We start from the raw sequence: 71,130 nt of genomic DNA, 5'->3' as shown, positions 1-71,130 counted from the left end.
AGCATTATAGTGTTGTAGTTGAGTGGATCTACTTTAACAACATTTGAAACAGTTCTGTAGTCGTATCTACAGAAATACATCCTGTTTTAAAAACTAATGATTTTTTAAAGTAAAATTGTAATCTTAAAAGTAATAGTAGCTGTCAGACTAATGTAGTGCTGGGGGAAGTATTCAGATCTCTTACAAACATCACACTGCACAAATATTCCATTACCGGTAAAAGCATTTTAAAATGAAACTTAAAAGTATCGGTATTATTCGGGGGGGGGGCGGCATTTATCACTGCAGGACCCTTTGTACTTCTTGCACTTTTAACTGGACACTCCTGTTGGCACGAGCCATTAAACCATTGAAGGCCACACTGAGATTGCTTTAGATTTAAGTATTGCATTTAACTTGTAAAGGAATTGGTGGCCCTCCACTGACCCAGCAAGCTTTAATTGGGATTGTGCGAGTATTGATCGTAAGTGGCCAGGCGAATCTTGAATTACAGCCTGATTAGCTTTTACTCGGCCCCTTGCACCAGCCAGTCGAAGGAGCTCAATGTCATTCAGGTTGGATCACTTCAGCGGCCACTTGACTAGAGGGAATCTTGTTACTTCCTGTGTAAACAGGAAACAACATGTATCTAAGGAGCGGCATGACAGTTCTTCTGGCAAATTTACTTTAGTCACATGAGGCTGTAATTTTCCCTTGGTGTATGGTCACTTTAAGAAACAATGTTAGCATCTACCTTATGAGTAGATATGGGCACATAGAAGGTGTTTTCTCCTTTTTATCTCTCCTGCTCTAATTTTATCCACATTTTATGACTCCTTCTCTTCCTTTATTGTTTCTCAGCGGAGATGATGACCTCTGTAAGGTTTGGATGGAAACAGTCATGGGAGCGATGTAGCCCTTTTTCTCTATTATGAGCAGCTTCATCCGAGCCCTCCGGGCACCCAGCCTCAATATCCACCCTCCGTTCCTCGAAAAAAACGCTGGTGATCGTCAGCTTTTACCCAGGCTGCCTGTATGTGTCATTACAACTCGGTAATCTGGAGAGGGCAACAGAAAAGTTCTCATCAGTGTCAGCCTGAGATATAGATATGGGCCGGGTAACAAATGGCCAAATGCACAGGCAGCAGAGCAGACCATCAATAAAGCAATTTCTTGTGTCATAACAGCTGCGCTTTTCCTAAAGCTAACCTTTCAAAACTTTTCCCTCTGCAAATCGCTGCAGCCCCACCATTAGAGTCCTGCCTTGTGAATTTAATGGATTCCGTACAAATAATATTCCACCATAATGGAAAAGGTTGAAGTCACTGAAGACAGATGAAGTCATAAACACGTATAATTGAGAATCAAAGACCGATAAATTTTAAACTGCTATCCATTTTCTCTTTTTAGATGATGATCTATGTCAGCACGGCTGCAGGAAAATGGAAGAGATTATGGGGGAAAATTATAACAATAAATTTTCTAAACATACACCTTGATTATGCTTCGATTTTTTGGAGGGGTAGAAGGCGAGGGAGGGGGTTTAGAAAGAAGGCTGGGATTGCTGAAAGCTTGCTGGCTAAATGGCACCATAAAAAAGGTTCCCTGCTCTTTTGCCTGCAGAGCGTAGGCATGCCTGGAGGTGTGATTTTCCCCCTCCTCTAAATGGGGGAAATGAATTGTGTAATTTATTGCAAACGTGCACACAGTGAGATTAGATCAGCATATCCCATCAAAGGAACAACAATCAATCAGCCTCTAGTTAACAGCTTGAAACACATAAACCAGGGCACCTAATGGCTTTCCAATTTAACAGATTGATAGACTTATCCGGTCCTAAGGGATGAATTAAGAAAACCGGGTACTTTCACACAGGCACTGGCACTTTTGACAGGACCTTTTTACCCCCTCTAGCTTTCTTACCATCTTTACTCCTGAATATAGAGATATGGTTAACCTGAAAATAAAGAGAAAGTCAGTTTTCCCTCTTTTCTTTTCTTTTTTTCTTTCTGTTTGAGAAAGCACTCCAGAGCTGATTTGTTATTCAGATGAGGCAGGAGTGGAAGTGTGTCAGATGTGGAGAATGGGCTCATTTTAATGACCTGATTATCGCAGGTCATTTGGAACTGTGAAATCAAGGGAGCTATTCAAAGCCACTTAACAATATCTAAATGTGACCCGGGCGACCCATTCAACCAAGAATGTAGTTTTAAAAAAGGAAGTTGTTTGTTTCATATCTTATTAACCACATAATTGTCTCATGTAAACTCATCAGTGCAAAAAAAAAAGGAATAGTTTAACATTTTGGTAAATACACTTATTTTCATAATTGCCACAAGTTAGATGAAAAAAGGTTATTTTACTGTGGTTTATGTAGTGGACTATATGTTGGCTACTGGTGGAGACTCCAGGAAGATAATGGTTCAGGACAAGAAATATTTCAGCACATTTTTAAAACGGCATATTTCGATTTTTACACTTTGGCTTTGGTACAGGTTAGACAAAGGTGTGTTTATTAGTGAGCTTTAAAGGTGCTGGTAGGCACATTTAATTACTTTTTGTTACCTTTGGGCAGGCCAGCTGTTTACCCGTTTCCTGTATGCTAAGGTAAAAAAGATCACAAGTCAATGCTGTGCTGCTATAGTTACTACTGCACTTTCATGAGGTTTGTGTCTGTATGTGTGAATGCAGCATTCTTGCACAGGCTTAGTTTAGTACTGTTTGAACTGAACGTACCACTAAACTGAAGACTGAAGTGCATCTGAACTGTGATGCTATCATTTAGCTTAGAAAACAAGTGGCAGAACTACACAGTCAGTGGCAAATCTTTGAACTGAACGAAACGATACAAATAAGCAAAGTGATTTTAAATTTCCACCTCAACAGTGAGCAGCGAATACCATCCTCAAAGGAACACATCCAAAGAAGGTTAACCGGCTGTACTGTCCTCTTAAGAGCCAGGGCCTTGACCCAGGGAACTAGCGTAATGCACACTCTGTGTCACCATATTATCTTGTCCACATTCACAGAGACAGCTGATCTCTCTGTGTCACTGCATAATTGAGGAGCTGTTGGTATCAAGGATGTGACCCTGAGAGGGATGAGAAAGTGTTACCCTAGACCCCCGCGAGTAGACCAGAGGAACCGACTCAAGTGGGAACCACAGAAGGGGTGCATCCACAGGCCAGAGGCGGCAGACAGTCTCCCCCACAGCCTCTGAAGCCAGTGGCCCGTAACACATGCATGTGACTGATGTGTGCGCTCCACTGTTATGTGACAGAACTCCACATTAAAGAGGAAACTGATCTTCTGGTCAGTATTAAGGACTGGGGTCAATTTCGTCTCGTCTCTCACACTTCGGGGAAATGGATTGAGATTCAGCTCATGGGTTGAGAATGAGACATAATTGATTACCGATAATCAATACATTGGCTAATAAATAAGAGCCCATTACTAACCAATCATCAAACTAACAGCACTTTAGCTGCCTCTTTGTTTCTGTCTTTCTATCAGCTTAGCAGAAAACCTGCAGCTTTCTGACACACAGGACGGATTGATGCTCCAAAATTGAAGAGGACGAGAGAGAAAATAACCAAACACAAAACAGGAACAAGACTATTAAACTCAACGAGAGTCTCGCTCTCCAGGTCAGAGAACAAAAATTTTGGTTTCCTACTTGACATTAATACTCTTATCCTCCTCGTGGACACAACTCTGCTGATCCTCTTGTTTGGTCTGTGGGTGCAGCGAAGATCACATGATCACAAAGAACACCCAAACATGATTGCTCCCCTCCTCATGACGGACAGTAATTGGTGTTTGTTTGCTCTCTTCTCTCCCTCTCTTGTGTCGCAGGGTGGTAAAGAGCGCTATTACTGTCAGCTGATTAGTATGGCTCCTCCAGCAGCTGTCAGGACTAACTAATAAGAAGAAACTTGAGCAGAGTGACAATAGAGGACTGTGCACACTCACAGACATATTGAATTTAAGCATACACTGAGTGAGTGAGCTAGAGAGATTCATTTGACATGCCTTCAATGTATTTATTTATTTCAGCATGTATGTAAGCAAATAAGTAAAGATGAATGTATGGGGCCGCAACTTTCTATTAATGATCTAATAGCCTAAATGTATTACTCATCATAACCAATATTACTTTCAGTACAGAACATGTGTCAGAAGGTGCACAAGGTGCATGCTCTCACCTATATTTCTTTACTGCAGCCGTGTTAGGATCTACTCTTAATCGACTTAAAAGACCTCTGGAGCTCTCCTAAATTTAAAAGTGTTTTCAAGTCAAAACGACTTCTATTCTTAAGTTTGCAACTAGGATTAAAAGTAAAAGATGTTTACTCTTTTCGCTCAAGTCCAAAACAGATTGATAATTAAGGGCTCTGGTGTCTAAATAGTTTTTGGCAATGTAGATACAGAAATACAAAACTTGAATATACAATGTACGTTATCCATCTGAGTCATATAATGTTCCTTCTGTACTGTAAATAAGAAATATACGACCCACCAGCATCAATTCCTAATGGATCTTTCAGAATTGCTCTCCTAATGCATCAAGCATTCACACCAACCCTTGACAACTCTATCTTCCACACATCTTATCGCACCCCAAAGTCCTCAGGGCACTCAGGAAAATTAACCATTTAATAGCAATAAATAACAGATTCTGACTCAAGGGGACTTCAAATCAGCCTCTCTCACACACACACACACACACACACACACACACAAGACTAGCCTCACAAAGCTGGATTAACATCAAACAGCCAAATCAAATGTTTTATTTCTGAGGTAGCACATATGTAACATCTACTTTTCACCCATTCACGTACACACTAGCCTCATAGAATGTGACGGTTTTATAAAAACTCAGTCTGTCTCAACCTTGTCCATGCAACTTTGTTTTTTGGAAGAATTAATAACCATTAAATCAAACAAGAAAAATATACTGAAAGCAGACATGATGATATACCAGGGTTATCTTCAGTGGTACATTTACTAAAGTTCAGTACTGTGCTTAAGTACACATTTGAGGCACTTTATTTGAGTATACCCATTTCATATTACTTTATACTTCTTCTCCACCACATTTATTTAACATCTTTACTTACTTTATAGATTAAGATTGTACATACAAAAATATAATAAACTATAGATTACCTATAACTACTAACAGTATACAGAACAGTTCAAATTACCTCCACCTCAACCAACATAATAATCCAAGCTATACATTGATGCATCAGTTATAATAATCAAAACCAAAATACTTTCTCTACTGGTTACCATGAGGGATGATACTGTGACTTTGTAAAAACCATACAGCACGTTACATTGTGGCATTTATCTTTTCTTTTTTCATAAAATGTTTGTCTTCTTTCTTTGTTTCTCTCCTTTTTTCTCGCTGACGACGTGCACTGTTACAGGCCCTTGTATTAGTCAAAATGGAGTATTGACTATTTGTAAAAACATAAGTGCAAATCAAATCAACATTGTGCAGGGACAGATGAAAGCTGCCTACCTGTACACACGCAGGAAAAGGGGGCAGTTAGTGACCAATTGATTTGATGTGAAGGAGGGGCATTCTTTTTCCTGCAGTGGAAAGGCCTCCACTGTACGCTGTATGGCTAGCAATCACTCCTCCACCTTACCTCCAACTACCTCTAACACCCAACTGTGTCCTCAATCTCCACTGCACCGGGCCCAGGTATGCAACTTTTCCGTCAGCACTGTTATGTATTTGGCTTTCTATTTCACTTTAATAGGAGAGAAATTGGCAACATATTCTTTTACAGCCCCCTGGCACCATTAGAAAGCCTGCTGTCATTTGGATTATTTATGAAAAACTATTTCATGCTTACTTACATTTGCTGCTTATTTTCCCCCAGTGTGACCTGCAGCAGATTTAGTTCCATTTCGAAAGCCTTAAAGCCAATTCTTTATATCTGCAGGTCAGCCTTCTCGATTGAGTCGAGATTGAAATACCAGTGTGTAGAGGAAAAGGTATGGCAAGAGGAAACCAATGGTGTTTTATTGTGTTGAGGGCTATAGTAAAAAGAACAGGGAGGGGGGTACTTAAAGAGGAAACGATGGGGGTGAAGGCGGAGGAGTGGGGGGGGGGATTTTTAGGTGGATGTAGAACTGGAGACACCTGCAGAAATAAGAGGCAATGCAGAGGCAGCAACAAAAGTTGAGGAATGAAAGGGCCACAACAATCCAGCTGCTCGTGAGCAGCAAAAGCAACAAAGACCGGCCAAGAACTGAGTCAGCAAATTGGCATAGAAAGTAAAAAACAGTAAAGACATAAAAAAAAGAAAGTGGTCTTAAATCCGTAAGATTTTATATTTCATCTAAAAACATGTCAAATACCATTGTTTGTGAGGTGTTTTACAAGGTCCACAAAGATAAACTTTGGTGGGGATTTTTTGCTTGTGATATTTTTCCCCTGTGTTTTTAGAATCTATACTCATATTCTTGTCTGTACAAGAAAATTGGCAATCTTTGTCTTTCAACATATCAAATAAATCAAAATAAACTTCCCCACTAAGGAGCTCGACAGGCCAGGACAAAGCAGTCACCTGCATGCATCTATACTCATAATACCATACTGTATGGGGTCTTTTACTCACCAATGCACACACACACACACACACACACACACACACACACACGCACACACACACATACATACACACACAAAAACACACTTTTGATCTGGGTTTGTTCTGGGCTTTATACAGTGACCCTAATAAACTGCGGCGTGGCCAGGCAGGTTTGTCACTGTCACAGGTAAATGATGTAATTAATGAGTGTGAAGCGGAGTGGATGGGAGCCGGGGTGTTAGCTTTTAAACACCTCTCCAGCTGACTGGGTTTGGGGAGGCCCAGCTGGACACAGCCAGCGGATCGATAGGGGGTCAGGGGTCAGTCAACCCTCCCATTATAACCCCGGTGGCTCCCATCATTGTCTGGCTAACGATGCCTGCAGGAGGGCCAGAGATGGAGCCACGGCAGGGAGAGGAAGCAGCTTCTGGAGCTTCAAACGGAGGCTGGTGTGCTTTCTGGGCGCTGAAGCCTAAAATTCATATCTATAACATTTATTTGTGACTATTGTTAATGTACTTATCTGTACGAGTCTATGATGGAGTGTCCAACCTGCTTTACGTTGGTCACAGACTCACTCTCTATATTCTGTTATTGAGAAATGTTGGAGACCTTGTCGGGTCACAAATGGTTGTTAATGACGTGACATGTTTGTATTTTCACATCTTGAAATCAGCATAAGCTCAGCCGTGCTGGTAAGATGTAATCATTTATCTTGCTTGTGCAGTTTCCTTTGTGTCAGGAATTTGTGGTATTAAAACAAAACAGAATATGGCGCATATTGACATTGATTTCTGCCCAAGTATCATTTCTCTGCATAGATCAAAGTATGCGGATATCCTTTCTATCAGTTTGAACTTTTTGATACTTCCAGCACATTAGTTGAAGCCAGGTGAAGCCGTGGTTATCATGCATTTGCCTAAGTATCATGAAAATGTGTTTGAATTAATTGATTTGGATTGTAAACAAGTGACATAATCACACCCATGTGGCAGATTGTTTACCTTTATTAAGATTATGTTATTTTAGAACTTTAAAAAATAATTTAAATGAAGGTTTCTTGCAGTAAAGACTGTACAGAGCTGTTGGTTATACATACAGTATGCATACCTTGCTGGCTGGTATCATTTGTAATCTGCATTCTTTTGTTTTATTTGTCATCATCAAACTAAAATAACCCAACTGCATCTGTAGTGAGGGCCTCTGGCTAATGTCAAGGACAAAGAGAACAGCAGGAGAGGATGGGAAATTGTTCCGGGTCAGAGTGGTTTAATCATTAACTGTGACTCTATTGATGAAGTGCCTTTTGTTTGGAAAAACAAAACACAAACATTGAAATATTGTGGGTTTTTTTGCCAAAGCAATAACACTGTAGCACCTCAAACTGCAATTTGATATTGTAGTTGATCTAATTCTCAAGGATCTTGTATAGTTATTTGAGCATAACACTGAATCACACATTTTTTTCTTTTATTTTACTCATCATAAAATTAAATATGCCAAATCCCATAACATCTTTGCAAGGAATGATCTAAAAAAGTCAGTGGAATAAAGTTAAGATGATCAATAGATTAATTATAAGGAAATGTAGAAATCATTTTTTCAAACTAAACCTCAGATTTTATCCAGCAAAACATTAATTGTGGAAAATAAGAAAAAGCACTTGTCAAACAACAAACAAGAACTATTAGCTATTTAAATATATAGTGGATTCATGTTTCTGAGCAGAGAATGAAGTCACTCTCCCTCTGTATGTGTTGTTATCGGAGCCTCTTCTTGCTATGTTGACATAGCCGGGCCGACCGCGCATGCTTTTAGTGCATGTTGGTGCAAGAGAGCGTGTCCCACCTCACAGCTGCCGCTCTGCACTGCTGATAACGCCGTCCCGACCCACCCTCCGGTCTCCCCTCAGGTAAACACTGTTAGCTGTGTCAGCTCTTTCACCATAGTTTGCACTGTTAGTGCTGTTAGCACTGGTAGCAATGAGCCGCCAGCTCGCCAGAATCAGAATGCTCCCAATCGTGGATGTTGCACCTCTAAAGTGTGCCTCACATTTTGTTGGAGCTTTGAGGTGTTTTATCCCGTAGGTGCCCCGAGGAACAGTTTTGTTCATGATGTTGATACGTCATTAATATTATAGGAGGGGAACATGGGAAATCGTTTCCGACCAGATTGATCAATATCATTAAAAGGGCAGAAGCCTAATCTTAAACTTCCCTCACATTAGTATAACTGTCCAATTCAGACCCCTCTTTACTCAGACTCAACAGCCACTCCAGCAGATCCATACAGAGATCAAAACTCAGCAGCTAATTTAGAGTGTGTGCTAGAGTTTTTAATGCTATGAGCTCCCCGAGGAATACTGGGACCAGTTTTGTTCATGATGTTGATACATTATTAATATTGCATCAGGGGAGCAAATCGTTCCCGGCCAGATTGGGTTTGATCAATATCCTCAAAGGGCAGAAGCCTCATTAATCTAAAACTTCCCTCACATTAGCAGGACTGTCCAACTCAGACACCTCTTTACTGCCGCAGATCCATACAGAGATCCAAACTCAAAAGCTAATTTATAGTTTTTAAAGCTGTGAGCTCCCCAGGGAACACTGAGACCAGTTTTGTTCATATTGATGTTGATGCGTTATGATTATTATAGGGATCTTAATCTGTGAAGAAAAAAGATTGATGTTTCATAAAACATCACTATGAACATGTTTTACTTCTGTCAGGTAGAAACAAACTGTATTTTTGAAAGATGTTATGACCATAAATGGGTGGAGAATGTTTTATTACTGACTACTTTTTCAAACTGCTTTACATAAAACATCAAAATACAAGATATAAAAGAAAGGCAAGTGAATAAAAAGGTACATAAATAGTTATTTAATAAACAGGATGAAAACTCTGTAGAGCTGAAACCATTAGTTTAGTAGTTCAAACATGCAGGATTTCCTTCATGTCTTATGTGATGGTACTCTAAAAATCGTTTACAAGCAAGTTGAATATTTAATTTAAGTTTCAAGATTTATTTTCACTATTTTTGGACATTTCATAGACAAAACAAATTGATTGACCCATTAATTAAGAAAATAATCAGCAGATAATTGTTTGTTGCAGCCCTAAAAAAATAGATATTTATTTTGTTTCAGTCTGAAGATCAGTGCTAGATGTGAGCAGACATGCTGAGATTTGACACTCTACCTGTGAGCCAACGGTGTTTAAAGATGTGCCAGTGGACGCACTATATTATCTTCCTATGGACAGGCTAATCCATTATCGGCCCTCTCGCGGTGCGAGTGAAATGCTCGTATTAGGGCAACTGTGCGTTCAGAGGCATCATTCAGGACAATGAGCTATAGCCATAGAGTGACAAGCTAGAAAAATGTCCCCACTTTTCAGGCTGTACAAATGACGTTTGGCCACAATAACTCACAACTGGACACCTCATTTCGAGTCGGGAGCCGGCTGGCCAGTCAAAAGCTATCATACTATCTTCTTTATTTGTGGCCCATGCTTTTGGTAGTAACACTATCAAATAAATACTGCTAAAATGCCACTTCAGTCAAAAATATTGGCCAGTTCTTTCACCGTCGTGACTGGGTCCGGATGGCAACCTGTTTCTGATGGTATAAACCATTAAGAGTCAGGTGGTCGGGCAGCCGGCATCCATCATACCCAACAGCACCATGAGTTACTGTTGGATATATATATGCACGTGATTTCAAGTGATCAATGCTGCTGATCCCTTGGAGCCATTCTCAAAGCATGATAGTCAAATGAATTGATTACCAATTAATCATTGGGGAATTGCTTGCTTTGAGGAGTAATCACTCACCGATAAAAGAAGAAATGGCTATGAATACATTTCAAGGATGACAATCTTTGAGGAGTAATAGTATAATTTGTCACTTGTGACAGTCTATTTGATTGTTCTCGATATTTCAGCCTGGTGGAATATTGGACAGAATCACACTGGGTTGTCAGACCCAAGCTGAGGTGTGTGTGAATGCGTCGAGTGGTGCTTTAATACGGTAATAAGGCAGTCAGAAGAACACTTAGACTTCCTAAGGTGACAGCAGCTTTATCGGGCATCGCCTCATAAAGTCCCATCATATCTGTTCGCCACTATTATCAAATGGGTGTTTAGCGTGCTTCTATGTGTGGGTGTGTGAAAGACAGAGAAAGAGGATGACTGTGTGTGTGTGTGTGTGTGTGTGTGTGTGTGTGTGTGTGTGTGTGTGTGTGTGTGTGTGTGTGTGTGCCGAGGGTAATGACATGAGAGCACAAAAAGATCAGCATGAAAAGTGAGTTGATCCTGGCTGAGGGCAGAAACACTGTACGATTTTGAGCTTTTTATAAGAAAAATAAGCCCATTATCCTCCCACGCTGAAGTGAAACATTTCTCTTTTTCTCTCCATGTTCCCTTCTAAAGCCCAGGCAGCTGTGGTCAAACTTGGGTCAATAAAATGTCTGTCTGTCCATTGAGTTGCCACATCTATCAAAAGATGAAAGTTTGTCTTTAAAGGAGAGATAGAATTCAGCGGGGAGAGAGTGGGCCCTTTCTGTGAGGCATGCAGGAAATTAATCAAGGAAATGGGGTTTTTGGTGTGCCTATATCACATCTAATCTATCCTTTGTCCACATGTAGCCAGCTCCAAGCCTCACCAATCAAGAGCGACACGCTGGCTTTATGAAAAGCCACTTGTTCCCTGCATAATTGGGGGGTCTCGTTGCTGAGTTAAATGGGAGGTGGAGGTGGAGGGAGGGGCTGTCTTGTTTGCCCATGTAAAGTGTGATCCAGATAATAGCATTCTCATCAAAGGCGGCAATTACATTCATTACAACGGCGCAAGGCGCGCCTGCAAGGAAATTAAGTGGTGAGAGGAAAGAAAAGCTTAATATATACCTCCTTTATCCTATCCCCCACCTCTCAGTTCTTTTTCAAATGCTACTCGTGGAGCCGGAGACCTCAAGAAAGAAACAGTCTCAGTAGGAGAAGAATAAATCTTGTCAAAGTCCCCCTTCACCTTTCTGCCTCCAAGAGGCTCCTGTCTGCCGTTACTATGGCTGCACTTGTCTAGAATTGAAAAGCTTTTCCAGAAGGGTAATCTCTAATGCAGCTTTTACACGAGCCCAACAAATGACACCAAGTCTTTAAAAACTGCTTAAGACCTTCTCTAAATTAAATTCCAATTTCTTTCAGGAAAGGAGGAGCAAATCAATTGTCTTGTGTGGCGTTAAACCACAAACAGCCTGTAAATCAAGCGGTTAAGAGGAGAAGGGAACCTTTTCATTCAGGCCTTTTAAATGTGAATCAGAGCAAGTGGATAACACTGCAACCTTCTCAAAGACAGGTGTTGTCCCTGAGCCCATTCTACACGAGCCTGTGTGTATATTTACACTCGCTCATATTATTTAGATTAGTCTTGTGAAGGTTTTGAGTTCAAGTCAGGCCTTTACAAAATGTTAAGTATATGAGCAATTGTGTCAATTGTATCAAAACAGACAGAAATGTTGGATTAGCGTGTTTGATTTATATTACATCCACAGTTTTTCAACAAAGCTGGAGTCACTTGTACTCAAGTTTCCATCAGTGCAGTATTATTGGGTGTAAATTGGGTGCCAGCCCCAGTAAGCTCTAGAGTATTACCTGCTCTTATTCTCATTAATAAATGCTCACTGCCCTTTAAAAGAACAGCTTAACATATTGTGCAGTGGACATGTCATTAATGTAAAATTAAGTTTGGCCAATTAAGTATTTTTAGGCTTTAATAAAAAATCTGTCTTCCAAACCAAAGGCTGCATTGGCTCTAACTGCAGGAAATGCCTAGTTGGAAATACAACATAAGATTAGTGTTTTAATGATTAATATTAAAAGGAATTAAAAACAAAACTATCCAAACAAGTGAGCACACAGAGAAGTGCACACTTTGTCTTCCCGAGTCGACAAATCATTGTGGCTGTGTGTAAATTATTCAACAGGATCTGGCCGTGGTGGAAACCTGAGAATAATTAAATTGCAATAAAATAACATTAGTGTGGACAGGCTGTTAGAAGGTGATGTAATTGGCCGCTCGCTGCCGTCATGGTTCAACTGATGAGGTCGACTGTCATGTCCTCCATCGGTCCTGTACATGCTGTCCCCGGGGACTGACAGCTGACACAGAAAGGACACTGAGCTTTCTAAACAATGATAGCCACGATCTGTGTAATCTTGATAAGTCAGGGTTAAGACTTATAAACAATACTAGCCCACATGTATTGTATCTTGTGTCATGTGGAGTACTTGGCTCTCTCATATGGTAGAATGGGAAATACCTGTTTCACCACTGAGACATGTGCGCCATCTAGTGTCCAGATGTTGAACTGTACTCACAAGTGGCCAGGCAACAGCAGGTGAACATGCAGGACAAAGTGTACCTGTCAAAGAAATATTGGAATATTCTGTTAAAATGCAATTTTTCTATGTGACAGACAAACACATAATACACACGGTCCGTCACTATACAGAATATAGGTAGATACATTTTCAACACAAAAACATGTGACTCATGTTACAAAGTATAGAACTCACAGGTTTACATTACTGCTGTAATACTATTGCTCTGACGGTAGCAGTTGTAACGTGGTAAAAGGATACCGCAGCCTCACACAACTTAGTCGTTTATCATCTTCTCCTCAGTGGTTTTCCTACAACTTTGACACAAATGGGGCAATGCGATCTTCACCAAGCGCTTACTGGTAAATTATTGATTGTGATAAAACATGAATGAGTCAATAGCTTTTGAAAGTAATGCGATTGTTGTGCCTCATTTGCCACTTTGCGTATAATTGCAAGCTGTACGATTGAAAGTGTCATGTCACCGATGTGAATGGATATGCTATCAGTTAACATCATTAGCTTGGAGGCAAGAGATAGGTGTATAAAATGCTATTGTGCTTGGATGACAACGTGCATTTTTGAAGGTGTATTTTTTAATAACAATGCAAGACGCATTTTCATTTAGGAATTATTTTTCAACCATAGTTTACCTACATGTAGCTGCTCACAACAGTCTGTGGCCTATCTTGCGTAACCTGGTCATGATTTCTGGAAAGAGACATTACTGTTAAGTTTTTCAAATGTATTTTTCTTTTGGAGCTTTGAGCACCACAAGCCGTGTGCCATTTAGTCCCATTATATTTGAGAGAAGGCAGATATCTCTACAGCCAATATCTCCAAAACTAGCCAACTCACACCAAAACAATCTAGCGTGATAAATAGCACTTCGGGTAAGAGGGAAAATATGTCTTTTTGAGTTTGGGTTGAACTGTCCCTTTAAAAGCTGATCCTAAACACCAACACACTGAGTTGAGCGGATCCTCGAAGAAGTTGCAAAAAAACATTAGTTTTGGTACCCTCAAGAGAGAAAATGTTTGCACATTTCTACTCCTGTTTTTGGAAGGTACTCACTTATTATCTAAACTTAAGTGATTTAAGTGTTTGAATAAGACGTGTTTGAAAATTCCTTGAATTTGAATTATTGCCACATACGGCATCAATAGAGAAGATGCATATGGTTCATTGCAATCACATAAAGCATGATAAGCATGTATAGTTTACATTGTTGTATGCAGTATATATTATTATACAGTTAAACAGGCAATAAATGTGTATGATTTTCTATATTGATTTTTTTTAAATTGACATCTTTACCTGAAGGACTTTAAGGGGACGCAAGTTTGAGATGACAAAAAATGAGAGAACCACAGTTCATGCCCAGGCATGGTATGAACATGTTGTCTGTACAGGGAGGGTACAATGCAAAATGTCTCTCTTCTGGCAAAAAGAGTCCAGTAGTATCATTTACAATACTTATACAATTTGTAATTAATATGCAAACTGTTTTTCTTTCATTCAGTCGGTCTTCAGAAATCCTCATAAAAACATCTGCACTTTTAACCAGCTGGCTGGGCCAGATATTTTGGCCAATTTCAAATGCCAATGGCACACTGCACCATATGATAGAGATACAGACAAAATGACAACACATGTCAAGAGTAAAGTCCACTATGATTTTGTTCGTTTATATATAGTTGGTTTTTTTGCTTCATTTACAGGGCATAGAATAGGACTGGAGACAAAATGAAAAATAGTTATTGAGAGATAAGATCCATATATATATATATATATATATATATATATATATATATATATATATATATATATATATATTATTTGGAACACAGTTGGTCTTAGAGGCTACATTAGGCCTACCCATTAAGCCCATGCCAGACTTTTGACATGTTTTTACAAATTGAACTATAAAATTAGAATGAATGAATTATTGACACTTCAAATGAGAGATTACACTTTCATTTTAACTAGAATTTCCCCACTTAAATTGGTTTAGTATGTAATAAACATGTCTGAAAAGCGGATTTGGTGGGTTTACAGTAATAGGGACAAGCTCTATCACAGCGTCACTGGGGGGAACCCTCCTTCGTGGGCACAGTGAACTGGTAGCGGGACGGTTTCAGCGGTGCACACTGAGTGAACTTTCACCCCTCCAACTGGTTTATTGTTTTGACTTAACAGGTTCTAAAAGTGAGTCGACACAAAGACAATTTAAAAACAATGAAGTACTCTTAATGATTTACTCAAACGCGTAACATACGATGTAAATAATGAGCGTGTCAACCAGATACCGACGTTGCTGTTGACAAAGATGCTTTCTCCTCCATAAGCTAGCGTTAGCTGTCCGGCTAACGTAGCGTACGTAGCTTTGGAAACAACATGACGATGATGAGGATTGGTGTGTAACAGCGACCGACCAGACATCGGATCGCGCCGATTTCCTGCTATTTCCAGGATTATCCTGTCTGTTGCGTCTGCATAGCTTCAAACACGGCTTCCTCAACCTTCGCGCATCAGTAATTCAAGTCAAAACGTCTTCGTAGTGTGGGACATTTGCATCACTTTGTTTCGATGGGCGAGGAAAAGCCGGACACGCTCGACTTTGTGAAGGATTTCCAGGAGTATCTGAGCCAGCAGACCCAGCATGTCAACATGATATCAGGCTCTGTCAGCGGCGTCAAGGAGGAGGACGAGCTGCCGCCAGGTAACCAGCTGTGTGCTCTTTGCAACAAGTCTATGGATCTTCAGCAGTTTTTAGGCGCCTGGATATTGTGCAATTTGATACAGATACATTTTAGACAAACAGCTTACAGATGCACTCATAGACATTATCCAATATCTATCTTCGGATGTTTAACACAAGTTGCCATTTAGTGAATATTATCATAGAGAGTAACTGCTAGAGTCATTAGGCATGACCAGCCTTATCCCCACAATCCTTCAGTATGTGTCGTCTGTGATACATTGGTTTATTAAATCATAGTTTTGTTTTAATAACCATTTGAGAACCACTGTCCTGTTTGTATTGCAAAGTGCCACATGTATGCAGTTCAACACAAATGTAACTGAAGTGTTGGGCTACATGTTTTTTGTAATCCAATGGAATGCCACCTATTTAAATCCCTCCACAATCCTTTGTTTCTGTCGACAGTAAAGTGTAATCATAGTTTGTGTGGTATGTCTTTTCATATTATAAATGTCTAATGGTTCTGTATGCAGACTGCAGTCAGAATGGACTGGACCACCCCTCAGTGGACATGTCACTGGAGGACAGCTCGGGGATCCTGGTGGATGGTTTTGAGAGGACCTATGACGGCAAGCTCAAGTGTCGCTACTGCAACTATGCTACCAGAGGCACCGCGAGACTCATTGAGCACATCCGAATTCACACAGGTAAGTGTTAATAGTTCATTTTCAGGGGATGAAATTGACATGTTTTTGTTAATCAGCCTGTTTTTTCCTCAATTAAACAGGAGAGAAACCTCATCGCTGCCACCTCTGTCCATTTGCTTCGGCCTACGAGCGCCACCTGGAGGCCCACATGCGATCGCACACAGGCGAGAAGCCTTATAAATGTGAGCTGTGCTCCTTCCGCTGCAGCGATCGTAGCAACTTGTCGCACCATCGCCGTCGACGCCACAAACTCCTGCCAATGAAAGGTGCTCGCTCGCTTTCCCACAAGAAGATGTTGAGCGTTTTACAGAAAAAGGCCAGCTCGCTGGGCTACGGCCGTCGACTCCTCATCAACTTCAGCCCCCCTTCTATGGTGGTGCACAAGGCGGAAAATGTGAACGACTTCTCGCACGAGCTTCCCCACTTACGTCAGGAGACGTATGATAATCAGGGTCGCGCAGAGGAGGACGGGCACTCAACAAATCAAAACCACCATCACCATGATATGGTTATGGATAACCCCCTGAACCAGCTGTCCACCCTGGCAGGCCAGTTGGCCAGCCTCCCTTCTGAGTCCCAGCACCAGACCCAGCCTCCTATGTCTCCGGGAGCAGAGTCCATCGTAGATGAGAAGCCCTTCCTCATCCAGCAGCCCCACCCTGCCACAGCTCCCGTGGCTGTGTCTGCCAGCATGGTCCATGCCTCCTCCTCTTCCCCAATCACCCCAGAGTCCCGGGCTCCTCCCCACAGCAATTGCAGCCCTGGAGGGGGACCCTGCAGCGAGCACAGTGGGCGCACCAGTACCCCGAGTATCTCTAACAGCCAACCCAGTACACCGGCCCCAGGCCTGTCCATCCCACTCCAGGACCCCCACATGCTGCATCAATGCCAGCACTGTGACATCTACTTCCCCGACAACATCCTCTACACCATCCACATGGGCTGCCATGGCTACGAGAACCCATTCCAGTGCAACATCTGCGGCCACAAGTGCAAGAGCAAGTACGACTTTGCCTGCCACTTTGCCCGCGGGCAGCACAAGTGAAGGACGAATGAGGGAAAACTTTGAAAGAACGTTTAACAGGACAGTTTTGTTTTATTAATTCCATAGTAATTTTATTTATTGGTCTTTTACTTGGCCTTGATGTAGCCTAGCCTTTTGAAAGTTGTAAACTGTCAACATTCAGATGGTTTAATGATGTGTAATTAAAGGTGCCCATTCAAGTGTATTATAAAGGGATGATCAGTGTTTTCAACAGGTTGAGAATTTATTTGTGGAGTCATAAATAACAAAAACAACTTCCCTACTTGGCCAAATTCATTAACCTTATTTAATGTAGTGATTTATCAAGTTAGACATAGCTCAGGAATGTACTGCTGTTCATACGTTGAGGCTTCTCTTCAGTACCTGAGCTTAAGCTTTCAAATCTGTCTTTCAAATGCAATAGCATGCAACACGAAGTTAACTGACAAAAAATGTATTTTTATTCAGTTTATATGGCCTAATATCAGGCTGAGGTAAATAACTAGAGGCTATTGAAGTAATTCTTTCAGCAATGAATTACCTCATAAAATGGTTAACAGCGGTGTTGCATGTACATGATTTGCAATCAAATGACTAAAACACAGACAGACAACAGGTGTGATCCTGTTCAGTAAAGTGATAACACTCGACTCTCACCCTCAACAGTGTGTCCGTTTAGAAAAATGCAAAAAGAGAGAAGAAACTAAATAAGTTCTCAACCTCCCTGGAATGTCTAAATATGGCTCTGATGACACTGATGCCGGAGTGATCTTACTTTAGCCTTGTTGAAATTATTTCAGTGCTTGGTGCATTACTACTATTCTTTGCAGTGCCTGACATAGTCACTTTCTTGTGTGTCCAAGATAGAATGGACTGTTACTTTTTGAAGATAAATAGATGTTATTAAAATATCCTCTTCTTGCTGTGATGAATAGGCCCAGAACCTTAGCAAAATAGTTTGGCCATTGTAGTTTTCTATGGTAGCCATTATTTTTTTTGCCAAAATTCTGCTACATGAATGCTGCTAAGACACTTTGGAATCTAAAATATGTGGACGGCATCAAGCTGGCCAAACGTTGTATCGGTGGTTTTAGGTCAGTCGGTTAAGTCGTCAAACTAGATTTAGTAGAAGTTGGGTTGTTTTGAAGTTCCTTCACTCAGTGCCCTTCCTTGACCAGCATCATGGTAACTTCACGTGTTTGGTTAAAAGGGTTTTTTATCCTTTTAATCACGTCATGTCACATTCTGATGTTTTGATATTGTACGAAGTCACTTTGATATTCCGTGTCTGTGTGTTTAGGACAGAATCATCCAGTCTTGTGTCTCGTGTGAACACTTGTTCAGAATTGCCACGTAGCACCAGGGATGCCACGTTGTTTTGCCTTTTGTGATAATAACACACGCTGAGATTCCCCCGTTCATCAAACGGATCCCAGTGCTTTTCTGAATATTTACTGAGTATTGTATTCTGAGTTGATGGATAGATGTTCTGTGTCAAAAAAAAAGAAGCAAACTCATGTCGCAGTAAGAGACTGCTACTTTAGCAAAAGATTGTTCTTTGTCTTGGGTACTGTTGTTTGTTGCTTAGCAACATGCGTGGAGAACATTGTCACTGTTTTTTAGGACCATCTCCTTGTTGCCATGCTAACCAGTAACAAGGGGCATCCCAGTAACGACTGCCTTATGTTCTCTCTGTGTGTCGTAGGTTCATAGGTAATGATGGCGATCACTCTCTCCCTCTGGGATGGCAATGTTATTGTGAGATGGATTAATCTTACTAATTTATAAGTAAAGTGTTTTCTAACTGAGGTGCACTTTGTCTTTTGTCTTCTTTATTCATGTTTATTGTTCATTTAACAGTAATGAAATACACCAACACACATTGTCTTTTGATGATGCTTTTAATCAGGTATTGTGATAATAAATGGTGAGTATAATTCAGTGTCACAACGAACAGAATGAGCTTTAATGAAGATGATTGAAGCCTCTCATTGTAGAATCGAGTTAAGCCTGGTTCTGCTTATGAGTCTCTTCTTCCTTTTTTTCAGGGTCTGGCGAAGAAAAATTATGAAATGTGTTTTATTCTAGAGTTACCTTGAGATCATGAGACTCTACTTTACTGCTAACCTAATTTGCTTCTTCAACTGATCCACTATCGGATTCAAAACAAGGCACAAATGGACACAGACCTTTGAGTTTGATGGGACCCAGGACCAGAGTATGGCTGTCGTGTGCTGACCCCAGGTCTCTGGCCACACGTTTGTTGCAGCCACGGCGGCACCGGGAGTGGTAGTCCGAGGCCTGGCATATCAGGACCTTGCACTGGATGTACACCGACTCTGTGGCTCGCAGGAACTGGAAGGCCTTAAATGTGAAACGGGTATAGGCACGGGAGCCAGTGACGTAGGCCTGGTAGGTGTTGTCCACAGGACAGCTAAAGGTGAAACAGAGACAGTGTTTCTGGACAATACTAGTGCATGTATGCATTTATTTTTTTGTTGTATATTTGGCAATGCAAAAAAGTAGTCGGATACATTCAAAGTCCTACTTAAGTAAAAGTACTAAACCGTAATGTACTAATGTATCAAAGTTAAAAGTAGTCATTATGGAGACAATTCTGTTATTAAATGTTACATTGTTGATTATTTATACTGATGCATCAATGCATAAATATATTTTGGATGCAGCTAGTTTTAACTACTTAGTCCAGTGCAATGTGAGGTGTCTGGCGTCCAAAGAGTAATCAGATTAATCTGAGGGGTCGTGACTAAATGATTGGGCTGGGAAACAAAAGTAGGTCTGCTACACAAATTTATATTTAGCTTTATCAGGGACATTTTTCTCGGTTGAACTGCTGACAACCTATAGACATATGAAAAGTGAAAAGAGGCCACAACTGCTTTTTTGTAAAGAGTCACAGGCCAAAATCTGAAATGTAGTGGAGTATAAATTTAAAGTAGCAGTTGTTACTTAATCTATAATGTGGCAAAGCAGACTCCCATCTCACCCGTTGCGGACCAGGTAGTAAGGTCTGGTCTGGAAGTCGTGGGGCGATGGTGAGGTCACACAGGTGTCAAGATAGAGGACCAGGGAGCCGTCAGCCCTCCTCAGGTCCACTTGAACAAACAAGTGCTGGTTGAGTGTCACCTCGTATGGGACTTGAGTCACCTGTGAGTGTAAAAGCTAAACATCAGCATGGCTTGCAAGTCTTTACATTAGGGATTTTCTTTACAAACACCCCAAAACACCTGATAGTAGAAGCTGCTGGATGTGTAGAAATCCATGCTGGTATTGAATCTGCCTGTGCCTGTAATGCTGCTGTTATCATGGTGACGGACAATGTACTGGATCTGGGCCACTGAGTCCTGCTCCATCCGACAGCCCACGCTCAACTTAAGGTGAGACTGCCGAGTGATGTCCCCGGAGCTGGAGGTGTAGGCACGGAGAGTGTTGGTGTACACAACTCTGCCGTTCTCAAACTGTTCAAGGTAGAATATATTGGAAGATGGTCACACTCTCTCTCTTCTTTTTCTTACATCACACTGATTTGTATCAGGAAGTACTGTATGTTGTTAATGGTTTCCAGAAGTTGATGAGTTTTCTACCTTTCGAACGTTGCCACAAGTGTTAATGGGGAAGTTGAAGACCACCTGATATCTGGAAACCTGGGGTCTGCAGTGCGGGTCGTTCAGGTACAGACTCTGTCCGTCGTAGCCGAGAGAGTTCAGGTAAGTCCTCTGGATTACAATGTTCATGTTGTCTGAGGAACAGTCCACTCGACCTGACAAAGGACCACGTTCACAAGATATTTAGAACAGCTTGAATTACTTTTAGGATAAAGGTGTAAGATTACACGCCGTGCCAGTGGTGTGGTCGAGGGTCGATTGGTCGGTTGGGCTGTCCACACTGAAATATCTCAACAACCATCAGCTTCAACTGTACTTTGTGTTAAATGAAGATAGTAAACATTACATGCTAAAACATTGTGAGCATGTTACAATTCTGACGTTTGCATTTAGTGCACTAAATGATTCAACCAAGTTTTTTGTTAGACCCTACCCATTAAATCTACCTGAGCTTGGTGGCAAAGAGCTTATGAAGTCAGCATTGAACCCTCGGCCAACCACAGAGCTATCAGTCCGGAAGAGCACAGTCAAGTAGTTTGAGGTGGAGTAGAAGGTACTGTTGGTGTTGTTGGTGTTGTTGTTGTTGTTGTTGCACACTTTCCCCAGATATCGTGAGCTAACAGATGGCCCATCATAGATTGCAATATAGTCACAGGAGCAGCAGTTCTCCAATCTGTTTTTTTAAAAGATGATAAAAGGCATAAATGATTGACTTATTGAAGCAAAACTCCAAAAATAGTTCCAATGAGTCTTTGATATCAATTGAGAGCCTAATTCTACATAGTATGTATGTATATACTTCCTGTCATGACATATTTTTGATATTTATAGTTTGTAGAAAAGGCAGTCTATTGTTCACTCACTGCAGGTACGTGAATGCCAGGAAGATTCTTTGGTCATACGCGGCCCTGAGCTGCCAAACACAGTAGGCGTTGTCGTAGTAGTGGTTGGGGTGGTTCGGGCTGGAGAAGGTACCAGAGCCAAACAGAGAGCCTCCACAGGGGCTTGCTAAAGGTGGACAACGTAACATGAGTGTCATTGCAGTGAAATATACTTGCAGCAGGCTCATGGTACACACTGAGGACCCTACCTGTGGTTGGCATGTCAGTTGTGACTTGGCAGTAGGCTGTTTGAAAAAAGAGCAACATGGGTTTCAGTATTGCTTGTTGGTGGAAACTGTGCTGAAAGTGTACTGAGGTTTGAGTGACACAATACTTACAGTAGAAGTCATAACAACAGTTTCCATAGTATTGACAAGAGCTTGAGCAGGAGCAGCTTCCCATGTAGCCCCCGCAGTTGTTATAACACGAGGGCCGAGCTGTGAGACAGAGGGTGACAGGTTGCAGTATATAGGTGTTACAAGTGCTTCAAGGTAAATTATCTGTATAGCTTGAAGGGTTTTTATACCTGTGACGGTAGGTCCCTGAGTAGAGGTTTGGCAGAAATCTACATGACAGAGAGAGAAAAAAATAAAGTTTAATCCCTGTTGTAGTGGCCATTAGTCCAATAAATCAAAATAAAACAAACAATAATCAAAGGCCACTGATGCACCGTGGCTTGTAATTTACGCAGGCAGAAAAGAGTTGAATGTCCATACAGGATTCCGATTTTTCTTATTTATTTTGTATACCAAACAAAAACAAGCAAACAAACAAAAAGAACAAAGAAAACTCCTGTCACTGTCTCTCCTGCGCTGGTAAAACACTATAGGCCCACCCCGGTGCATGCTGGTCCTACCTACCTACTCCTATATATAACCACAGGTGCCCACAGTGTTACCCAAAGAACAAACAAACTAACTAACTAACTAACCCAAAACTAAGTACGCTTAACAAAAAATTATATAACTAAAGAAATGACTATTAACGAGAAAAGGCAGTCTTAATATATCAAACAAACAATCTAACCTAAATAAGCAAACATCTAGAATAATTAAACAATATTACTTATGAGTTAAATAACAAAATACTAACATCAAATAAATAGCTCCTACACCTGTCTTACTGCATAATGAATTATAGCACGTCTAGTGTTTGTTTTGAAGTCTTAAACAAAAAAGGGACAATGTCATGTGCCATATTCGGCACAGCATCACACTGTAATCTGACAGACTGATTGCTTCAGGGCTGCAGAGGCTGTTAACACTGTTGATTTGTTAGACTTGGCACTTACAATTGTAATCATGGCAACAGTTTCCTTGGTATCGGCAAGAGCTTGTGCAGGAGCAGCTTCCCAGGTGCTGGCCACAGTAGTAACGACATGAGCGCTGAGCTGGGAGACAACATTTACTTTATAGCAAAATTAATATGTACGTTTTTCTTTTATGGAGCTTTTATTGAGAGAATAAGTTTACCTGTTGTTAGTGCTGGTGCAGACGTGGCTGAGCAGTAATCTGTACGACAGAGAGATTAGATTATGTTGATAAATGAATCCGACTCACTATTTTGATGCTTTCTTTTATTCTACTCATCAAAGACCATTTTTGCAGTTACAACCTGGTCTAAGTATTCAGATCTTTAACTTAAGTACCAATACAGCAATGTAAAAAATACTCCATTACAAGTAAAAGTTCTGCATTCATAATCCTACTAACAGTAAAATGCACTTCAACAATGAATTATATTTTACAAGTTTACCATAAGTTGTCAACTAAAAAGTAACTAGTAACTCTAGTTGACAAATATGTTTAGTGGAGTAACTAGTGCAATAGTTTCCTCTGAAATGTAATAAAGTAGAAATATAAAGTAGCATAGAATAAAAATACTGAGTATGAGTACTCAGTATTTTTTAATTACAAAAATGGTAATTAAGTACAGTATTTGAGTAAATGTACTTAGTTATTTTCCACAACTGCTTACCTTCATAGTCTGGACAACAGTTCCCTCTGTATCCACAGCTTGAAGAGCAGGAGCAGTTTTCAAACTGGTAGCCACAATTGTGTCGGCAGGAAGCTGCAGAAAGAAGACACAAAGCAATGTATCATCACTGAAAACACACTGTTTAGGTTGCTCTCCATATAATGTAATGTATTTTTGTCTATTTTAACTCTGTAGGCCTTTTGTACATGTCACTGTAGGAAAATCACAGGTGTAAAGAATAAAAGTAGCAATGACTGAGTTCCATTTAGCTGCTTTGATTTCAGGGTCCTGGTATTGTGCATACTGGCACTCTTACTGGGACACTTGAATAGGACAGAGCCATCATAATGTTAGTATTCATACCTGGGCGTTTCCCACAATGAAAAGTGAACATGTTGGCTGTGAAATAGGCCTTTTAGAATCCTAGATGTCATACACTGCATAATTTACAAAATCCCCAAACATCTTGGTCATAATGATTGCGACTTACCCACAACTTGGTATTCAGCACGGAATCCTGAGAGGCTAGTAACACTATCACTCCTGAAGTGCACAGTCAAAGAAGTACCGGTGGAGTTGAAGATGGTACTGTTCGTGCCACACACTTTTCCCAGAAGCCTGCTACTGATACTGGACCCGTCATAGACGTAAATGGCATCATAAGCACAAGTTGGGTGAAACTCAATGCTGTGATAAGGGCAAAAGGGGAACAAAGGTATGAATTTATAGCAACAGACTATACAACAACAGTAGTCAATGATCACAGGACGTCCTGCAAGCTTACTTTAGAATAGGGAAGGCCAGCTGCACGATTCCACTGCCTGGTGTGATGTACCATTTACAGTCTGCAAAAGGCGGGTACTGGTTTGGATAGTTGGGGCTGTTAAAAATACCACTTCTGCCATAAAACTGGCCACCACAATGTGCACCTGAAGAAGCACAGGACCATTAAGGACCAGTAAAAACAAAAAGAATAGAATCACTCAAATTAGAAACATACCAATAAATCATTTTGTGTGATACTTGGAATTTTAATAAATGTTGTATTTTGACTAATGATGAGTATTTTTAATGTCAGATTATTCAATTAGGTGAAATTATCAATCAATATAATAAAAAAATATATTTTGAAAAAAAAAAAAAATCCTCATTGGGCTTTTAAGTTGTTTATGTCGATTCCATTTTATTTGTATCTATATCTCTCCTGAAAAAAAACACACTAAACTAATTCTGTCATATGGACGTCAGCACTTTGCCTCACAGAACCTTGATCTGAAATGATGCTCATTATTTTGGTGGTACTTGTTTTACCTGTTACACCAGAATCCGTTGTACGATCTGCGATTGTTGCACAAAAGTAGAAAGACAGAGAGATAAACACTTAAAGGCAAGCATCAACACACTATGTGATTCAGATCAAAAGATGATGATAATCAGATCTTTGCACTTTTATTACAGTAAACGACTCTGATTTAGCTGAAACTGATTGAACCACTTCAACTAGGCCATTCAGATAGCGACAGGGTAAGGCAAACAACATTTTAGATGTATGCAGAACAATTCAAACTGAATCATAGTTGCATTGTTTGTTTTATTTTAGTGGTAGTTTTTGAACCTGGAAAACCGTGTGTTGTTGGATGCATTTCCACAATTGTTTGGAAGCGGTCGGCACCTGAAGTATTATGAGAGGAACAAACAAACAGGACAAAAGATCAGAGTATTTAAAGACCAGAGACGGTACGGGTAGCAACAGCCAAAAAAAAAAAACACAATTCAAAAACAAAGAGACAAACATAACAATAAGAAAATAGTGGACAATACCTTGCACTCCATCTAAGGCAATCACACTGCAGAGAACCAAGAGAGTCCACATGGCGATTTCGTTCACCTTCCAGTCTGCTTCAGATGCTAAACATTGCAGCTTATATAACCAGACACTTTAATGTAGTACCCATAAAGTTTCTGATGCCACCAATAGTGACAGTCATAAATTACATATTTATTGTTGTGCATGAGAAAAACCACACTTGCTTAACTATCATAAAGCGGACACAAAAATTGTTCACTTCCGGATGTGTTTTAAGATATTTGCTCAACACATACGGTTGAACTTCATGAGGGTTTTTGGTAACTTGCAGATGAGCAGAGAAAAAGATATCCCCTGATGATCTTACATGACTAACGGACATCTGCTACACAGTTGTTAAATAACAGCAGTTAAATTACATTTATGTTTTTACATTATAGCCACATTCAGACTGAAATACTTGAACAATTGTTGGATATTTTACCATGACCTTTGATCCCCTGATTTTTCATCTAGCGCCACTAGCAGATTGACATTGTGGCTTTGCCACAACTTTTGGATGTATTGCCATGAAATTTAGTACATACTGTACATCGATGTCCCCCTCAGTGTTAATTGTAATAACTTTGGTGATCTCTTGACCTTTCATCTAGGGCCATCATCGGGTCAACATTTTTAATTTGTCCAATACGTTGATTTATGACCAAATACCTGAAAAAAACAATGACATTCCCATGAGCCTTAGCTGTACTTTGTGTTGAGTTCTAATTAATACATGTTAGCATTATAACTAGTAGCTACACAATATGGTAAGCATTCACTGTGTTCCGATGGCACATATTCTTTTTACTTCTAGTAAATACTGTTGCTGCCCTTAGTACAAAGTACATAACGTTGCATGCAGTATGCGTTCAATTGGGACATACTGCTTCGTCATAACATATTGCACCTTAAACTTTGATCCTCTTGCTCATACATCCGCTCCCCAAAGGATTGTGGGTCAGAATACTGCAAGAACTATATACTGCAAATTGGGATTTTGGATTAAATTAGTTAATTGTTTAAAATGTACTGTCATCTCATATTATTATTGTCATCTATAATAGTAAATGTATTGTTCAAGTATAATATGTGCTGCAAATTCCATTGTCACAACTGTTTGAAAACCAAATCTGATCATTGTCAATATTTCGTAAAATGTAATTATTCTGGGAATATCGTTAAATTATTCTCGGAATATTGGACGAAATAGGCTATTAATATCAAAACTGTGGTTACTCTTACATATTTCATATTAGTAACAACATAAAAACATACTTTATATGAATACAGTAAAAGTGTAAAATACTATGTCATTGATTAAGAGACCAGAAAAAATGCATGAATGTTGCTTTTTTAGTTTTAACAGATAGATGAGTGACTTTGGATACCAGTCGGTCAGAGTTACATAGAGTCATTCATTTTTGCTTTATAGACTCTTAACTTCCTGTTATCAATTATTATCACTGTAACAATGTTTAAACTAGGCCTTTATAACACCTAACATGACACAATGTTTCTCTTTATGATGAGAAAATGTAGTGTACCCTGTTCTGTTGAATCAGGTGTGTGGGAAGGATTTTCCTCACTACAGTCACGGATGTCACTCCCTAATGGTAAATATGAGCTACATTGCTTAATAAACTTGTTGACATGTGTATAAAGAACATTTGAAATGTGTTTGCTCTTTTCCAAGGACACTTTGGGCTTATTATCTCTCTAAATCTAATTGTAACCTTTTAACAGTTTGACATGTAAGAAAGTTAAAGTGAGGATAAGAGATACAGAATTGGTTTATTTATTGTTTATTTATCAGACATCTTATTAGTTCTTGCTTTATAATGAGCTCATTAAGGTAAAATGTGGGATGTATATAGAATTTCTCTGGATCAGTTAACATTGTTTAATGAGCGTTATTGTAAATTTATAGTATAGAGTGAATTTGCACTCATGACATGAATATAAGAGAACTCAAGAAAAAGTGTATAGAGATGAAGACAGATAACTAGTAACAATGATAGCAGAATAATATTATACATGACATGAAATGTCCTCTTTTTTTCTTTTATAGATTTACGTGATTCAGTTTCGAGACCTGTTTACTCGATACTTGTTTGACCCTCGGCAAAATTTCTTAGAACAGGCGTAATTAATCAAGAGAACCATTCCCGCTTCACAAATAAACATCTCCTCAATATGGTGACATTTCAGTGAATCACTCTCAAACACAAACAAGCCTGGCTGTCCCTCTGCTACCCAGCAGTCCTTTGTGGAAGTTGAGCTCTCCTTTCACCCCCTCCAGGATGTGCTTGCATCACCCTCCTAAAGTCAACATGTAGAGGGACATTGGGTGGTCTTTCTCTCTCTGTCAGACCAGTGCGTCAGTACAAAGTAAGTCATGACAGCAGAGCCCCTGACTCAATTCTGCCTTGGTTAATCAGTAATCAGGGTGGGAGCACCGCAACTGGCTGGCCGGTTTAAAGTAAGGGAGCAGAGTAGCCAGGACCTCACTCAGCACCTCACTCAGCAGCAGCAGACACATACGGTATGAGCAAACTTTTACTTTATCTCAGCAATCGTCTTTTGATTGTGCAGTGCAGTGAATGTACAGACTCTTCAGAGATGAGGGGAAATGTTTGGAGTCCTATAACTGCTTGGACTAATCCATTATGTTCTTCAAAAGCTAAACATCATGTTCTAAATGTCTAAAATGTGTCCTCTGAGAAGCTTTTTGTTTTATTTATGGGTTATTTACTTAATAGAAATAAACGGTACAAGTAAAATTGAACATAAAGACAAGGCTATAATGAATCTGAATGAACAAAAAAATGTAGTCTAGAAAGAAAACATCAGCGATAATGAATTGGGTGGGTACGTTATGTATAAGAACATTTGAGTGCGCCGGTTTTATTGATTAGGTACCAAGGCCATGTCCTATGGTGCATTTCCAAATAGAAGGAAAATCTAGTGTTTGCTCACCTCTTACAAGAGTCCATCAGTCCACATTTCTGCTCGTTCAACTCAAAGGATAAAGTCCTATTTTTGCATAAGAGCACTCACCAAAGTTATTCTCCTGCACAGACAAGACATCTAGGTTAACGCATAAAAAGTGTTCATGAAGGAGTAAAAGTTGTCAGTTCAACTTAGAAGGCCAACTGCAATACATCAGCGTTTACTCTGCATTCAATAGGAGCTCCAGCAACAAAATTGCAATGAGAAATATCTATATACTTACTATATGTGTGTGTGTGTGTGTGTGTGTGTGTGTGTGTGTGTGTGTGTGTGTGTGTGTGTGTGTGTGTGTGTGTAAAAGTTTGTTCTGTGAAACATCTATTAATTTATTCAAGATTATGTGTTTATGTGTTCAGTTATTACAGCATGCAGCCAAATTTTACGCAATAATCATATTTTCCAATCAAAGTGAACAGTTTTGTCTTAATATATGTTGACAATTTGGTCTGATGCCTGCCTGAGCACACGCAGTTTGTGTCCCTAATCTCAAAGCTGCCTTAACAGGATCCAAATATACAACAAACAATATCCAAATGAAACATCCATCTTATTTTAGTCTGTGAACACATACAAATTTGCACACAGATGTGCCTAGATGTGTCTTCATTATCTATGCGACCTCTGTTGCAGAGGGTAATGCCTGCTCTCATTCACTGACCAGCATGAGAGAGGACACACAAAGAGCAATCAATCCATCACTGACATGCCGCTCTATGTCCAATGTTCCTGCCAGCCAATCCTGTCGGAGACGGAAAACCAGATCCAGCCAGATTTCTGACGAGAGTCACATTAGTAGTGATATGGCATTCACAAGCCGCCCAATGCAAAGTGCTCGCTAAGACTCAAGAGGCAGTTAATGGGTTGATATGGTCAAGGTAATTCATTGTGAACTAAAAATAGCTGTCTATCTCCACAGAAGGAATCATTTTAAGGTGACTACCAACAAAATGCGGTCGCCTCTTCTAGCCTTTCTACTCTGCTGCTACCTCTCAGGAAGCCAAGCCAACCGCGTCTACGTCCACCCCTTCTACCTATTTGCCGCAGAGAATTTCAGCTGCGAAACCCTGCACACCCAGACCTCCAAGCCTCTGGAGACGCTTCCTGTGGCCCCCCTTGATATTGAAGTCCTCACACCAGACAGCAGGGACCCATCGAAACTGGACACACAGAGGCAGAACATCACAGTGAGGACGGCGGTCCTGGCAGAGCTGTTAAACTCTGTGGGCCTGAGGATGTACCAGGCTGTCAGCAGTAAGCAGCAGAGCACCAACACCCTGTTCTCTCCAGTCAACACCTTTGGATCCTTCGTCACCTTCTTCCTGGGGGCCTCCAAGAAGACTGCAAGCTTATTCCAGGTCTTTGCTTTTGATTTGTTCTCATTGTGGTGATATTCCAAAAGGGTTTTTGGCTAGCAGAACCTGCTGATCCTTTACTATTTTGAAAGAGGGGATGATTGATACAGCCCTAACCATCTATGTGATAATCAGGTCTTTTTGTTCACTCAAAGATGTTAATCTTTACCAAATCAATCCTTTCCTTGTAGCTTCTACTAGGCCTGAGCAGAGAAACCGACCGAGAGGACTGCGTGTCCTTCGTGGATGGACACAAGGTTCTCAAGACCCTGCAGGGCATTAACTCTCTGGTGGACGACGGACCCAAAGATGAAATCACCACCCAGGTCTGGACCTTCATTCGCCAGGACGCTCAGCTCTCCGAGAACTTTATCCAAGGCATGCAGGAGTTCTCTGACACGTCGTTCATCCGCGGCGTGGACTTCTCCAAACCTCAAGAGGCCGAGCAGCTGGTGAACAGCTTTGTGGAGAAGACATCAGACGGGAGGGTGAAGGGCATCTTCAAAGATCTGAACTCCAGCAGCGACCTTCTATTTGTTTCTTCCTTCAACTTCCAAGGTGTGTTTTTTCTTCCTCTCAATTTATTTTACAGTTTACGCACAGTGAGTTCCATGATATAAAGTCAAATCTGACTTTGTGTTTAGCCCGATACCACTTATTATGACCACAGTCAAATTTGCAATAAATGAAATAGCTGTACATGTAACATACAACATATACGTACATGTGTCAGTCAAACTTAGCTTTGTGCAGTTGACCCAGATGATGTACCAAACTGAAGTCCTGAGTTCTGTCAACTACTGCGCCACCTTGCAGTACCTGATTGTGTTCTTTGGTTGTGTCTATTTAGGCAACTGGAGGACAGCTTTTCAACCAGAGAAGACCTCCTTGCAGGAGTTTCATGTGGATGAAACAACCACAGTGATGGCTGCACTGATGACCCACACGGGTCAGTACCACTACCTGAATGACAAGGTAAATTTTAGTTCAGGATATTGTTTATCATCACATATTTGCAGCTGTTAAATATGAAATTTACTTGGGTGAGTATTCAAATGTAATATTTTTCTTTTGTCCCCATGAAGGTACGGCGGTGCACAGTTATCAAGCTGTCTCTGAGCAAACGGTCCTATATGTTGCTGGTCCTGCCTCATGAAAGTTCCAACCTCCAAGACATTGAGTCTAAGCTGCTCACTGGCGTCATGTCTGAATGGCACCAGAGCCTCCAGGAAGGGTGAGTATTGTGCTTTTATAAAACCCTAAATCCAGACCTAATATGACCTTAAAGTCTTCTTATCTTAAGAATTATCTTATCTTATCTTTATGTCATTCACAATACCACAGGCTGGGGGACTGAAAATTGTAATACCTGTTGTGCATCCATTTTTAATTCCATCTATGTCATGCGACTCATAGTATTTTCAGTAGCCAATAATGTGTATTTCTGTTCAAATTTCACTTTTTGTGTTGAATAGCTCAGTCTATAATCTTAGGGTGATTTCATTGTAATTAAGAGTTATTGCATGATGTAATAGTTACAATTGCAGTTTCAGAAATCAATATCAGAAAGAGTTTTATTGTCAAGTAGATTTGCACATACAAGGAATTTATATACACACAGAGCAATATATTTCAAAGCGAGATCGAGTTGGGTACAGTCCCATTTCATTTCAAATACTTTTACTTTACAATCTGTCTCTCCTTCTGTCCATTCTCCCAGTCTGTTGGAGCTGTCCCTCCCAAAGTTCTCCATGTCGTCTGTGACTTATATGCGCGACTTGCTGACCTACATGAATCCGGAACTTGAGGCCGAGCTGTTGGGCTCTCAGGCTGAATTCAGCCAACTCAGCAACACCAACCCTTTCACTATAAATAAGGTGAACTACATGAGCAGTCATCTTGTCATAAAAAACACTTTGTGTGTGTGTGTGTGTGTGTGTGTGTGTGTGTGTGTGTGTGTGTGTGTGTGTGTGTGTGTGTGTGTGTGTGTGTGTGTGTGTGTGTGTGTGTGTGTGTGTATCATTAACAGATCTCTCTGTGTCCTCTCAGGCCGTCAACAAGGTGTTGTTTGAGATGTCCGAAGAAGGCGCAGAACCTCAGGACAAGGTCCAGGAAGCAGGCGTCCCTCTGAAGCTGACCATCAACCGGCCATTCTTCTTTTCTGTTATAGAGGGCGATTCTAACGCCATCCTCATGCTGGGAAAGATCACTAATCCCACACTGTAAAGTTATATAGAACTTAAAAACTCATCAAGATCATACTCTTGTTTTCTAGCTAAAAAAATGACCACACAGCACATGAGGAATGAAGCACAACCTCGCTCAAGAAGGATGCATCAATATTCAACAGTGTTATCTTTCACCAGCTGATCTCTCCACAAACTCAGGAGTCACTGGGGATCCCTGTCTCAGTATTTATGAAAAGCTTTTACTTTATGCTGAGTTGTTTTCAAGCAGCCTGTTAAAAATCCTAACTTGTTTTTCTTCTGTAAAATTTATTATAGCAGAATTCTGTACAGTATTTTTCAGTAGAGTAGGTACAGTAACCACGATTCTCTATGATGAATGACTAATACGTTGTATATTGTATCTAAGAGTATATTTTTGTTTTGTTAACATTTGTGATTGCTGAAATAAAACTTATTGTTTCCCAATATAGTTCAAATGTCATTGGTTTCCATCAGGATGTCAGAACATCGAAAAATAAAAACCTGCGATTCATTAACAAAAACAAACTGTACCTCCTCACAATACATAACACCATGACATAGATATTTTTGGAATATACAAGTATGTCTGAAAGATTTTGATAATTGAATAGATAATTTTGCCTGTGATGGTTTAAACAATGAAGGGATGTTTAGAAATTGTGAAAGATTATCACAATTTCACTGAGAATCAACTCATCAGTTTTGATAAGTAAGCCTTGTGATAGTGCAAATTATAGACAATTGTACTCACTCCTTTGCACATGTCCCAAAACATGTTCAATTAACTTGAATGAATGACAAACTAAAATCTGTTGTGACCAACAAACTAAGTGTTAAGAGATTTGAACTTAACGTTTTGAAAACAAATTATTCTCATTCAAAAACAAGAGATGAGAAAAACTTGTGTGTGTGATTGTGTGTACGAATCTGTGTATTGGCGGATCAGTATATATGTATTATTCATAATCAGAAATTCAATCGATTGAAACAGTGAAAAGAAATTGTGTGTGATTCTCTCTATTCTTATCATGAATCATGAAATTCATAGTATAGTATGTCATGAAAATGTTATAAAGGAAAGTCATAGTAAACTATGTTATGAAAAATATAATAGAAACTATAGGATAGTATGTCCAAAAAAGTCATATGTCATGAAGATTATAATCAATAAAATAATAATAAATAATATTGATACAATTTTATTGTATAGTTAAAAATTGACATTCAAAACGTGAAAATGTGGCCCGGGAAAGGGAAGTTTGGGGTCCCCTGCTGGAGCTGTTGCCCCTGCGACCCGATCCCAGATACGCAGTTGAAGATGAGATGAGATGAGAGGACATTGAAAATTAAAAAGTATACTATGTCCATAAAATAATTCCTAAAAAGTCATAAAATAAAATGTCAAAAAACGACATAGTATGTCAAAAAACGACATAGTATGGCATAAAGAATATGATTAACAATTATAATATAGTAACATAGTATAGTGAGTAAAAAAAAAACAAGTTATAGTTTATTATAAAATGTAAAAAAAAAAGATATGTCACAGAATAGTATGTACAAAAATGACAATGAAAACTCAAAGTATAGTGTGTCATAACAAATTTAAAAAAGTAATAGTAAAAATTCACAGTATAGTATGTCATAAAAATGTTGAAAAAGGTCATAGTATAGTATGTCAAACTAATTTAAATACAAAATTTAAAAATTTTAAAAGAGTCATAGTACGCCCAAAGAAATGTTATAAAAAGTTCATAAAACAAAATGTTAAAAAAGGTCTTTACATAGTATGTAAAAAGAAAAGTCATAGTATAGTATATTATAAAATGTCAAAAGCCATACCACAAAAAGTCTAAGTATTGTATGCAACAAAAATTGTAAAACAAATTATAGTATACAAGCCAAATGTAATAAAATAAAATAGTATAGAATGTCGAGAAAAAAAAGGCATCTCATAGTAAGTCAAAAAAGGTCATAGTATATCATAAAAAATTTTAAAAACAATATATCTCGTGGTATTGAATGTCCTAAAAATGTCAAAAAGTCAATGTCATAAAAAGTCATCGTATAATATGTAACAAAAATGTGATACAAAGTTGTAAAAGAAAAGTAATAATATAGTATGCCATTTAAAAAAAAAAATTGTTTGTTTGAATAATTGCCAAATCAATTAAGTTATGGCCCAAAACATTGAGGTCATAGTGACCTTCAACACCCAAATTCTAATCAGTTCATCTTTGTGTCCAAGTGGACGTTTGTGCCAAATTTGAAGAATTTCCCTCCAGATGTTCATGAGACATCGCGTTCATGAGAATAGGACGGATGCACAGAAAGACTTACAGACATGAGGACGGATGTACAGCCTCTGGCCATGGCTTCTGCACAAAAACGCAAATTCATGTGTGAAATAATATGGAAACTTTTGGTGCCCAGCAAAAAAACAAAAATCTAAAACCAGTTATTCAAATACAAATTTTGGTTCGACTTTGATTTAAAAATATTACGCCAATCTGTAGCATTTGTTGGTAGTCGATGGAAAAAGATGTATGAAGTGCAAACGTCTAGCTAGCTAACACATTTTATATTAAAACACACATTCAATGCTGTATCCACAATTCATTATTTTATTCCAGGGTTAATTATACTATAAAACTTTGATTTTAACATAAATGTACATGTTACACACCAACAGACTATTTGAGAGAAAACCATCACCTTGTAGCAGAATTTAGACAAATATGGTTTCTGACAATTCTCTCTTTACAACTTAAAGACTTGAGAATCTTGTTATGCAACATTCTGGCCCAACATTTATAATGATTGGTACAATCATATTCTATAGAGCATTGCATACCACCAGCATTGGGTATCAGTCAGCAGAACCAATGATGACCCAGTCGCTCTCACAGACGGTAGTTTCCAACAACAATTCACAGGGGCAACTTTGGCCGGTTCTTGTTGATGACATGTTACTGCACTGTGGATTTTAAGGTGCTATGTGTAAGAGTAGAACTGCACCAAGTACTTTTTTTGAATAATACATCCATGGTCTGTGTACGTTTTGATAGTTTGTTTATTCGATTAAATCCCCAAAATGTCAGAAACAGGAAAAATTACTCGCACCCTCACCACTTCCTCCCCACGGACTTTTTTTAATAACTGATGACTGTAGATTTAGACTGTATAGACCCCTATTTCTTTGGAGCAGGTGGCTACATGTTACACATTGAACCTTTAACGTCTGCAATAAATGGAGATGATTTTGTACAAAAAGAATTTCAGTAGTGTCAGTTTTGTGGCCTGATCATTATAAACTCCCACCAGGCCATGCAGCATGTGATGGCTTTCAGTTACTATGCAGTCAACCTTTTACTGGTTCTGTTCAGCGAGCTCTCGGGCCTCTTTCACCAGGTCCATCAGAGTAGAGAACATGGGGATGTCACTTGGCTGAAGACCCATCTTCTGGATCTGAGACACACAACAGAGCAGTGTAAGAGAGAATAATCCAAAGCATTTCAGATGACACTTAGTAGCAGTATGCAACCTCAGCAATATTTGCCCAAGGAATGTGCATTCATAGTCACATGTTTAAATATATGCCTCCACAGATGTTTGCATGCGTTTGTGTACTCGTCAAACGCCACCCACCTGTTCCCCGAGGTATTCCACATCCAATGCGAGTTGAAGTCGAATCTTGCTGTCATCTGTGAGTCCACCGTTTGCTCCGGCAGTGGTAGTCGCGCTCGCACCTTTTCTGGCTTGTTTCAATCGCTTCAGACTCTCCTCCATCTTTCTCACTGAGCTCAGCACCTCTGAGATGGTCTCATAATACCTGAAAGAGATGGAAAATGAAAGTTAGGTAACGCAAAATGTGTTGGTTGCAGCTGGAAAAACCTTTTAGAAAGAAATGGTCTTTAAACTAAGTTTAAGTTTATATTAAATGGAATAGCTAATTTTGTAAATTTCAAGCACAGGTCATACTTTTTAATTCTGGTAATGTTTCTGGGTCTATTTGTCTTGGCAGGGGTCTTACCTCTGTGTGCAGTCAGACAGTGCAACTCGCAGCCACTCTTGTGCTGTAGAGGGGGTGACAAGCCCTGTTGAGTCGGTCAGCAACTGATGTAACGGGCGTAAGGCGTTGTCCATGTAGGCGGATGCACGCACTGGCAGATCCTAAATATGTAAAAAAATATATATACATTTCAAAAGTCCAGTTTTTGAACTGCCATTTTCAAGGTAAATTATGAACATTTCATTAGTATGCTGTGTTACAGCAAATACGAATGTAAAAATCTGGCCAGTCAATGCATTTCAAAAGGTTAATTCTGACATTTATTTATAGAATTTCCACCAGAAAAAAAACATGTTTAACCACAACACAGTTCCAAGTGCATTCGTCCTGCAGGTTTTGTGTAAATCAGACAAAAGGTTTTCCTCCGAGATATGTGCACGTTTGCACCTCCACTGACCTTATTAGTCCTGCGGTAGAGTCGCGGAACCTCAGAGGCACTCTTCAGGAAGCAGCAACAGCGCTCAGTCAAATGCTGGGTCATCCTGGTGTTCAGAGTGGGAACGCTACTTGACAAGCAAGTCTTGGAGTCCGTTAGAGCATCTGAAATAGAAGAGAGCACGAGTATAACTAGACACACACGGTCTGATCTGCCCTGGTGCTCAAGTCGGGGATATTGAACAAGGAAGCCAAGAGCCAAGGAATCTCGCAAAAACATTTGAAATCCCACAAATGTTACAATTTCTATTCAGATAAATATTGAATGCTTCACAACAGATGCTAAATACTATTGTCACAAAATCTTCCTTCTTCTTCATTAATAATAAGAGGAAATGACTTCAAACTCACCTTCCACGATAGCAATGTTTTTGAATCCGATGGCTTCTAACCGCTGTCTGACCATCTCTGTCAACTCTGGTATCTAAGAGAAAGACGAGCAAACTGTCAGTTTAGAAACAGTTAAGTGATAACCACTAGACTTGGTTAACCCCATAAGTTTAAAATGTATTTTATATTAGAAAGTTAGAACTACATATGTAAATGTATTTAGTGTGTGTGTGTGTGTGTGTGTGTGTGTGTGTGTGTGTGTGTGTGTGTGTGTGTGTGTGTGTGTGTGTGTGTGTGTGTGTGTGTGTACCTGCTCCTGCAGCTTTTGGATGTCAGCTGCGATGTAGACCAGCTGTTTGGTGGACAGAGAAGCAGGACTCCCACTCTCACTGCCGCCCTCATCCATTGACGTTCGGCTGGAGGTGGAGGAGGCTGAGCTCGGCAGAGGCCTGGTTGGCTCTTTGGTCACTTCAGGGGATGGAGTCTTAGTCAACACCTGTGCGGACGCCAATCAAGATGAGGAACACAAGCAAGCCACAGCAACATGGCTAGTCATTGCTTACATACTGCTTTTTTATTGGAATAACAGTTATAAAATATCTTTAAATAATTATAGTCCTTAGGTTTAATTAAGTTTACCTCGTCAAGAAACTTGGCATATCGTGCGTAGAGCTGCAGTGTGAGCTTCCAGAAGCGATGGGCCAGAGGTGACAGATAGATTTTGTCTGACCAACATCTCATAAGGCAAGACCACAACACCTCAGATACCTGCAGGTGGTACACACTGCCAGCTGGACATGAACAGACACAGATACACAGTTAGTTTGACCAAGTGATTAGGTACAAACTGGTGTTTATGATAGAAAATAAATTCCTACCTTGTGCAGCCTCAAGTCCATCACTGATGGCGTTCTCCAGACTCCCTGCTATTTCCTTGTACCTGGAAAAACAATCAATGTGTTATCAGCTTATTCAGCTCTGATATGCACATGCTCATGACGTGAAACACCACTGTGTGCGTTGGACATTCACGACTTTCCAGAACAGTTGAACTGTGCAGGTTTGTGTTGTGAAATGAGGTCACAAGCCCTGCTTATTACAGTGTGTGTGTGTGTGTGTGTGTGTGTGTGTGGGCGGGAGGAGGTTGACAAATAGTGGACAACTTTACTTTTTCACACAGATCAATAGCCATTCAGTCAAGGTCCAGTGTCATGTTTATGGGTTATGCTTAGTATAGTAATAAGCTGACACATCCTCAGTTTATACATTTCTTCTAGTCATAATTTTGCATGACAGAAATTTTCTATATTACAATAAAAATGTTCTTCTAAAAATGCTGGCAGGCTGCAATTTAAATCAAAGCGTGTCTCTTGAGTTCCACAAGCGAGACTAAATACATGCTGTGCAGAAAATTCCTCCTTCACTGACGTCTGACTATATTCATTCAAGCTGAGCGGTAGATGTGTTTACATTAACATTCAAAGTATCTGACAAGCACTTCTGAAAAAGCATACTGCCAGCTTTTCCTGTCCCAGCCAAGAAATATTATACATATTAACCCCTGTAACAACACAAAGCTGTTGTTTTACATTTCAGTTCCCCCCCCCACCCCACCCCCCCGTTTCCAGTGTTCATGATGAGCTAAGCTAACCCTCTGCTGGCTCCAGCTTTATATTAAACAAATAGACATGAGAGTGGTATCAATCTCTTTCATCAGGAAAGCAAATATCAAACTATTCCCTGAAAGAAGTGCGTTTTTGTACTTTGAACAAATGAGTAAAAACATATTTTTCCAAAGAATGTAAGTCATACTTCCAACATGGTTAAGAGTGAAGCCTGCAGCTTACAACAAAATGTCTAATTTGCTCTAGAACATGGGAGACATCAATCTATGGGCTGACGTATGTAGAGTATCGATCATATCAAGGTAATATGCACCGTAGTTGAAAGTAGACAGGCAGGTTCCATTTGTTGTGGAAGCTGGTGTATGAGGGATGTACTCTCAGTCTCTTCACACTGGCCTGCGAGCTGCACTGACGCTCAAACCTCCGCACAAACTCCATACTTGAACTGTAACGCTAAAAAAAAGAAAAAAAAGAAGAAAAAAAAAGAAAAAAGAATATGAAGCATCAACAGACAGCACACGCAGGTGAAACTCCTCAATCTAACACTGAATTATGTGACATAAAAATGTACAAAGAGCGCACACACACACACACACACACACACACACACACACACACACACACACACACACACACCGTTTCACTGTGGCTGTACCTCATAGAATATGTCAGGGTTTCCGGGGTTGAAGATGTGGGCCAACCTCTCCTCTATCCCTTTGATCATCTCTGGCCACACAGAGTTCACCAGGAAATCATACCCAGGCACTACGTCAGCTTTGTCACTGCGGAGAGAGGGAACATCAGCACATTCAAAATATGTTATGATAGCATCTACTTTGGTCACTACTCCAGCCACAGATTCATTTTATGTAGACAAACTAGGAGTAATAGTTCAAATATTAAAATATGTTGAGCAAATGATGCATGGTAATTTTGGTAATATATGAATACTAAATAAACACATTTCAAAAGAGTGGTCAATATACTGAATGCAACAGCTCTACAGATGAAAGAGGGTCATTTGCTTCACAAATAGAGGATTTCAAAACAATCAACACAACAAAGAGTTGCTTGATCTAAGCATGCTTTGAATGAATTTGCCTCCATGATAATATTAATACCTGGATATGGCTCCTCCGGTGACCTCTCTAAGCAGTCTACAGTGATGAGGAACGAACTCCAACAGTCTAGAGTACATCAACTGGAGGCCATTCGGACTCAACTTCACCACCTCTTCTACGATCACCTAAAGAGGAAAATGAGAAACGTGCATATTCTGTAAATGCTATCAAATAATGTCTGAAAGTCCCTTGGAATCTACAGTATATCAAAATATGAGTGGTATGTTTACCTGGTCCATGTACGGCTTGACCAGCACCTGTCCTACCAGGGCCTCAGCATCTCGAGTCTTGTCTATGGTGGCATACGTCCTCAGGCAGTGACGCACCATGACCACGTTGGATGTTTGCAGACCCTCGATCAGCACGCCCTCCAGAGACTGCTGCAGCATGGAGGTGATCCCTGCGATACGCTGGCAGAGGACACAGCCAAGCGAGTGGATTCGTCAATTAATTTTATGACTGAAGGATTGACAGAAAATCAGCAAGACAGACAAACTGACTGAATAACCCGGTGGCTATTCATTTATCAGCGGTCTTGATTGATAAACCCATTGACACTTACAGGTCTGACTTTGTCCAGTAGGGGCATGCCTTTGCTCTGTACAGCGTGGAACTGCAGCTGGTTGAATTCTGTAGCAATCCTCTCCAGGATATGACCTGCTAACAAGGGACTGTACACAGACAGACATGAAGTCAGACATGAAGGCTGAGGGCTACATCCCTGCATTGATCAAGCTCAAACAATATTATATAAATATAAATATAGCTTTTCAAACTGCAGCCTAAAAAGAAATCTTACATACAAATTTAAAAACAGGATCTTTTCTAGCTTATCGAATGTATCTACTGATGGACATCCTATTTGTGATATTTGGTGGGGGCCAACTGCCACTACTTGCCCACATTCAACTAAGTTATCCAACTGATGCCAGTGGGTCTGTTAGCATGTCGGTTTCCCACCTGCTGGTTTCTAGAGAGCTGGATTCCTTGGAGTTCTGTGAGTGGAGGATCTTCTCAATCTTCTCCACTGAGCGCACCACCTGAATCAGCCTCAATACATACACCTGATGGATGCGATAATAAAAGGAAGATGAAAATGAATGGAGTTTGTCCCGTAGAGTAGAGAACTGTCTACTATTGCAGGTTATCTTCTACATGAAAAGTTGGAAAATAATTAGTAACAGGTTAATCATCTGTACGGCACCAAAGATAGCTTGTTGAAACAACATGAAGTTCACAATACGGCCTGGACACGACCAACTAGACGGTCAGAGTATTTTTTAAAGGTGATTCTAAAATATGTTTAATGATGAATACAAAATAGGATCAAATGCTTCACTCAGACAGGAAGAAGAGGAACCACACCTTTTTTTTCTGCAGATCTTCCTGTTTGGCTAACTGGTTGTCTATAGCCTGAATCACCTCACTCACACAGGAACGCAGACTCTGCAATAGATAACAGCCAGAAATATGCATGAACGCTCTGTGGCAGGAATTAGTTGAAGCTTACAGTATACTTTATCAGAAGACATACCATAACCTCCTCTCGTAACTGTCCCAGTGGCACAGAAAGCTGATTGAGGGCTTTGTCCATCCCCACCTGAGACGAAGGAGCAGAGGTCTGAAATTAGAAACCGCCTAACCTAACACAGAATAACTTTAATAATGAAAACTGCTTGGTGTGCCCTCTTTATTTTTATAGTATAAATAAAGACAGAATATCATAAAATGGTTGGACCATGAAACATGGGCAACTGCAACATTGCAGTTTTAGTGCATACGGTATAAATGTGCCGATTCTAACAATGGTGTATTTGAATATTTCTGCATATTGGGGTCACTAAACAGTATTAGAATTGTATAAATTGGAAATGACGCTGAGACTCTTGTGGATCCAATGAGCTCAATTGTATTCATGTATGATGATGCTAGTCCCCATAGAACCCATTTCACATCGTGATACCATTTCTTTCTAAACTTGACGTCACTCTATAAAATATAAAATCAGTTTTGTGAAACTTTACAAGCACAAACTAGAGGCCTCTGGCATTCAGAGGACACTTGGCTTTCTTAGGTAGAGTGACAATAAGAGGGTTTCTGTTCTAGAACGGGGCGCTGGCTATCCAATCGCCAAAAACTGCAATTCTAACATAAATCTCCAAATGTCAAAAGTGTTTGATAATAAATCACAGCATGATTTTTCCTATGGTGTTAATCATAGTATTGGTGTCTTGATGTGGTAATCTCAGGGATTTTTGTAATAATTTGTAGTAATTCTTGAGTGGTAAATATGAGTACAATTTAGCATCAAATCTGTGTAATAACAGGTATCAGTGGAAAATTGCAGCAACAACTTACTAAACATAATAAAGCACGGGAATGGCCATCATATAGTTGTATCATAATGTATGCCCTTTTACACTTTCACAATTTATTTTGATGGATTATTGAATTTTTATTTCACATCTATGATGAGAACAACGTGACACACACTGCTGTGCTGCATCTCATTATTATATTATATTATTATATTATTCTTCAGGTTCCCAGCTTACAGATGATGTGTACCACTTCTATGTGACTACTATATCTATAATAAAAAAAAAAAAAGCGAGTGCATGTGGGTCTCTTAGAATTAAAAAGGGGAAAACAACACTCCCCCTGCCTAAATATCTCTATTTCGACACCACAGAAAATATAATATAATATAATAGATAATGGAACATTTTCTATAATTTAAAATGTAAAAATATTTATTAAAAATATACATGGTATGCAGTAATCTGATGTCCCCTATACTTCCAGAGCATAAAACTAAAATATTTTAGTTGATACAGATGAAGCTTGACTTTTCGAAAATTATAAGAGAACTTTTCTCTACAGACTTGGACACTTTGTGGACTACAAGCTGCTGTTTGTGAAGTCCACAACCCACAACCACATTACTAACAACTGACCAGGTTGGTGGAGAGGTTAACAAAGTCGGCATAGTCCTTGTTGATGAGCTCCACCATGGCCGTTTTAAGCAGCTTGTAGTAGAGCTCCAGGTCCTCCCTCATCTCCTCCAGCTGCACCTGCTTCCGACACTCCGCCACAAACTGGTCGACGTCAAAGTCATCCTGCAGACAGACACACAACCGACAATAAGACACCTCAGACCGGAAGGATAACAGTTCACAGACAGATACATTTGTATATAACTACACAGTATTACGAGCAGAAAATGGAAAGAGAAAACTAACGTTAATCGACTTAGCTACAGACTATAAAACATCATACAAAATGCACATTTTACTTTTTACTAATGTCATATGTCGTGTGATTTAAGTTTAGACTCAGCATTAAGTATCTATATTCAATATCAAACGAGAAAGGTTTAAGAAACGAGCAGACAGCATAAACTTAACAGTTAAAAGCTAATGCTAGCTAACGTTAGTTTAACAGCACAAGCTATCGATAGCGCGTTAACAAACTTAAATGACTCATACCTTCATAAAAACATCCTTGTCGAAGCACAAAGAGTCGGGTCCCTTTGGTAGATTCATGTTGAATTATAAATAACAGATACAACGAACATGCAAAGGAAATATAAGGAGCCTCCAGCTAGCTGCAGCAACTAGGCTTCCGCAAACATGGCAAACGCACCAACGAGGAAGAAGAGACAGGAAGAGCACTGGACAGGTTATAATGATACTACAGCGCCCTCCAGCGGCTAGCAGAGATAGTGCACGGTGACCAGGCGCGGTGAGGGCGTCTCAACCATCAAAACAATCGCCTGTTAAAATGTAAAATAGATAAATCCAGTTAACCAACTGCTTTTTTTAGATAAAAAAATATAATCAACTATAAGTTGCATATGATTCTATTAAACAGATGATGTGTTCATTGCAGGATGACATGTTGCTGTCATAGGCAGCAACATGTCGTCCATGTATGTTCATTTCAGGCCTTCAGTGCAAAAGAGTTCTGGGATTTTAAATGCTCACAGTATTTTGAAGACAGACAGAAAGAAAGAAAGAATAACATGTAAGTGCCCCTTGTGATCAAGATGGCCATCTGTTTTGACACAGACCAGAGATCATTACAAAATAGTACATGATGTTGAATAAATGTGGGCACATTAATGCCTCATGCAGGGCAATACAGGCTCCATAACGACCTTGCTAACCAGCAAACTCTGATAAAATATCCTGTGCATTAATGGCTTTTTAGCTCAACTGAACTGATGCTGCATTAAGATACATTTCAAACATGGCAATTCAGTTACAAGTAACAGTACCCTGAACATCCAAGTGTTTCTTATCATAGTGACTCTGGGGGATATTTTTTGTTGTTGGTTGTAGTTGTTTGTTTTTGTTCACTTAAAGGCTTGAATAGGTTATACTGTATATCACCTGCTTCAAAATGCATGTCAATCTTTGTCCACCAAATAAAGGTCTCTGGGCCTTGAGACCTACAAAATAAAATAACAATAAATAACAAATACGGAAGGAGGAGATTGAAAGTTCACTATCGACCTTGGAAAGTTGACAAAACAATCTGGTCAATAGGTCCATTTGTTGTCATGGATGTTCAAACTTTAATTTTTGTATCCACTTTAAGGACATCTTACCCCTCTTGGCTTACAGGTTCATTATTTACGTATGTAGTTGACAAAACAATCAAATAGACCTAAAAATATGAACATTTGCAATTTTCTGACAACTGCATACTCCCTCTGCACAGGGCTATATTGTGATACTGCAGGATGAAAAGCCCTGAAGAGGGCTACTAAATGCACCATATGGTGGGATTATGTTGTTCAATGTGGAAAGCGTTTTTTTATTTGTAAATAGGGGTGCAGAAAGAATTCTTAAGCATAATTCTTTAGTTGATCACATTGTTTTTATTGCTTTTTTTAAGGGACTATATTCTCATGGTCATCTCTTCTATCCTGTCGTATTATTATTACCCTTAATCATCATACTTTTTCCACATTTTAGCCGCTCCTCCCTGAGATTGGATGAGAAAATGCATCTTATTGGATGGCAGGGCAGGGCTGTGGTGTCAGGTGATGCAGAGGGAGCCACTATCTCTATTTTCTTTCTTTGTGGGGAAATCACTGGTCTCTCAACCCGGATGCGAAGCCACAGCTATCGATAATTTTGCAGCGCTGTAGGCTAAGCAACGGGGCAGAAATATTTCAGTACCCTTGAAGCGGACAGCTCTCCCCGGATCCTCACGCTTTCAGACCGCCGGGCTCCGCATCCGCGCCTGGAGTACAGGCACTGCAGGGTCATAATTCATACCTAGGATAGGGGAAAGTGAAGCGGCCACGCTGAAGGGAAACACCTCCCTGCGCTTGCAAGATCGTGACCACTTGCACGCCACCAGAGCCGTAGTGGAAGGGTGAGAAAGAGGGAGGAAGAAAGGGAAAGGGGGGAGAAGAGCATCACTATACGGAGAGAGATGGCGGAGTGCGGGCGGAAGGCGCTGTCTCTCCTGGAAGCGGCCCGTTCCCGGTACGAGAGCCTGCAGATATCCGACGACGTGTTCGGCGAGTCCGGGGATGACAGCAGCGACAATCCCTTCTATACCACCTCCGGAGACTCCGACTCCGACAACTACATAGCCGAGGCGGGCGAGGAGGAGCAGCCGCAGCAGCAGCAGCACCACCACCACCACAAACGGGGCGATAAGGAGGGCAGCGGACACCGCGGGGGATCTGGAGGTGGTGGCAGCGGGAGCAACGGAGCCGGTCCCCCGGGGTCTCTGTCCCGTAGTCAGGCAGAGGAGGAGGGCTGGACGGAGACTCTGCAGGATGTCACGGTGCCGCCGTTCAAAGAGACATATGGTGAGAGGTGATGCGGCATGAATAAGGTCATTTGTGCAGGGAAGAATCGTGTGTGTGTGTGTGTGTGTGTGTGTGTGTGTGTGTGTGTGTGTGTGTGTGTGTGTCTGTGTGTGTGTGTGTGTGTGTGTGTGTGTGTGTGTGTGTGTGTGGTTGGATGGTTGGATGGATGGAGACACTCAGAACATGTGCAGTTCACGTTTATGTTTTCTTAGGTCAGGCAGGACCTTTCTGTGGCTCTTGGTCTGGTGCCAAAACAGCACACAAAAGGCCATTGCTTTAAAACAACTGGATGCTTGTTTCATTTTCGTTTGTGTGTGTGTGTGTATGTGTGTGTGTGTCCATCCTAGTGAGTGAGTGACACAGAGAAGCATGGTACTGCATCATTAATTGCTGTTAAGTTCATGGCATATGCTCGGCCTTTGATACTTCACCGCTTGGAGCTGTTGCACACATGCTGTCCTGTGTATGTGTGTGTGTGTGTGTGTGTGTGTGTGTGTGTGTGTGTGTGTGTGTGTGTGTGTGTGTGTGTGTGTGTGTGTGTGTGTGTGCTCATGTTTCAGGGCAGGGCAGGGAGACATGCTGTTCAATTTAGAGAATCAGCATGATGTCTCTCCTGGTTCTACACACATATACACACACATTGCATTAGCATAGTGTACTGTATGTATGCAGAATACATGTACAAATGCATGCTGGCCTTTGTCCTCCTGCACCAATTTAATTAACAAAATGAATAACTATTAACTATTGTGAGACACAAGCTAAAGGCGTTCTGATTCTGGTTGCACACTTTCTTTGAATGTGTGTGTGTGTGTGTGTGTGTGTGTGTGTGTGTGTGTGTGTGTGTGTGTGTGTGTGTCTGAATTGTGACAGTTTAACAGCACTGTGCACCCACACCGCTCCGTCTTTCTTTGTCTCATTCTATCTTTGTGATTATTGCCCCAAAGCATGATGTAATTTTGTTTAAAACCTGCTGCTAATCAACATGTACCAAGCTGTTAGTCTCCTCTTCGTTTTTTATCCATTTATCTATCACTGAGTACAGCATGCATCAGGCAGCAGGGTTTGGGTTGTCACTGTCAGGCTCCTCCGCTTCCTCCTCTTCTGCCTCAGCTGAGGCAACAGTGATGGGTAGTAATGCCTTCCTGTGTCCACTGTGACATGATGTACTGTGGCACCTTTGGGGCTGAACCACCAAATGGCTGTAGCAGACATGGACCAAGCTGCTCACACATAAGAAACACACATAGGAGCATAGACATACAGAGTCAACAGTTAAGGTCAACAGAAAAATGTACTCTCTCAGAATGCTAAATAAAAGACCCAATATGAGGATGAGATAAAACATCTTTAAGCATTGTGTCTGCTGTTGGTATGCCACCTAAATTGAAGGTGGTGGCATTGGCCTGTACCAGAAAGTTGGATGACTGAGCAGTAGGCCAAACAAAATACAGAACAGCTCTGTTTTCTTCTGTCCATGTTCCAAATTTGAAGGGTTACCAACCAGTAATCCAGCTAACTTCAGTAATCCTACTTTATGATACAGGGCCCAAATATGCAGTGGTGCCTATTTCACTTATCCAAAATAATCCAAACCAAACTGAGCTGAGCTTGACATAAGAGGTTCTTTGGTGAAGTTACTTCACCAAATAACAACCGTCAAATAGAGCAGGATGTGCAGGAAGTATACTTTCCGGTTGTTGTTTTTTTGCTCTGTTGACCTAAGCCTGGGAGTCAGCAGGTGTGTTTGTCTGCTTTGTACAGTCTGGTCTGGTTTACTGTCTGTTTGCACAAGCACAGCCAGTGTGGGTGTGGCCCCGCCATCTTGCATCAGGGTTGAGATGATTAAGAGCTGCCTGACTGGATGGAAGCAGGACTGCCATGGAGCAATAATCACACTTCAGACCTCAACTAAGAGCGTACACTGATTTTAATCGGCCTGAACAGCACAGATTGACTGCATCCTGAGCATCAGCGTATCTAGATGCATTTTCTCCACCGATTTTCATGGCATGGGATGAGAAGCTGCTTAAGCCACTAAATCGGCTCATGGTGGAAATCTCATCAGCGATATTTTTTTATGATATGTCAGGATTTCTCTAGTCTGCCCAACCGTCTGTCTCTGTGTCTTACTGTCTAGCTGTGATGGTGCTGACACAGACACACTGTTAATGTGACAGCTCCCATCCATGGAGACTGTGCACCCCCTACATAAATCATCAGCCACCGTCATACAGCGTTGAGTCAACCTCAAGCAAACTCTCAAAGTCTGGATTGTGTTTGTTTACAGTTACAGCGGCAACTCCTCCTTGGTTTTGAAGAGTTTTTTGCTTGCGTAAAAATGTGGTTGAGCCAAGGCCATTATCCATATATCCACATCTCAGATTATATAACCACCTTATCGTGATGTTGAAGGGAATTATGAGCTATTTATTCATTCACTTTGCTGGACATGTCCGATAGATTACTAGGACTCTCCATATGTCAGTTTTTCTGCCTGACCCTGTTTTTCTGATAGTCCTGTTTGCATGTTCCCTCTTACCATTGCAGAGACATTTGAAAAAAAACCGTAGACTTACACAGACTCAAAGGGAAATTTGCATTTATACCGGTATTATAACGCTACTATAAGGTACATTTACTGTGTGACAAGCAGTGATGCATGTTTGACTCTTTTAACACACATCCAAATATTCACAAAGAAAACTAAAACAAAAGACACACATTTTATCCAATATGGGGTATAAATATGCAAAGACAAAAAAACTAAATTAAATGAAATAGAATAAACTATAAATAGCATCTCAAACAAAACAAAAAAGCTAATATAACTTGTTTCCATGTGGTCTATTGACTTACAGTGGAATTGTATTGTAATGGTAATAATAACTAATACTACAAAAAAAGTACACAAATTTTTCCACAATCAAATGTTTTTATTATTTATAACTAAATTCTACTTAAGAAAATTGGACAGAGATGATCACAATGCTTGACTATTTAACATAATTCTGTTGTCAAAATAAACGATTCATAGCAAGAAATAACAAAATGAGTTGTCAAAGTCTTTGTTTCACATATGACGACTTGTTTCTGATGTAATGCAGCTCAGTAGAACACAGATAATTATATGTGATTTGCCCTACACTCTAGATATGATATACTGTGTATTGACATTAAAAACATTTCTATTAATATTGTAGTCTATTTCAGCATATTGTCCTGCCAAAGCTGGCATTCTATGAGAAAATAATAAAAAAATCGTCAAACTCATGTTCTTTTTCTGTAATTTCCACTAAAAACTGAGCGTAAAACATGTTTTGTCTACGTGAAGGGTTTATCCCCCCCAACTACACAGTAATCTCTCATTCTTAAATCCATGGCTATAAAAGCTTTACCAGGCAGATGTTTGTCCCTCGTCGATAGAAATACTTCAGCAGATAATCATGAGGGATTATACTCCTCTCTGTAGGTGCAACGTAGGTGGAGTTTTGTAATAGCCACGGTGGGAAATGGATATTTCAAAGCTTCCCTTGTAGAGAAACATTAGCTAATATTTGTAGTCTGAAGAAAGCATTATGTAAATGCTTGATCCAGTTTTATCAGCATGATGTTGGCTAGATTGTAGACCAGCTGGCAGGGATGCACAAAGAAGATCTATGGAGGAAATAGATTGAAACAATCCCGTTATCCATAAAAATGATGAGTTCTTCCTCAGGTTGTATTTTTGGCTTACTCCGGAGATGAGCTGATGTGAGTCATTTTGCCTCAGTGGACCTTGCTTCTGAATGTCAAATGTTTTTATGGAGGAATGGCTTGTTCTGAGGAAGTCATGCTAGATTTTACATTCAGCTTTCAAGTCTCATGGAATGCAAATGAGTGGATTTCCAGCCGTGCCCGGCGGCTACTTCTGCTGTCTTGGCCGCAAGCACCAGCTCTGTGGGTCTGCTTGTCTTTTTTTCCTCTTCTCGTCCTCCTCCACGTGATGTACCTTTTAGGTTTATGCCTTGTGCATGTTATCTTTAACTCAGCATTAACAGACCGAAACAAAAGACCTTCATTATTGTTGTTGGAGCCACTCAGGACTGGAAAAAGGATAGAGAGAGAGAGTAAAAACCTTGTTCTGCTCTGTTCAGAGATAATGAGATTGTGTTGTTCTATTCAGCCTGAAGTTGTTCTGCGTAACGTCCAAATTCCCTCTCACGGATCCAACAACCTTAAAATCTCTTAATTTACTAGAGCAAACACATCAAGCCAGTCACTGCATTGTGTATTGATTGTGTGGCTTCAATGCAACACCAAAAAGCATACAGACGGAGTGCTTTTTAATAGGAGTTAAATGTCCCTTTCCCCTCATTAAACTGATGGATTACAATATATGAAAGAGGTAAAATAGCTGTATTGGAAACGTTTTACGTTCTTTATGCTAGTAACTAATCTTATTTTCATTTTTTTCCTGTAAGCTTAGTTAAATGTTTATTTATTATCTTAAGCTGTGTACCCTTTACTTTACGATAACTATTTAACTTTTTGTACTTTAAGCAAACTATTTTAACTGTTTGTCCATTACTTTAAGATGTGCAAGATGTGTGTGCAACAGGTTTAGTTGCTGCCATTATTTGGTTTTAAAATGAAGGCGTTTAAACGCTGCTGTTTAAACAGCCACATCTCTCATCAGCTGATGCTTCACTGACATTGTGACGCCTTTCATTCACGGCTCCCTCCTGACCCGACTATCAGATCAGAACAAAATTTTGACTCGATGCCTGCCATAACACTAAAGCAATGAGACACTGAAACCTTCGGCAAGCGTAGAAACGCCACACCGTGACAGGGATCACAGTGTGGTTGCTGTCATGTTGTGTAGATGATCTAACAGCTGCCCTGGGCTCGTGACATTTACACCAAAGGTTTCTGTGGCTGATTCATGAAAAAGCGCAGCGATTTCATGGGAATGTATATGTTCTTCTGACGATTTAATACAATGCAAGACTACCTATATTGATGATTGTTCCCTCTGTGTCCTCTCTTCTTATGAGATATCAGTGTAGTTTATGAACGCAAGAAACAGTTTGTATGCATTCCACACAGCCTTGACAGTGACAGCTCAACACAATCTAATTTTATCGTCTCTTACAGTGTCAAAAGAGAACCTTTTATACAGTCAATCAACTTGTAGTCATGGTGCCAAAGTTTAAAAACTGGGATTAAGTGACAGTTGTGACTTTGAGTTAGCCCATATGGGACTCTCTATCTGTCAATCTGTCTATCTTCCTCTATCATAAGTGGGTTTTTTTCCCCTTCCTGTCCTGATTCAGGCCCTGCTCAGAAGATGCCGGCCACCGCCACAGCCATGGACTTCTTCCAGCTCTTCGTCCCTGACAACTGCATCCAAAACATGGTCACCCAGACTAACATGTATGCCAAGAAGTTCCAGGAACGCTTTGGCTCAGACGAAGGCTGGCGTCCCGTCACAGCCCAGGAGATGAAGGCCTTCCTGGGCTTTGTCACCTCCACTAGCGTGCACCGCTGTGAGTCCGTGCTCAGCATCTGGAGCTCGGGCTTTTTCAGCAACCGGAGCATCGCCTTGAAGATGAGCCAGGTGCGCTTTGAAAAGATCCTCAAGTACTTCCACATCGTGGCTTTCCGGCCGTCACAGGGAAGCAACCAGGGCCTGTACAAGATCCAGCCCTTCCTGGACTCGCTGCAGCAGTCATTCAGCTGCACCTTCAGACCTTCACAGACGCAGGTGTGTGCACTCTGTTACGAGCCTGGGTCTTCCTAAAGCATCCTATAGCACAGTTGAGCTTATTACCTCTCCTTCATAATGCACAGTAGAAATGTGACAAGTATGAACTGCTACAGATGGCAAACAACATACTAAATATTCAGAGACATTTTAGATTTAGTTTAAGACATAATAGACGCAACATTGTTGAATCATTGTATTCTGGTTATCAGCGTAGGTTTCACTCTAAGATATTAGCATGCACTTTTAATACAGAAGCTAAGGAGTTCCCCATTTAGCTTGTAAAATAAGAATGTCAAGAAAATCTGCTCTTGAGTTAGAGCAAACCATTTAAATAGCTTGGCAGGGAGTCGCAGTTTCAAAACCATCTACACAGCAAGTATTTGGATAACGCAGTCATTTTTAACTGACTATCCTTCCAGGGGCCTCATTTCAACTTGTTTTCAGTCACACTGTATGCATTAGAGCCACATTTATGCAACTGGGGCAGTGGAGCGCCTGCCTTGCAACTCTATTTTGGGTGGGCTGGAGTTTATTCAACTCCTGTTTGACTTTCTTCTCGAGATATACAGCAGCACTACTGATTCCAAAGGAGCAGGGACTAAACAACCTGATCAAAGTAGCATCTGTTAAATCAAATTAGCATTTCTATATCAGTGTTATGCTTTTGTTCAACTTGATTCATGTAAGAAAACAATACAAAGTGCTCCTCGCTCAACCTTCTTTACTTCCTGATGAAAAACAGGCGTATAATGTGTGTGATTAATTGCAAAAGTAGAGTAATAGAGTGCTGTGGCAATTTGCAGAGGGAAAAGAGAACATAGCATGTAATTTGCTCCTGATTGTCCCAAGTTATTACATTTTTATTTACCACTTACTCATGAAAATGGTTGCCATAAAAGTCAGAACATAAGGTTGCTTCCACTTCATTGAAGGACTTTTCTCATTCAGCTTCATGTTCTTCCATAATCATAATAAATAAACTGAGGTATTCAGATTCTGGTTATAGCCAGGGTTGGCTAATCATATTCCTGTGGGATCTGATGCCAACTCTGCAGACACATAGAAATGAATGAATTTCTGGGAAGTAGTTGATTAGGATGCTTTTCTGCAGTATGAGTGCTATAGCATCATCTTCATTGTGAAAGATGATGTCAGTGCTGTGATGCATTTGGGAATACGGGCTCTTAACAGCAACCTTATATCACATCCACATCTCATTCAGCACATGTCCTTTCATGGTCAAAAAACTTTAAGTGCAAATGTTAATGAGTTTATTTCATTGTGAAGAAATTAAGGGATTCACATTAGTGCTCTCTATCCACTAAACTGAGACAATGAGGGCAGACCGTCTGTCAGACAGCGTGTGTGTGCGTCATTCGCAGTACTTGTGTATCTAGGGCAGTTTGTTTTATCTGTTGGTTTTCTGTGCCAGGGCCCAGATAGTCAGAGTGGCACAGACTGAAACTGTTGCTCCACAGACGATGGAAAAGTCATCTAGCCATTGAATGACTGACACAGATGGTAGGAAAGAAGTTGAGCTGGTTTTAGTTTTAATTCATCTATTGTATATTTTCTTGATGAGTCAATTAAGGATTCAGTACCAACAGTCCAACATTATTTAGTTTGATATTATGGAAGAAAACCAGCAAATTGTCACATTTAAGAGGCTGTAACAAGAGGGTTTGGGTAATTTTTTCAAAATTACCTATTTTCATTATGAAAATAGTGGCTGATTAATTATCAATCAAAAAATCAATTCAGTAATATTTTTAATTGAGGGGAAAATTACCAAAGGGAGGGAACTGCTTTGTCATCATTTTTGAATACTTCTATATAATATTTATTTACATGTGAGGCTGCATGACCTGGATTTATCTGCCACTTAGCATTATTCAACAGGATGTGTGTGTGTGTGTGTGTGTGTGTGTGTGTGTGTGTGTGTGTGTGTGTGTGTGTGTGTGTGTGTGTGAGTGTGAGTGAGTGTGAACAACATCGGTGCTGAATATTAGCATGTTATGTCAGCACCTTTTGACAGCGACGCCTCAAATTTTCTGCGTCAGTCTGTCAGTTTTGCCGTCGCTGAGAGGATCTGTTGACACTGCTTTGCATTGATTTGCACGTGTAACCTCTTTGAGAGCATTTGTCGCAGTCCTAACAGAACATCCACTGCAAGACAGAAAATGAGTGGATAGATTGATTTCCTCCTTTCTTAGTACAATACAGGATTAGTGAACCTGTTCAAATGATTAACTTAAAGCACTTGTGTGCTTTAAATGTATCCACCTTGTTTTCAGCTGTTACAATAAGATGCAGAGAAATATCTGGTCACCAAGAGAAACCTACTGCAGTAGCAACGGCTGTGCTAATGTGGCAGCTACAGGATGAGATGTTTCTTAAAAGGCCATTGTGGTTTGGTTGATGTCATCCATCCAGAGGCTAGGTAGCCTCATTATTTTTCCACTTGTGTAATCCATAACTCCACATTTGACTTGGAAATGACTTGTTGCTCTTTGTCCTGGAGCAGGAGAGAGCTGTTGGTCACTGCTCACTTCAGCTTCAGTCAAATCATGATGGAGCGGGAGGAGGAGGAGGCGGGGTAGACACCGGTGGAAGGGAGAGCCTAGAAACATTTGAAATGCAAATCTTTTTTGTGTGGTTGAAAGCATCTCTGGAAAATATTAATAGATAAATGTACCAAGCTCATGTAATCGTCCAAGGAAGGGTTTAATATTTGGTTTTGTTCGTGAATGTTCTGTTAGTTCCCAGACTTTTAGTATGTGTGTTCGGATTTGTGAATGTGCGTCCATTTTTAATACTTTATTTAATCCCTGTTAGGACATTCATCGTCAGTATCTGATTCTGATCCTAACTAGAAGAGATAGTGATTAGGCCAGGGAAATATTAAAAGCACAAGAGGCAGATGGAACAGTTCACCCTACTTTTGAAAAATACTTTGACATTTCTTTAATTATTTTCATCAGTTTGACGGATGACCACAACACCCAGTGGCTGATGTGACTTTTTTGGGAACAAAACATAAAGATATTCAGTTTGCTATCATGGGAAACAAAGAAAAGCAGCTTTTTGCATTTGAGAAATCGGAATGAATGATATATTTTTTAATATATCGGAATTAATATTAGTTGATTACGAAAATGGTCGCAGATTCATTTTCTGACCATCAAGTAATCGATTAATTGACTCATCGGTTCAGCTTTACTTTGCTTGTTCTGAAGGTGGAGAGTCATAAAAGCATGAAAATAGTTTGAATCTGTGTGTCTATATTATATTTATATCGTACTTTAATTTTGATCAATTTGCACCATGCAGCAGAACCGCTGATAACTTCTTTGACTTTTTTCCCCCCAAGGCTCACTGAATTTAATGCGTCAGCCAAAATTCAGGACAAAGTTACATGTCTTGTCTATTTAGATTTTGTATTTAGTTTATTTTTCATGAGGTTTGGTCTGAAGCTAGAATACTCAAGCACATACCATGAAAGTACTGTCTTTACTGTTTTGTTTTTTAGTGGTTATGGACAGATGTAGACAGAGAGACTAAGAGAAATACTGAAGGGGGATAACATACAAATGCAAAAGAAGGGTTTTTCAGTCAACACAGTTGAGAGTGGGTTTCTGCCAAGAACAGTGTTTGTTTTTTTTCTCTCTGCAGTATCGCAGGCTTGTGAGGATCTTCAGTTGGCTGCCTTCTCTCTAACCCTGAGCTGTGATGTTATATCATACTCAACTTCATTCTTATGCCTCACACAAATACTTTTTATTCTCCCTTGTCAAGGCCAGCTATTATTCCAGGAACACATTGTGTATTTTACTTGTTATATAAAAATCTGCGGAGACAAACTCACATGTACAGTTACATTGCCTGTGTGCTTCCAGGTTCTTCATGAGCCATTGATAGACGAGGATCCGGTGTTCATCACCACCTGTACGGAAAGAGAGCTGAGGAAGAGGAAGAAGAGGAAGTTCAGCCTCTGGGTACGACAGTGTACCTCCACCGGATTCATCTGTCAGGTAGCAGCAAACAATACTCATAAGCAATCAGAAATCTGAATGGAAGCAGGATACAGATGAGAGAGAAAAGAGTACATGTTTGTGTGTTTGCTTTGAGGGTATTTTAATTTGCTGCTTTTTAACTTTATGGTCGAAATCAAATATGTTACATCAAAAATTAAATAAAAAGTCCTGCAGAAATTGAAAAAAAAGCTCTTAAAAAGACTTTGATCTTCACCAAGTTTCAAATCTCATTCTCAGCTTGTCGATATTGCATCATATTGCATTCAGCCAATTACTTGCCGGCACTACAAAGAATAAAATCACATTTTTGGGCTTTATACAAATAAAACTAATACACATTTTTAAAAGTAATCAAACTCATCTTGAAATGAGAAATACCTTCTGGGCAAAAATATTGGTTGTCAGATTTTTCTTCTGAGGTAGTTTTAGATTTGAATATACTGCTGGCTCTCATCTCAGGCAGGCAGGGCTGCTGCTCACTAACAACCGTTCTCTTACTGCAACCTTCCACTACTGTTCCTTATGTAACACTACTGTTTAACTGAGGCCAGAGACTGCAGGAGGACTGACAGACATGACCAACCCGAACCATTACAGAGGACAGAGGAGAAAGCATTCAAAACCTGCAAGAGGTTACAATGTTTGTTCTGTATTGTCAAATTGGTGACACGTGAAGGAGGAAACCTCTTAACTACTACCCAATGTTTGGGAGACAGGATGCTCATCCTGTATGTGAAAGCACTAGTTTTTCCACCGGATTGGAGGTTGTTAAAGCCATTTTTCTATCAGTGTACAAATATTGTACAGGACTCTCACACACACGTTTGCACTGCTACACTGAAGAGGACACATTTACTTCCAGCGGTGTTGTTTGACAAATACTTCAGGTTTTATTTGTCTAGGTTTTGGGAGATCTGTCTCTGAGATTTCTTCTTCTACTCTAATACAATACAATGGAGGTGATGGACATTTTTATTGTGGTGCTCACAGCTAATAAGAGTTTTTTTTATCAAAATTAAAATAAAAATAATCAATATTTAAGAGGTTTGTAACAGCGTCCCTGTTCTAGGAGACCAAAAATGTTACGGCCACAACAGAGAATCATTTGGCTCAAACTTGTGAACTGCAACAAACACAAAGGACGCCATAACGGAGTAAGGTTTATAATGCCATGGATTTACCAAAACTATGAGAGTCTGGAAGCCTGGCCAAAAAGAACAAAAGGATGGAGGAAGTCTGGGCCAGCCACTCGAGGGCTGATTCAGGGCCATCCCCCCTAAACTATCAAAACAGGGACTAAACCAAACTACAAACAAAGCCACAAAAACTACCCGACCTCCATCCTCAAAAGAAATGATTCCAAAAACAGGGACCAAAAGTAATTCATAACTACCACACCCTTAGCTAGTGATTCTATATATTTCACACAAAAAAACGATCACGAACAATGCAACATTGACAATGCATCAGCCACAACATTATCCCTGCCAAAGATATGAAGGTGTCCTTATGCAAAGTGCGACAACTTACAAATGTTGCTGCTTCTTACACTAAAAACACAACAAACTGTCCTTACTTCCCCAATCGTCCTATACAGTCACACCCAGTCTCAGTACAGTTTATAATACTGACTTGACATCAGAAACAATAAAACAAGAATGTCAGTAAAGCATGCTAGCATTTTCTTGTTCGGGCTTGAGAAGGACCTGTCCAATGACAAACTTAGCCTTTAGGAGAAATCTGGTACGAAGTACAGCAATACAATTACACCACATTGTAAAGAAATGTTTGTCACTGCAGAGAATCCAAAAGTGGAAAGATCTCAGTTTCAAGACTAAGCTGCAGGGAAAGTGTTGCCCTCTGTAGCCTGGATGTAGTCCACAATTACATTAGTGGAGATCAGATCAGGATCACGATCAGAATTATAATTTGCCTGTTTACTCTCTTTTTGTTATCATGGCTCTATATTGAATAAAAAATAACATCAATTCATATTTTTGTTCTTGTAAACCTAAATCTCCTGTGTGCAAGAAGCATCTCCGTCATTTAAAGGCATATCCCATTATCCAATCCGTTTGAAAAGTAAGCATTAGCATTCACACCGACTGTGGCCATTTGGCAGCCACTCAGTCTTTACCAGTCAACTGATGTGTGTCTGCACTCAGATCTTCTCTCTTTTAAATGAATTGTGTCGAGGGAGACAAAAAAAAATATCTAAGAAATAAAACAAGTTAATGGAGTGAATCAATGAGATTCCATTAGCCAGTGCACCACACATGGATACAAGAACACACACAGTTACGTACTGACCACTTAGTGTAATAGCCAAAGGCCTGACGTAAATGCTGGCTAATCAGGCTAATGCTGTTAAGCTTGTGAACAACAGCAGGAATATAAGTGCAAGAAGGACACTGAGCTGTTTGTGGGTGTACATTTCTGTTTGTATGTATTTGATAATGGCTTTCTTTGGAAGCCAAGCTCTTCTTCATGTTTCTTCTGAGGCTTCAAGGGCGTCATGTAGCATCGTGCTGAGCTAAGACGCAGCCCAGTCTGCCTTGATCCAGAGCAACATATCGCAACGGCAACTGGCCAGATTGTCATGAAATATTCATATTCACAGCCCCAGTGGGTGCTCCTAAAACATTTTGAAAAGTTAGAGCCTAATTTAACAAAACTTATTTAGCAGATTACCGTGACGTTTACAGATTACATTCATGTGCTCCAAAAGATGATTTCATTTCATTTCATTTTAACTTCATGAGCTTTTCTTATTGCACCAACATCAGGCCAAAATGTTATGTTACTGTAAATTTTTTTTTTTTGGGGGGGGGGGTGTAATGCTTTTTATGAGAGCATCAACAGTAAAGAGATGACAGGAAATGAGGGGAGAGAAAGAAAGAGGGAATGACATGCACCGATCGTCCCTGTACAAACACCAACGATGCACCTTAAACGAAAATTATAAATGTTATTGCCATATTACTTTGAAATCTGTCAAACGCATTCATGAGTCCAGTTTTGATTTCAGCTACACCATGGCCTGTTCTCTAGCGTTACCGCAGGACAAATTGAAAGCCTCTACTGGTAAGACTTTACGAAAAACAAAATCGTCAACTTGTTTCAATACACAAAATCTGCAGCCTGGCAAAGTGTGAGGACTTATATCGCAGCAGCAGGAGTAGAGGAGAATAAAATGGTATTTTGAACTGAAATGAAATGAGCTGCTTCTCTATCTGTTTTATCTACATGTCCTTTCTCTTTCTGCAGATCTCAGTCCATTTGAAGGAGGGCACAGATGGTCTGGCCACCTTGAAGAACAAGCCTCAGCTCCACAGCCTCGTGGCCAAGCAGCTCTGCCAGAACATCTCTGGCAAGAACACCATCATCTTCACCGGGCCGTCCATAACGAGCCTCAGCCTCTTCACCGAATTCAGCAAACAAGGTACACAAAGAAGTTACAAATAGTGAATATTGGTCTGTCTCTCTAATGCTGCCTCAATGAAACATCTTTTCGTTTTCTATCTTCCTGCTTCTCCTCTGTTATTTCTCTCCCTTTTTCTGCTTTGGTGTGCAGACTGTGTTCTCACACCTCATCTCGTCTCCCTCCCTCTTTGCATTTTTGCGTCTCCAGGCTAAACAGCACAGAGAGGGAGACGATCTGTTGCATTTCACCTTCAAATGAGACTTCCCATCACTAGAGTTTCAGCTAGAATGATTCATTTTCTTTTTCTTCATGTGTCTTTACACCTCGTGTGAACCATCTTTAACCATAGAATGTGTAAAAGCAGAATCATGTCTCTGTCATATGTCAATTACAACATAGGCTGGTGGATTGTTCTTGTAATCGTTTTCTCAGCTAAGGACTTAAATGTTTCTAAAACAAGATAAAATGTCTTGATGTTTTAGAATTTTTTTATTTTGCCCACGTTTTCTTCTACATCTTGACAACTAAATCTTAAGTTAAGTGACTTGTTAAGACGGATGGCTTTCTTCCGCGGTTCAACCAACATCGACCATAACAGCCCCACGATGCTCTGCAATAGACTGTTAATTGTCTTTTGACTTGCACAATAAATCATGGAAGATTCAGCGGGGAGAGTTTAGCCTGGTCACTGCTCAAAAAATCGATACGTAAAGTGGCGACTTGAAAGAAACGGCATTTACTGCAACACACAACAATGAGAACACTTGAATCCAAACAGTTTTTGTTGTTTTACTCTTTCTGTTATAGCCTACAGCCATTATTATCTTATGTGATCTGCAGGAAATAGTTTTGGAAGAAGTTGTGATATTTTATGCTGATAATCCATATTTGAAGCAGGTTTTTACAGAGATCTGGTTTTGATGTTCATTATACCAAAGGCATACTTTATTATGAAAGCATATAATCCTGTTGTGGTTACGGTGAGTCACATCTGAATTATCTTCAGTGACCTGTTTTCTTCTTTCATAATAGTAGCAAATGTGGGACAGTGTCCTCGTTCTATAAAAGGCTCAAATTTAGCAAATCAGTTAAGAAAACAGCGAACAAATATTCAGCAAACAGATCAAAATTTTTTGATGATATCATCAGCACGACCTGGAAATTTAAGTTTTTACATTCGCATTACCACAAATGCTCTTTCACTAAACAATAACAGTAAAGCAATTTTAAACTCAACCGGGCAGATTTGAAAATGCCAACTCAAAAAAAAACAAGTCCACAGATATGATCAATATTCTGTCATCCTAATTGGACGAAGCTATCACGAGGCATTCAGCCGAAAGAAAACTCAGCTCTGAGCTTGCAAAGGCATGGCCTGACATTTTTCTTTCAAATTTATCATACTGGATTAATTAGCAGAGTTAATTACCTCTGCAGCACTTACTGTGGACACACACATACACACACACACGCACACACATACATGTATTACACAGATTGTCCAAATTGAGAACATTAACAAATCAGCCGCACTCAGCCACATAATAGTTTCGCCGCTGCTCATCCATGTAAGAAATATAGAAAAAAAATGGCATAAGAAGAAAAAGAGAAGAAGTGGGACAGCTGTGAGAGAGATAAATGTTCTACAGTATTTTGTTCTGTGAGTTTTGGTTCAACTCAGTAGCAGAATGCATAAAAAGCACAAAAAATGCTTAGGAGTTACTGCAGGGATGGATGAGACTAGGGCTGAAAGGAACAGTTATTAATACATTTTTCAAATAATAGTTTGCTCTATGAAATGTCAGAACACAGTGAAATAAATAGCCTTCACAATCTCCTGAAGCCCAAGGTGATGTCTTCAAGTTCTTTTGTCCAACCAAAACCCAAATATAAATATCTATGTAAGAAGATCAACACATACTCACATCTGAGATGCTGGAACCAGAAGACAATGATATTAATTTAGAATTTAGTCACTATTAAAATAATTGTAAATTATTTCTCTGTCGATCAACTAGTTCATAAATCGACTAATCATTTCAGCTCAATTTTTGTAGGGCTGCAAATAATAATTATCCTCATATAATTTCTTTGATTAATCAGTTGGCTATTATTCAAATAATGGATTAATGAACTCGTCTATAAAACATAAGAAAAAATAAGAACATTTTAATAAAGAAATTTCACAAAACCAAAGTTGACATATTATGTCTTGTTTTGTTTGACCAATAGTAAAAAACGCAAAAACATTTTTCTTTAATATCATAGAGGACTAATACATATTTGAGAAGCTGCAACTATTTGCAATAATTCGCAAAAAAAATGACAAATTATTAAAATTATGACCAAGTAATTGTCTGCCGGTCGACAACTGAATAATATACAAATTATTTAATCTTTAACTGGTATTTTTCTATTGTGAATAATTGTGCCTGTACAGTATATTTCCTCACATCAGTGTATATACTCGTAGAATGTTTTTCCGTTTCAGAGGTATACATACAACTGCCAACATGTCTTTGTATTTATGCCGTCTCCAGATATCTACTGTTGTGGTCTGCTGAGCACCAGGAAGAGCGACTGTACAGGCTTACCACAAAACATGCTGGTCTGCAGCTCCACGCCAGCGCAGCGCGGCCAATCACGAGTAATGATGAAAGGAAGCATGTCACTGATCAGCTGGTACAACAAGGGACACTTCAGGTTCCTCACCAACGGTTATTCCCCAACAAAACAGGGTAAATGCTGCTGATGTACCCAGAACTAAAACTCTGAAAGTAGATTTGTCTTGTTGAATCATACATCCTTTAAGAAGGAGACGGTGCACATAATATGCATTGTTGCACAAAATGCATGAATTTATAATTGTAGGAAACCACAAATGTCATGAACCTGACAATTTTTTTTGAAAATAGGATAAGCTTTACTGTTATTTCTGGATGTTACCATCAGGTGAAATTTGCACATCATTAAGCATTTGTGTCAGGAAAAATCAATGAGAGCTTCTAATCCATGATAATCCATTTCCAGGAGGCGGCAGGATCATGATATTCCCCTTCTCTCAAAGCGTAATCCACTCTCCTTGAAACAGTTTTGTTAGGTTTAAACTCAGTTGAAGGGCCGCAGTGTGTTTGAGCTCTTTGAATGAAGAATGTGGAAGCAAAGTACCAGATCAGTTAAACTGTCTCTATCCCATATTGATTTTCTTTCCCCTAGCTGTCCGCGTGTGTGTTTGGTTGGAAGTGTTTTTCACTCTAAAAAAGGAGAACAAAATGAGGTGCAAATCCCATCAATAGCTACAACATTGTGTTCTTATTATGATTTAAAATAAAACTATATCATGATTAGTGATTGTTATATGATTAACTCAGTGCTGACGTAAGCGTTTTATATGATAACAAGAGTCTGGATTTAGTTCACGGCTAACTAGATGTTGCAGTTATGAAAGAAAGCATAATTCTGCAACTGCATCATGTATTTCTTGCCCAAATCTAGAGGTGATTTTACCAGACAGTTATGGAGATGCTGAAAGTTCCCAGAACAGCTGAGATGTTCTTCTTCATTAAGCATCTTAAGACATTCTAGAAAGTGGAGCATCCAACCAGCCATTTAGGAAATGTTTATAGCTACACACATGTAACCGCTAACACTAATAACGGCTGCATTCCCATTTCCATTTCCATGTACCTGTTTGAGTATATTGTGCCTGCTGGCTCACGGTCACGGCTCACTGGTACTTAAATGGAACGAAACAGTCGCTAATGTTGTTACCTGTGCATCTCCAGCTGTGACAAGTCTGAGTGTTTGCTGCGAAAAAGACTAATTAACAAAGCAGCCCTGCAGTTTTCAAAGAATGAAGAGGCCTGCTAAATTATAAATGGGAACGAGGGGCACCTGGGCAGCCTCCAATGTAAAGGAGCGTTCCTTTTCCTATCCCTTTTCTGGTTGTTTGCCGGGTGACCATGTACTGTAATCTTGAGAAAATGAGTCCCTTCAGTGGGCTCTCTGCTGTATGTCTCTCACTCTCATTTTTCTGGTGTGTGTATTTGTGGCAGGTATCATCATTAAGAGGAAAAGTGGGGAGATCCCATGTCCCTTGGCTGTTGAGGCCTTTGCGGCGCACCTCAGCTACATCTGCAAATATGACGACAAGTACAGCAAGTATGTACAAAATAGCAAGTTGTCTCAAGACGATACAATTAGCGTGTGATCTTTAACCTGCTTTCTCCACATTGTCAGCTAAATATTCAAGATAACAAAGACAACAAACTCTTCCTGGCACTCCTCTCTCCAACTCTCACTCACGTTTCCAACGTTGTCTTCGGGAACAAGCCAGCTCTCACGAGATTTCATAACGATACTTCTGTGAGACTTAGTTAGACACAGTAATAAACAGAGCATAAAGCATAAAAGGTAAAGAAAATGTTTTGAATTGCCTTGCAGCTTGTTTCGAGGCAGCTGTTTGCAGCACTCTCCCTCAATACTGGACTAATTTCAAAAATTGTTGTACCCATTAGTCACTTAGACATAAAACATGGATAAATAGAGTCCAGGTTGGAAAACACAGAAGTCACACTTTTTTGATAGAACATCTTTGTATAGAAACCCTGGAGTAAGTCGCTATTTTCCTCCCACAGGTACTTTATCTTCCATAAACCCAACAAGACCTGGCAGCAGGTGTTCTGGTTGAGCATCAGCATCGCCATCAACAACGCGTACATCCTCTACAAGATGTCTGACGCCTACACAGTCAAACGATACAGCCGAGCGCAGTTTGGAGAGAGACTGGTCAAAGAGCTGCTGGATTTAGACGACTGCTCCCCCACACAGTGAGGACGAGGAGGAGGAAGAGGAGGACAGCCAGAGAAACATAACACACACACACAAACACGATCCCCACAAATTTACACTTCACTACGGTTGTACAGACACTGCAGTCTGTGTCTATGTTATTATACTGAAGCAGTGCCAAGCCTGTGTCTCTCTTCCTCTAGTTGTTTTCCGTGGTACTGTAAATATTCATTAACACACGACTGCACTCTACACAATAGAGAATCATGAGCCATGGGACAGTTCACATGTCTCAACTGCAACTTCTAACCACATAGATTTACTAAGGATTTGTCAGCAGGAGCTATTTCACAAGCAGACACGCAGGCGGGAACAATGAAACCGGGACAAATTCACCGTTAAATGATGTCAGCTTCAAGTCTTAAGTCTTATCAAAGAGTGAAGGTATTGATATCAGCCTGAATCACCCGTGTTGAGTGTTCAAACATACTCGTCAGGCTAAAAGGCTACATGTAGCTTGATATTTACAATCTGCAAAAACACCTGTGAGCCTGTAACAAAAGCTTAGTAAACCAGGACAACCAGGTGTGTTCACACGCTGCATGCATAAAGAATCTGGATCGTGATGTTCTCTTGTTTGGTGTGAAAATGATTTTCGCTCCTGGTGGGTTTTGAAAATGTATGTGTGTGTGTGTGTGTGTGTGTATGTATTTATCAAGTGGAACTGCCATTTGTGTGTGCGACGTCGAGCCTGAAGACGTAAAATTACAGCTATTGTGACCCAGATGTGTCGTGTTGCTGCATACTGTATTGAGGAAGACTGTCAGGTGCCGTAAAGCCACACACAGCAGTGTGCCACCAACTCACAGCCTCCCACTTCAAAAGAGCCAAGAAAGACAAAAAAAAATATTTATTTTTAAAGCTCCTGAAATATTCATGATTGAAAAAGACAACAGTTAATGTTTTAGGGGGGAAACATTCTTAGGTTTTATTTATTAAGACTTAAACAAAACCCAGCATGTGAGTGGTTTGATCAGATTTGACTGCCATTATAAAGTAACAACCACACAACTGTTTTATCTTAATTCAAGGATTTCAAAATCATGAGAAGAGCGCAGACAAAAACATAAATTTCTCATGGGAAAATGGGATTTGGCAGAAAAAATGTTCTCTCATAATAGGAAGCAGATTGAGAAAATAGTTTTTTAGGGTCTTTAACAAAAAAACTGAACAATAAATGCCATTTAATCTGCAACCTACTTTTGTACCAACACTTTCAAAGGATAGTAATCTCATCTTATTTGTCTATTTTAGTACTCACTTAGTTAACTGTGCTTTGCTGGGCGTAACAAGTTAAAAATCTCCTTAATTGAATGTAATTAAGCCAGTGTTGCTAAGCAACGAGTACAATCTTGTAAGCGATATGGCATAGGATTGGAATAATATTGCTTGGCAAGATTTGGTACAAGAAGTAAAAACTTACTCACGTGGCTTATAAGATGTCCCAGAAAACCAAACGTTGCTTAATGTAGACAAGAATTTGGGGCCCTAATTTGATCAGGAAGTCCAAAAATATGATACATGATTTTATAACTGGATTGTTTCAATTCTAATGGGAACTTTTGCAAGAAATAATACCTGTGGATATACTGTTGGTTATACATGTTTTTAAGAACAATCACATAATACCATCTCGTCTGAAATGGCAGATTTCTTGCCAAGTAACAGATTTAGACCTGCCACCTCTCGTCCAGCCAATGGAAGTGTGAGTGAAGAGGCGAGCGTTTGTCTGATTAAAATGCACTTGCTGTCTTCAGACCATATAACCACACTGCTGTCTGTAGCTTTAATAAGGATTCACTGAGTCCACTTTGCTTTGCTTAACATGTTATGCAGTCAACATGTTATTGTCATGGTGGAATCACGTTACGTTGCTTTTAAGTGAAAGGTTTTGATGTGTGCTTGCTCAATCAGCATGGCTCGATGTGTGAATACATATTACAGTAAGATGGCGGTGGTCTTTACGCTGGCAGAGCAGAGTTGAGGAGTGATTCACTGGCAGGACTCGTGCACTTTCTCTCATCACAGTCTTGCACTTTGAGGAGAGTTGTTAAGTTAGCAACATGTTTACTAGATAATCCTTTTAGTTTTGAACCCAGTGACACTGCTCTTGGAAAAAACATGCTAATAAATTAATAAGTTCTGTAAATATACGTAGATAAATTAAATGGATTATATAAAAAAAATGCCAATGAAATAAGATGGAAAAGTAATGACTATAACCAAAACAGAAAAGATTTCCACTGTAGATTTAGAGTTCAAGGTACAGTATGTGTGTGTATATTTTGTTTACAAATTACTGCACTGAGTGTGTGTCCATAATCACTGAGACTCAAGATTGTGATTTTTTTTTTAATACTTTTTCACTAATCCAAAGCATTGTTGTTGTCATTGTGGCACTTGTTGAAATGTGTTTAATTAATGTTCACCTCGGAGTAGCAATGTCAACACCCTGTCATGTCATGTAGTTGTCAACTTGTGATTTTAACGTTGAATATTGACTAATTCCACACACATTTGATGTGAAATCAATTGGGTCGTAAGCTGGAGCCATTTTAGATATACACGTTATTTATTTTACCAAGAGTGTTTTGTCTAGTCATGCCCAACTGTGCTGTGCTGTAGACTGCATGTAAAGATGGATGACGTTGTTACATTTTACTTATTTAGCAGCTGGCTACTTTGCTAGCTTGCTAATTCCCCCGAACGTTCATGCTACACTGGTTACAGAAAATGAGCCGAACAAAGTTGTCACTCCGGTGATAACGATGTGCTTTCCTACGCCCCAAACAGAGTGTGTGGAAGAATCATTCAATTGTCATTTGGTGGCTTGCTAGTTAGCTAGCTAGGTTGGTAATTCCAGCATGCTTTCATGCTACACTGGTTAAATAAATTGAGCACACATGGGAGATGTTTTCCTCCAGAAATCTCTTTAGGGTTAGGCAACAAACCTAGTTGTTTAGGTTTAGGAAAGGATCATGGTTTGGGTTAAAATAAACCCTTTCTGGCAGACAGCCCTGAAGGCAAACTTCTCCTGTGAGCAAAATGAACCAAACAGTCGAGGCAACGAGTACTGGCCAAACACAGCACAGACCAGGCAAAACACCCTTGTAAAAAAAAAAACACACACACCCTGGAGTGTAGCAGCAAGGTGAGATGGTAACCCACTGGAGGTCAGAATACTTCTCCTCCACCTCAGAAGGCCCTGATGCAATGTGTGTACCTGCAAGGCATGTTGTGGTCTCAGTAAGGGGCATGGATGCAATCATCACTGAAGCAGAAATAGACGAGGCAGGCTGAAAATGATAAAATCCAGCTCTTCAAAGCAAAATGACCCCAAGGCGTGCATCACAAAATGGTGAAGCACATATTTGTCACACAAACACCTTGTGATTGCCAAGGATGTGTGGGACATCTGCAGAGGTTTTCTGTAGTGCTTATATCGCTCGGCTCAGAGCAAAAATGAGAAGAAATTATGCACGAGGGACTGTGGAAGGCCATGGTTACTTGGAAACAAATCATATATGAGTGTGAAAGAGTAATATTTTCTGCCCATATTATAAAATTGCTATCACCCCAACTGCTGACCGAGAGCTGAGCGGCTTCATGTCGTCTCCTTTTTACCATCTATCAGAAGAGAAGGGCCGTCGATCCTCCCCTATAATGTTTTTTTTTTCATTTAGTTCAGAAGAGGGTGGAGTTTTAGAGCAAATAGATCAAACATGGCTTCATTTGAAACTCTCAGGTTGATACCTGAAGTGATTATTCTGTCCAGCCGGCTCTATTGATCAGCCATCAATCAGATATTTCTATAGTGCCTTTTCCGTACATTTTTCCTCTCATTGCAGAGGTTCAGTGTTGATGTCCTGAGATAGAGTTGATGTGAATGATTAGAACAGTTTAGATTTAAAAAAAATGAATAAGGTAAAATTCCTGTCCTACATGGTGTGAATAATAGAAACTAGAGAAATAAATCTATCACCTCCGCAGTAGAGTAATGTTTTATGCAGCCCTATGCCCTTGTTGCTGTAATGTTTCACCTTAAGTAATATTTCACAAAAGTGGTGCCACTGGAGTCAACACTACATCCTTTTATCACATCTCAAAAACATATATGTCCAAATAAAATGTCTTTATAAATTAGGTCATTTTATTAATTATCCATAAAACATGATCATTTTACCAGGAAGAAATTATCCTAGTGATGGATTTTTTTGTTTACATGGGTAAACTACTATGTAGGAACTTAGTTTGTATCTTGGAGGAAAGAGCTGAGCCCCCCTAGAGTGAGAGCGTCCGGTCTCCAAATATAGCCTTAAAACAAATTCCACCAATATAAAGCAGAGGAGGAATGTCATTTTGCTGGGTCTTGCTAGAGCAGCATGGAGTTTTTTCTCTCCATTTTCCACCTTGTCTCCTTTTACAGATAGCAGAGTCGTCTAATATCTTTCATTTATGCCCATTCGTTTATGTCAGATGTGCAAATGGGCGTAAACAAAGACAGATGGGAAGGAGCAAGGTGCTGCTCAGCCGCCATGACAGAAATATTTGTCTTTCATCCAGTTTTGTCAGTCAAAATATTATCCCAAAATCAAAAAGATGCCATGAAATAAATCACCCTCACTGTTTGTTTTGTGGTAACGCAATGCAGATGTTTGTGGTGTACTGTGTGTGCCAGTTTGCCATCTCTGTACAGTCTGTCTGTGTTTGTATCCGGAGAGTGAGACAGTTGTCAGTAAAGATATTTAATAATCTAAGTCATTATCTGTGGATGTGATAAAGAATTTAAATGGCTGACCTCAGGGCTTCATAACTAACTGCTGTACAATATATTCACTAATTGAAATGACATACTCTAAATGGACTTCTATAACTGTATCAGGTGCTATCAAACCACTGTTCAAGTAATAGTAGAGTTAGATTTGTTGTTGTTGGAAGCTCAGCAACCAAACAATGAACACCAAGGTCGTATCACGTATTTCCGGATGAAATGTCAGAAATATTAATGTTACCAGGCACCCAAAGCAAACTTTAACTGTTCAAGTGGTAGAACTATTTCACGTCATATGATTCTGGTTTGTGACGGTGGATGCAGGATGTTGAGTACTGTGGGCTAAAGTGTTATCTAGTTTCACAGAAGCGCCAGAAGGATGTGTGTATGTGCATGTAACGTTGGGTGGAATAATATGTGTAAAATAAATGGTGTACGCTGGACCAAACTTTTCTAAAAATGTGTATGGTGATGAGTTGAGCAAGGTTGTCGTGTGTATGTGTCTTGACTAAAACTTGCTACATGTGGGAGGTTTGGAGAAGCTTATAATTCTGTTGGAAATCACCAGGATTTCGCAGATTTAGTGTCAAATGTGCATCGTTTTCTTGATTTGAGTGCAGAGCCTGTGTTTACTAAGACTCTATGATTAATAGACGATACACACTGTAATACCTAATACATAATCTTTTCAATTTAGCTTTCAATTCAGCAAAAACACTCAAAGACACTTGTTGGATTATTGTTCGGATTATTGGGGTGGAACAGGGGGCTGAACATTATGTTTTATTTATACACCCTCCCCTCGAAAATCTCAAAATGATATAACAGTATTGTTCTCTGCATATGGCAAAACACACTTTTATGATCCACTAATCTGTTTATTTATTATATATTAAATCTCACAGGAAAGGCTGAAATAACGTATAAATATGGGAATAGGAAAAACACAACAGACGTTCCCTCAAAAGAAGTTACTACTACCCTCCCTTCAGCAAAAATAAAATGAATCCCCCTTTTTTTGACTGATCATTTTTCATACTTTCCTTTATTTGACAAAATGATCCACTTGTAGACGCACAAGATGCAAAACTTCTGTGTGAAATTAGTATTCTGTGCTCAGCTGCTACTAAAAAGTCACAGAAACAAAACAATTAACAGGTTTCAAATGTGGGTGTGTTTGTTTTGTTATGTGCTGGAGGCCTCTGTTCTCTAAACCTGGAGAGCAGCTATACTGTATGGTTGCCTGGTTTAAAGCCCATCTATTGTTTGCCAAACCTCTGATTGTGCTGAAATATTTGCCTTCAGCACTTCAAGGAACGAAACCTGTAATTTAATTTACAAGGCCAACCTGGTCATCTGAGTATTTGTTGCTAAATGGGGTTTGGTCCTAATGTCATTTCTCACTTTATTTGACCTATGAACTAAATTATTAAGGACTGGCTCCCTCTGTCACCTGCTGTCACGCTCAGCTCCTACTCCTCCTGAAGTGTGTGAATACACTTTCTGCTTCTCTGTTAGTATTTTTCTTTTGGTTTGGATCAGCTGGGCTACATGTGGCTGACATTTTTTAAAGTTATGTAAACCTTGACAGCGTTAACACTTAATATGTTCTGTCTCACCTCTACTTAAAGCTCTGTATATTTGCCTCCATTTTGCATACACAGTATCTAATAAATGTTCCTGGTTTGGTACACCAGTCTCGCCCAGAGATGTATTGTGATTGTGAAAAGTATATCATGTGTTGGTCTTGTGTTGCATGGAGAAACATGTTAATAAAATAGTAAAGGAAGAGCAGTGGAAATGAGATACAACATACTCATACCCAAATTAGAAATGTCTATTTCTCTTCAAAAACAACATTCCAGGTGTTAAGTACTGATTAGTCAGACAGGACAAAGTGACAGAAAAGTTATAAAGTGCTGTACAAAAAAAAACATTCACATAAATAATGTGAATTAACAAAGATCATGCAAGACCTACCAGAGGATATCAGGCCACAATAAGGCTGGCGTGGTTAGCAGATGAGAAATATAATCAGTAGCCAACCCCATACATGTCCGACAGTCACAAAGCAGCCACGCAAGTTTTCAATATGATTTTTAATGTAATTTTTAAAGGGACACTAAATAATTTGGAATGAACAGGTTTGTGACTCATGTCATGTGACTTACAAAAAACATATTGTGTTATGAAGTGAGATAATACAGTAACTTGATCATCAAGATCAAAATACACTTTATTTGATTTTCAATGCAGCTTAGCAATAAATAAACATCAACAACAGCAATAAGAACACACATGGCGTAAAGCCACCAATCAAAAGGCTTGCTTATAACTGCTGGAGTGAAGATGATATCAGTTAGGGAAATGTTAGTGTAGTGAAAGCCATTAGTGAAAGCAATAATGTTGTAATTGATGGATTTATACTTCCCCACCGAGGCTGGCTTTTCCGTACTGAGTGTTGGGTAACAAAGCGGCAATGATGTAATGTGAGAAAAAAAGCAGTAGAGGGCAGCAAATCATAATTGTCTGAGATACATTATGTAAAATCCCTCTGACCATCACCTCATC

General features: G+C 39.8%; 5 protein-coding genes across 5 annotated transcripts; 3 read left to right on the top strand and 2 right to left on the bottom strand.

Moving 5' to 3' along the window:
- Positions 1–15,137: 15,137 nt before the first annotated feature.
- ikzf5 (IKAROS family zinc finger 5) lies at positions 15,138–19,216 on the top strand. The gene is made up of 3 exons (XM_068720584.1): positions 15,138–15,694; positions 16,210–16,383; positions 16,464–19,216. The coding sequence occupies exons 1-3, from the start codon at positions 15,562–15,564 to the stop codon at positions 17,426–17,428; spliced, it is 1,272 nt and encodes a 423-aa protein (XP_068576685.1). The 5' UTR covers positions 15,138–15,561; the 3' UTR covers positions 17,429–19,216.
- A 73-nt stretch (positions 19,217–19,289) lies between these two features.
- cuzd1.2 (CUB and zona pellucida-like domains 1, tandem duplicate 2) lies at positions 19,290–25,796 on the bottom strand. The gene is made up of 18 exons (XM_068720561.1): positions 25,713–25,796; positions 25,507–25,563; positions 25,203–25,229; positions 24,676–24,820; positions 24,382–24,578; positions 23,892–23,984; positions 23,387–23,425; positions 23,206–23,304; positions 22,441–22,479; positions 22,253–22,351; positions 22,124–22,159; positions 21,897–22,041; positions 21,480–21,706; positions 21,013–21,188; positions 20,656–20,886; positions 20,415–20,575; positions 19,597–19,841; positions 19,290–19,458 (listed from the first exon to the last, which is right to left on the bottom strand). The coding sequence occupies exons 1-18, from the start codon at positions 25,762–25,764 to the stop codon at positions 19,412–19,414; spliced, it is 2,115 nt and encodes a 704-aa protein (XP_068576662.1). The 5' UTR covers positions 25,765–25,796; the 3' UTR covers positions 19,290–19,411.
- Positions 25,797–28,174: 2,378 nt separating this feature from the next.
- Positions 28,175–32,755, top strand: agt (angiotensinogen). The gene is made up of 7 exons (XM_068720574.1): positions 28,175–28,282; positions 29,666–30,104; positions 30,293–30,659; positions 30,952–31,076; positions 31,187–31,335; positions 31,822–31,978; positions 32,151–32,755. The coding sequence occupies exons 2-7, from the start codon at positions 29,697–29,699 to the stop codon at positions 32,325–32,327; spliced, it is 1,383 nt and encodes a 460-aa protein (XP_068576675.1). The 5' UTR covers positions 28,175–28,282; positions 29,666–29,696; the 3' UTR covers positions 32,328–32,755.
- A 2,157-nt stretch (positions 32,756–34,912) lies between these two features.
- On the bottom strand, positions 34,913–43,531 carry cog2 (component of oligomeric golgi complex 2). The gene is made up of 18 exons (XM_068720549.1): positions 43,383–43,531; positions 42,852–43,013; positions 41,429–41,494; positions 41,260–41,340; positions 40,855–40,958; positions 40,457–40,565; positions 40,125–40,304; positions 39,895–40,019; positions 39,429–39,555; positions 39,087–39,226; positions 38,027–38,088; positions 37,788–37,939; positions 37,459–37,644; positions 37,170–37,242; positions 36,781–36,923; positions 36,345–36,484; positions 35,960–36,143; positions 34,913–35,779 (listed from the first exon to the last, which is right to left on the bottom strand). The coding sequence occupies exons 1-18, from the start codon at positions 43,437–43,439 to the stop codon at positions 35,681–35,683; spliced, it is 2,190 nt and encodes a 729-aa protein (XP_068576650.1). The 5' UTR covers positions 43,440–43,531; the 3' UTR covers positions 34,913–35,680.
- A 1,463-nt stretch (positions 43,532–44,994) lies between these two features.
- Positions 44,995–70,305, top strand: pgbd5 (piggyBac transposable element derived 5). Its single transcript, XM_068720536.1, has 7 exons — positions 44,995–45,727; positions 51,046–51,476; positions 55,376–55,510; positions 58,781–58,955; positions 61,478–61,675; positions 62,993–63,098; positions 63,575–70,305. Exons 1-7 carry the CDS (start codon positions 45,343–45,345, stop codon positions 63,768–63,770), a joined length of 1,626 nt encoding a protein of 541 aa, XP_068576637.1. The 5' UTR covers positions 44,995–45,342; the 3' UTR covers positions 63,771–70,305.
- The last annotated feature ends 825 nt before the right edge of the window (positions 70,306–71,130 follow it).

Source organism: Cebidichthys violaceus, unplaced genomic scaffold, assembly GCF_023349555.1.
Source record: "Cebidichthys violaceus isolate CVI_PGR_0920_01 unplaced genomic scaffold, fCebVio1.0.p SCAF_10, whole genome shotgun sequence".
Lineage (NCBI taxonomy): Eukaryota > Metazoa > Chordata > Actinopteri > Perciformes > Stichaeidae > Cebidichthys > Cebidichthys violaceus.
The sequence above is the reverse complement of the archived record's forward strand: the minus strand, read 5'-3'. Positions and strand labels throughout refer to the sequence as shown.

What these genes read in the sequence shown, in the direction of transcription:
- ikzf5 (XM_068720584.1), top strand. Translation starts at nt 15,562, where the DNA reads ATGGGCGAGGAAAAGCCGGACACGCTCGACTTTGTGAAGGATTTCCAG. An exon ending in GGAGGACGAGCTGCCGCCAG is followed by an intron (nt 15,695 to 16,209) that starts GTAACCAGCTGT and finishes TTCTGTATGCAG; the next exon opens with ACTGCAGTCAGAATGGACTG. An exon ending in GCACATCCGAATTCACACAG is followed by an intron (nt 16,384 to 16,463) that starts GTAAGTGTTAAT and finishes TCAATTAAACAG; the next exon opens with GAGAGAAACCTCATCGCTGC.
- cuzd1.2 (XM_068720561.1), bottom strand. Translation starts at nt 25,764, where the DNA reads ATGTGGACTCTCTTGGTTCTCTGCAGTGTGATTGCCTTAGATGGAGTG. An exon ending in AACGGATTCTGGTGTAACAG is followed by an intron (nt 24,821 to 25,202) that starts GTAAAACAAGTA and finishes GTGCTTCTTCAG; the next exon opens with GTGCACATTGTGGTGGCCAG. An exon ending in CTCTTTGCCACCAAGCTCAG is followed by an intron (nt 21,189 to 21,479) that starts GTAGATTTAATG and finishes GTCCTTTGTCAG; the next exon opens with GTCGAGTGGACTGTTCCTCA.
- agt (XM_068720574.1), top strand. Translation starts at nt 29,697, where the DNA reads ATGCGGTCGCCTCTTCTAGCCTTTCTACTCTGCTGCTACCTCTCAGGA. An exon ending in TTCTTCCTTCAACTTCCAAG is followed by an intron (nt 30,660 to 30,951) that starts GTGTGTTTTTTC and finishes GTGTCTATTTAG; the next exon opens with GCAACTGGAGGACAGCTTTT. An exon ending in ACCCTTTCACTATAAATAAG is followed by an intron (nt 31,979 to 32,150) that starts GTGAACTACATG and finishes GTGTCCTCTCAG; the next exon opens with GCCGTCAACAAGGTGTTGTT.
- cog2 (XM_068720549.1), bottom strand. Translation starts at nt 43,439, where the DNA reads ATGAATCTACCAAAGGGACCCGACTCTTTGTGCTTCGACAAGGATGTT. An exon ending in TCAAGCCGTACATGGACCAG is followed by an intron (nt 40,020 to 40,124) that starts GTAAACATACCA and finishes TTTCCTCTTTAG; the next exon opens with GTGATCGTAGAAGAGGTGGT. An exon ending in ACCCTGACATATTCTATGAG is followed by an intron (nt 39,227 to 39,428) that starts GTACAGCCACAG and finishes TCTTTTTTTTAG; the next exon opens with CGTTACAGTTCAAGTATGGA.
- pgbd5 (XM_068720536.1), top strand. Translation starts at nt 45,343, where the DNA reads ATGGCGGAGTGCGGGCGGAAGGCGCTGTCTCTCCTGGAAGCGGCCCGT. An exon ending in TCAGACCTTCACAGACGCAG is followed by an intron (nt 51,477 to 55,375) that starts GTGTGTGCACTC and finishes GTGTGCTTCCAG; the next exon opens with GTTCTTCATGAGCCATTGAT. An exon ending in TATGACGACAAGTACAGCAA is followed by an intron (nt 63,099 to 63,574) that starts GTATGTACAAAA and finishes TTCCTCCCACAG; the next exon opens with GTACTTTATCTTCCATAAAC.